Genomic DNA, 70,248 nt, shown 5'->3' with positions numbered 1-70,248 from the left:
TCTGTTGTATGTCAACAGCCGCCGGACTGTTTAATCCCGATTACGTGAGCCGAGGCCGCGGGGAAAGTGATGTACAGTAACTCTTTTGCTTTCTAATTTAACCTGTTCTGTTTATGATTTAAAAATAAATAAATAAATATAAAATCCATAAAAATTTTAATATTACAATATTACCAAGTCGCACGTGCGAACATGCCACGGAATTAGCAAACGACATCCTTTGCAAGCCAATGCCCCCCAACCCCGACAAAACCACTGGCTGACCCATAAATTCCTGTTTTTGGGTACCAATCCAAAAAAACTAAAAACACCCCACCAGAAACAGAGAGAGAGAGAGAGAGAGAGAGGAGAAAATTTTCATTCTCAACAAGGGTTTTTTGGGTATATTTATTTGTTTGATTGATTGATTTCAGAGCGATAGCGAAGAAGAAGAAGAAATGTGGGAATCGATTTGTTTAACATTGGTAGCAACAGCGGGTAATAACATAGGCAAAGTTCTACAAAAGAAGGGCACTGTTATCCTCCCTCCTCTCTCCTTCAAGCTCAAGGCAAATTTCTCCTTTGCTCTTTTTTTTTTTTATGGTTATGAAACTGCAGGTTTAGGTTCGATAATTTGTGCAATTTTTGGGATTTTGATCATAAAAAAAAATTGGTACTGACTTTTGGTTACTATTCAGCCTCAGGAATTGCAGCTTGAAATTAGCTTTAAAACAGGGTTCCTTTTTTATATTCCTTTTAGAATTGGGTTGGGTTTAGGTGTTTTTGACGAAGTGTACATGTTTTTTTTTTGTGTGTGTAGGTGATAAGAACATATGCTGTTAATAAATTTTGGGTGATAGGATTTCTGATGGATATTTCCGGTGCCTTGTTGATGTTGAGAGCATTATCTTTGGCTCCGGTGAGCTAATGTTTAATGAATATTTGTTTTATGTAATGAACCGAATTGATGTTCCTTTATAAATTTATTGATATAGGAGATTCCTGCCTTAGCTACATGATGGCCGATGTTTGGCTGCTGGTTGATTGAGCATTATCATATGATGATTTATAGCGTAAATTTTCTGAACTCTTTATTGGTTATAATGAAGAAATTGTTATTCAGGTATCTGTTATTCAACCAGTCTCTGGCTGTGGGCTTGCCATTCTTTCGATCTTTTCGCACTTCTATCTGCAAGAAGTGATGAACATTGTTGACTGGATGGGGATTACATTAGCTGGTATTGGCACCATAGGTAATGCAAGTTTTTGTCATGGTTCTTGTATTACAAAGTGAGTACATTTAGAATTTTGACGTGATAGTTCTCAGTTTAGTTTAAAGCCATGAGGTAATTGTTTGCAACCTTCCTCATTGGCATCTTTGTGTTGCATGTCAACGATTTAAGGGTTTTAATTAAAATGCAACCTCTCCTGATGGGTTATGCGTATAGTTTCTGCAACAAGTAGCAGCATCCAGTTTAGCCTTATGATAGCCCCATAGACTACCATCGACCCTTTATATAAGGTAATGGTTTTCTTTTGTTTTGATTCAGGAGTTGGTGCTGGTGGAGAGGAGCAAGAGTCTTCGGCAGTATCGATTTTACAGCTACCGTGGTTGGCATTCGTTGTCGTGATCGTGTTTGTAGGTACCTTTTTCCTCTACTCTTAACTAATAGCATTCTTTTTATATTAATATTATATCATGTTGTTAGACTCTATGAGATTCTCAGTGTACTTCATGACTAATAAATTCTTGTCTTGCAAACTTGAAGCTTATAATAATAAATTCCTAAGTTCTGTGGAGCATATATCATTACTTTTAGAGATACAAAGCTTTGATGGATTATGCCGAAAAAAAGTGTTACTTTTACATGGAACTTCAAGAAGTTATCTGAAGGACATCTCTGAGCAATAAATTCTACTTTACTAATCTAATAAAACAAGTGAACTAAACCAAGTCATAATACTCGGCCTGTAAAGAACGAAATAGGACTTTGTAGTTTAGACACATGGCCTCAGTTGTGATTAATTTGTTGCTGGTGTCTCCCTCCTTCAAGGTGCAATACTAGAGCGGCATGATGATGGCTATTATTGATGGCTGTTATTTTTTAAAATTCAATACTGAATCTATTTCTTATCAAAAACCAGTTCTGATTGAGGCTTACTTTTACTGAATTTAAAATTTAGTAATTTAAAGTTCACCAGAACTTGATATCCATCCTTTTTGATGTCTCAGATTCATAAAATCTTCTGTTTCTTGAACGTCATTGTAGTCATGAATATGCTATATATGATTATGCTTTGATACCTGATATATGGTTATACAGGTACTCCTAAATGGCTGGCGTCGCATCTACAAGCGTCAACGGAGAGAACAAGAGCTGGTATGTACTCTCTCTCTCTATTTTAAAGATTTATGTTGTGTTTACTCTACAATAGTATTCGCTTATATAATATTTTGTTTCTGTTCCCACCTCACTAGAGTGCTTTGTAACTTTTTTCCTCCTGCAGATAGAGTATGAAGTTGTTGAAGAAATCATATATGGCCTGGAATCAGGAATATTATTTGGGTACCCTTTTTCACCTATGCAACTATGATTGTACATCTTATTCTTGCTCTTCATGGGTCATAATTTATCTTGTAATGGATATTTTATCCATTTATTGCAAAATTTATGTAGCTTTCATACGTCTCCGCATCGAGATTTGTGATTCCAAATGCTCAACTTAAATGATTTCACCTATTTGCAGAATGGCATCAGTGATATCGAAGATGGGATTTGTCTTCGTGGAGCAGGGCTTCTCCAAAATGTTGATTCCCCTATGTATCTCAATCAGCATTTGTTGTAGTGGCACTGGATTTTACTATCAGGTACATCAGCTGCCTAAATGGTTCATGATGACGTCTCAGCACATCGATATCATTGCCTTAAGCTATTTGTAACAAGGTCATATTCATGTGTGTGATTCATGGAATTTGTGTTCAACATTTCTGGTCTTATGTTTAACATGGTTCTATTATGTTTCACTGTCGGGACATTTATGTCTTAAAAGGGTCTTTAAATAACCTTTACATGTTTGTATTATCCTCTCGACTAATTGTAACATAATCTTGTTTACACCTTTTGAGCAGACACATGGCCTAAAGCATGGTCGAGCAATTGTGATCTCCACCTGTGCTGCCGTGGCATCAATCGTGACTGGTGTACTTGCCGGTATGCTTGCATTGGGTGAACAGTTGCCTTCAGCACCAGTTGCTCGCCTTTCACTTCTTCTTGGATGGTATATGATGCTAACCTAATTTTTACACTTGGATTGTACAACAATATCGCATCCTTATTCCGGAATTCTGCAATGCTTGGTTTGTGAATATTCTAGCATGTGGCTTGCTAATCTGTTGCATACCATTGGCATCTTGATGCATTGAAAAGCTTCTATGATTGATATGATAGATTTTAACATCTCTACTGCAATTTTCTTTTAAAAGACTGGAAAAACTTTTTGAATCCAATTCTGCTACATTTTTTTTTATTTTTTTTGCTTTTGATCAATATCTATAAATAGTAGCTCGAATTCAACATTTTTGCCATGAATCTTGTCATTGCAGGTTATTTATCATGATGGGTGTAATTTTGCTTGTGAGTTCAACAAGATTGATGCGACACATTCCGTGGCCATTACGAAACTTAATACCGAGTGGAGTGGACCGGAACTTCAATCTCAGGCGATCAGGTTCTCTTCGAGTCAAGGACCCTAGTCCGAGTGCTGTTATCCCAGCCGCCACATTGCACCATCTGATTTCAACACCAGCGAAAGAGAAAGCATAGGTGAAGAAAAACAAAAGCTGAATACATATTGAGAATCAGAATCAATTTTATCGAATATCATCTCTTAAAAGTTCCAGGTCCGGGTTTGTTCTGCTACAACACAAACTGAAGGTTTATAATTGTAGCTAAACTTGCTTGTCTTTCACTCCTATTACACTAGCACAATTAGTGCTAATGTGAATAGGATTTGATTGTTAACAATAGACAATGGTCACTTTGGTTTTTAGGTTCCAAATATCAGTACTGTGTAATAAGTTTTTCATTTTATTTTTTGAATTATTTAAATCAGATTAACATGGTTATAACATTATGTTGACTAATGATGTACATTGAACTTTGGATTTAATGCCAATTAATTTAAATCCACACAAATGCATGATTGACATAAATCAATATTTTATTACAATTTTTCCCATCTTATGTGAACTTTTTCATGTGCTGTAACAAAGGGAACGTGTCCAGATATCAATAAAAAAATGAACAAGAATATTACAAATACTAGCAGATATGGTTTTGAGAGGCGGGATCAACATCAACCCGTTGGGTTGTTTTGAATTTCAAAATATTGAACCGCATTAGACCTTGTTAACCCAGACCTGCGTAGCACGGTTCTTCATTGTTATCCCAGATTTTTGTTTCAAGTTCTCACTCAATCTGCTCTGTTTTTTTTCTACGAAAAGAGCAAAATTTTCCCACAAATAAAAATCCTTCTTTTCTTACCAAGTTGCCTCCTTTGGAGCTAGTTTAGAGTAGAATTATTCCGTTTCTTTTCTTAAGCTCTGGGAAAATATATATACATTGAACTGTTGATGGGTTCTTCAGGGAAATGGGTGAAATCTCTTATGGGTGTCAAGAAGAATGAAAAAGAAGACCAAGTAAGCTCCGGGTTTTTTCCTGCTTTGTTGCACAGCTACTATTATTTACATTTCTTCACTAAAGCTTTTTGTTATGCAGGAAAAAATGGGTGTCAAGAGCAAGAAATGGAAGCCATGGGGCTCTAAAGGGAAGTTCAGATCAGATTCTTCACCAAGAACTGCTGCAATGGCAGCACTAGCCCGAGCTCCTGCTAAAGATTTCAGGGTTTTAAGGCAAGAAGGGGCTGCCATCCGCATCCAAACTGCTTTTCGTGGTTTCTTGGTAAATTGCAAACACCCTTTTCAGTCTCATATTTTTTCAGTTCTTTCATTGTTTGGTGTCCGTGAAAGTGAAAGTAAAATAAAGTTTCTATAATTGCTTCTTAAATTTCAACAGTTGGTAAATCAGAGCAAAACAGTGATGTCAAATCTGTATTGATGTATCCACCTCTTGATTTTCAAATTTTCGGTTCACTCTTTTTTGTCCATGTAGGCAAGAAGAGCTTTGAGAGCTTTAAAAGGAATCGTGAGGCTTCAAGCATTAGTTCGCGGCCGACAGGTGAGGAAACAGGCCACCGTAACGCTTCGGTGCATGCAAGCTCTCATTCGTGTCCAAGCTCGTGTTAGGGCTCGTCGTGTGCGGATGTCAACAGAAGGACGGGCAGTTCAGAAGATACTCGATGAATGCCACAGCAAGGATGATATCTTGAAACAAGCAGAGGTAGTACCACTCAATTTGCTAATAGTCGTTATTAGTTTGCGTGAAAAATTTACTCCAATCACTGCATTATACGTTCTCAGGATGGCTGGTGTGATAGCAAAGGAACACTAGAAGATGTTAAAACAAAGCTGCAAATGAAGCAAGAAGGAGCCTTCAAGAGAGAAAGAGCTCTAGCTTATTCTCTTGCTCAGAAGGTATCAAAACGTTCTAAATTCCGTGCGCTTGTTTACATCATAAACTGAAAGATACCCTAAGTAATTCAAAGTTCTTTAATTTTTCAGCAATGGAGATCAAAGCCTGGTTCAACTAGCCAAACAAATAGCTCAGGTTTATATACCAAATATCAAGAATTCGACAAAAACAGTTGGGGTTGGAGTTGGCTGGAACGTTGGATGGCGGCCCGGCCATGGGAGACAAGGTTGATGGAACCATCACGGGCCCCACCATCAAAACATTGCTTAGAGGGAAAGAATGCGAGATCTTCTTCCCCATGCTTTGTGGAAGTCAGAAAGAACAATATCAGCACTAGGATTTCTGCAAAGCCTCCATGTATTGGGCAAGTTACTCATTCCTCTTCGAGTCCAAGTACCGAGTTTCGGTTCAATCCAAGTTCAGCTTCATCGTCAATATGCACGTATTCTACACCTGTTTCTGGTAACACTACCTTGAGTAGTACAGATAGAACAGAACAAAGTGGCAATAGTAGACCAGATTATATGAACTTGACAGAATCTACCAAGGCAAAACAAAGATCTAGCAACAATCATGTCCATATGTCTCGACCACTATATCCGAATACGAATGCTGGAAACAGGTATGTCTAACATGGATATGTTGTACATTTGTTCATTTAGTTCAGTGACATGGATTGATCTTCCTTTCTTTACATGACTGAGACCTATGCCACTTGATCAAACAACTTTCAAAATAATCAATCCTTAATCCATTACTAATACCAGCCAATCACAATGTATACATACATGGACCACATATACATGAAGTAAACACAAATAAGAAATTAACATGGAAACCAAACGAGCGTTAGAGCAGAAACACCAAAAATGTGGAATTCGAAGCCTGTGGAAGATGCATGGCTTCAAAGGGTTCCTTCATAAACCTCTGTTCACTTCGCCTGCGAAAAATTACAAAAATAAATATAATGTAATGCTTTAAAGGAGTCTATGAAAAGGAAATTGAAGACAAATTTTGATGATTAAATAAAGGATACGGTGAATAACGGGAACATATCTGTTGACCCCTTGGCAACTGTCACCATTCCCTGCTGCATATGAAATAATATACAAGTTTCACAAACAAAACATATAAACAACATGTACAACAAGCTGAGATTGATGGAACATACCGGTTTTAGAAAACAAGGAATGGTGTCAAAGAGACCAACTCAAAAGGGCTAGAACAACAACATCATCCATTACATTCCATTTAATGTGTTTAGTTTTTTGGTCATGGATTTGGCCTGAGATAACCCATCTGATCCACAAGTTCTTGCAAATCATCACCCCAATCAATAGGATTTGCTGCTAAATCCTCAACTTCAACATCAACTTCAGCTTGATCACCAACCACAATTTCCTCTTTTGGCTCACCAGCTATTAAGTCTTCATGTACTAACTCTTCCCATAATGTTTCATTAACACCCAAATTATTAGTCACACTTGACAATGGCATTGGACTTGGTATATGATCCTTGATTTCAGTACTTGATTCATCATCCATGGCAGAATTGAAAAAAGTCTCAATTTCAGTCTCAATAGTTGCCAATCCTTCTTGTTCCTCAACCTGATCATTATCAACCACCACAGGGACTGCTTCTTGTTGTAAATTCTCCACACTGGGGCTCGCCGTGAGCCTCCGTTTTCGTCCGATTTCGACGCCTTGAGCCTGTCTGTTCTGAGCAAGTTGCTGTATGAAAGTCGGGTTTCGAAGTGCCTTAGCAAGGAACGACATTATCTGTTGCTGTTTCTTCTCTGTGCTCTGTAACCTATCCTCCATTGCAACAATCTGGTCCCTTGAATGCTGCTGTTGTTGTCTTAATCTCACGATTTCAGCTAGTAAAACACTTCGATCCCTCTTTAATCTCTCCAGTTCTTCATCTAATCCAAATTGTCCTAACTCAACACAAGCTCCTCCTCCTCCAGCTTGATGCTGTGAGCTTTGCACTATGTTCCTTCTCCTCTTAATCGTTTTAAGTAGCTGCTTTTGCCCTCCTAAAAACCCTTCATTGGCAAATTCCCATCGATCTGGATCAACTTTTCTAAAACCCTGCATTAAAACCCAGCATTGAAATCATTTAACACATCATGAAAACGGCATCAAAATTGAACAATTTGTGAAGCGAAGTACTTACATATGTATTGAGCTGACGAATGAAACTGGAGAAATTGTTGTGCTTGAAGTACCTAGGAAGCAACGTGGTTGAAAATTTATGAGAATCCCAAACAATGAAACTATTACGAGCTTCACTCCATGAAACCACCGAATCCGTCGAAGGGTCTTCCACCATATCAAAAGTTTTAGTCAAGAACGGCGGCGGACCAACCTCGTTAAGCCCTTCCTTCGGCTGAGGAGTAACATTTGATGACGATGAAGATGAAGACAACCCAGCAGTAGTCCCAACAGCTGTGGCAAACGTCATTTGAGTTTCCTCTTCTTTTACTACAACTCCTTCCATTTGAGACTTCGTTTCACTTCACTTCATTTCGCTGTTCTGTCTGAAAGTTATCAAATTTTGAAGGAAAAACAATGAACCCTGAGAGAATGTTCGTTGCGTGTACCGTGGGAGTGACGTACATATATATACAAGGCGGTGGAGAAGAAGGTTCTAGAGAGAGAGATTATGTGTTAAGGCATTGTAAGAAGTTTCTGCCATTTGTCGAAAAGGAAACAAAAGTTCTGGAAAGTTCTCCATGTTTCCAGACAAGTGGTCGTTTCAGATGCCGAAAGGAGCTTGTCTTCCTTCCTCAGCCGTCGATTGTCTGAATTGTTGGGCCCACATGATATTTTCCTTGCATAAGATTTTGCCACGCAAGTTGCTAGATATTTTCAGGGATTTTGTTAGATAAGGAAATGAAGAAAAATGGGCTTTTTGTTGTTGTTGTTGTTATGTCAGGTTTTGAGCTTCCATGGATGATTTCGTCGAAGCTCCAAGATTTTTTTATATTATTGGATCGAACTCAATTTTGTTCCTCGTGGAAGCCAATTTGGGCCAATGACTCAGTCCCTCATCTTGGACCTCAACTGCAATTTACAAAGCTATATATTTTCTTAATAGAGAGATGGTCAGGGGGTTGTATAGGTATCCAGCTCGAAATTCAAGGGAAATTTTTATTTAACAGCTCGAGATAAAATTATTATAAAATTTTGAAAGGAGAAAAGTATAAAATTTGTGTTAAATGAAATTATTATTTTTCAAAGAAGTCAAAAATGAATTTAATGAATTTTATTCAAAGGATTAAATTGATTGTTTGAAATTTTGGAAGGAGCTTAAAAGAAAATTTCCCCTTTAGCCAGGGAGGCCAAGAGCCCTACCTAATGAAATTTTTTGGTAAAAAGCCTTCTTTGGTCCTCTCAATTCAATATTGAGCAAATTGGTCCCCCTAAAAATATATGTCAATCTCGAAAGCAAGCAACTAAGGACGATTAATTGTAGTGTTAATATGTTTTGTCAATTATATATATTTTATAAAAATAAATTTAGCCGTCAAAATTCACGCATTTTGTCAATTTGGTCTTGATTTAACATATTTGGCCCATAATATTTACATATTCTATCAATTTGATCTTGATTTAACAAATTTATCCCATAATACTTTCACATTTTATCAATATTTACATAATATATAAATATCAAAGACTAAATTTGTTATTCTACAAATCAAAATTATGTACAATTGGTAGGAAACATTAACAAGGTAATTAATTGTCCTTAGTTGCTCACTTTCAAAATTAACAGAGATTAAATTGCTCCATTTTATTACAAAGACCAATTTGCTCAATATCAAAATTGAAAGGGGCTAAAGAGGAGTTTTTACCAATTTTATCATTTAATTAAAAGCTAAAAAGATTAAATTGCTGGTTTGAAATTTCGAAAGGAGCTTAAGACAAAATTTCCCTAGCTTGTTCCCTACTATTAAAGATTTAAACACATATTCTATAACTATGTATACAAAAAACCAATATTTTATGGTATAAAATACATTTACTCGAACCGAATTTTATTTTTATTTAATCTATAATTAATTTTAATTTTTATGATATAAAAATAAATATTTTATATTTAAAATAATAAAATAATTTAAAATTCTTGAAAAATATTACAAAAAGAATTTAAAAATTTTGTCAAATAATATTCAAAAATATAAAAAAAACTCATTTTTCAAAATAAACTTAAAGATTCAAAAGAAATAATATAAAAGCATAAAAATCGAATCAAACCAAATTGAATTACAATAAACGATTTAAAAAATTTTAAAAATTTATCCAACCAAACCCATATGAACGATGAAGATCATTTTCTCTACATCACTCACTCACTGAAAATTTTCCATTAGATAAATAAAGGAAACTACATCACTCACTCACTGAAAATTTTCCTTTTTTCAGCTTTTCTTCTAACATGAACGATGAAGATCATTTTCTCTAGAAAAGACAAGACAACAAACACTCCAGGTATCTCGGAATTACTCTTCTTTAATCAACTTAAATTTGTACCATCCACACCGTCTGTCCTATTTCATTTTTTTCCCTAGATTTACATACAAAAAATTAAATTAAAATTAATTTATATTTTTAGATGGATTAATTTCAATGTGATACGTTTAGTTTTTTTGTCTCACGTTATAATATTACTACAATATCTAATTTTATTGTCATCGTTATTTTTACACTAACTATAAATAAATACACAGTTCATTAAAATAAATTTTTAGTTTGGGGATAATGAAATAAAAAAAATTCAATCAAAACAATGAAGATTCTTTGACAAATGTGTACTTATAACAATTCAATATCAATAATTATTGCTCCTAAGACCTATCAATTATATTTGTATGGTTAGAACCTAAGGATAACATAACATAATTCAATTGACCCCATGAGTTCACCATCAACCCCACCACAATTGATTACACCCAATTCGCCATATCTACGACTTTTCACGTGTACGGTTCAAATTAGACAGTTTTTTTATAGGACCCTTTATCTTTCATATGAACACCCACGCGTCCTTTTCCAGTAAAAGGGTAAGAGGAGGAAACTTACTACATTACATAAGAGCCGACAGGGATTCAGAGAATGACACCACTCGATCCTACCATCTGACACGTGACTATCACATCAGCTGGTGTCACCACCCATGTGTCAACTTTGATTAGTCAACCAAACTCATTTGATGTTTTGAGAAAAAAATATAAGTAAATAGGATATATTCTACTCGAGATGACTAAATTATTAGTAAGTTTATATTTTGGTCACTTAATTTTAAAAAGTTATAAAATCTTTGTTAAATCGAAAGTTTTTATTTAGGTCATTTAACTATTCAAAAGTTTTTATTTAAATCACCAAGTTGTTAATTTTTTTTAAAGTCTAGCTAGCGAGCTCTAAACAACTATTCAATAATCGATATGGTAGATCAGTATCTATTGACAAGTCAATTTGACGGTTAATGTCGAAGCTCGGAGCAAAAAATTGTTTGGATGTTGGTTCGCAAATTCTTGATGTTCAAAGTTGTTTCATAAAAAAATTGAACTGTAAAATAAAAAAGGAATGAGACCTTTCGATTAGTACAATTAATACAGAGATATTGACTTTGTGGCCTTCCCACTTGCAACAAGAAATTCTTGTAATCAGCTTAATGTTTTTCTCTTCTTTTGTTCCTTTTTTCAATATAATTGACTTAATTTTTTATGATCTTGTTAGATGATTGGTAGTGTATTATGCTAGTAATGTAAAGGTATTACTTTCTTTCGATGTCGCAAAGCGTGCTTTCACAAAGTTTTATTCCCTAATAAGATGTGTGAAACACCATAAAAGCATCGTTGCATTGAAGAGCGATGTGCCGACTCAACTTTGAAGCCCAAGTAGTACCGTACTTTTCCATTTCACCTTTATATCCTTGAGGTCATAGCTTCAAGTCTTACGACGTGTAAAGTTCTTTAGTGGTTATGGCTTTGCTTGTTCAAGCATCAAAGAAGGGTCCCTAATTTCTCTATAGGGCCAGGAGACAAAACCTTAAGAGTATAATGCTATTCAGTGGTTTCTCTTCAACATGAAGAAACTCAAAAGAGAACATTTCTTGACTTGTGTTATGTTTCACACATCAATAATTATATCACTAAGAATTTCTATTAATGTCACCCTTTGCAATCGCATCAGCATACTACTCACCTCCAGATAGATTTTAAGGAAAGAAATATCTTTCACCTTAGCACATAAGTTATCCAACAATTTAAACATCCCCCCAATATTTCCAAGATAGATAATTTTGATTATTGCACCAAACAACAACCCCTCATGATTATTTACCTTTAAGATTGTCAATTAAAGAATTATCGACGATTATTATATGAAAAAATATGATCATAACATAAGATAATATATAAATACAACCAAGCTGCAAGTTCCTTTGCTTATTTCATCACAAATGGAAGACAACATATGTATTTACCACCATCAATGGTGCTTTAATGTGCACACAAATTCGACATCATAAATAAAATCTAAAGAAGTTTGGAATAAGTCAAAGAATTTTATTTATGAATTTATAAGCTACAACCTCGGGATAAATCCTTAGATTCTTTTCTTCAGTAGAGTTTCGATCCAAGATTATTTAGACTTGGTCTTGGGTAGATGTTTTCTACTTCAAGGCTCGTTAAGAATTGATCTTGAAAATGAGTTTTATTTCGTTTGAGTTAATGTAACCAAATTCGAAAAAGTTTTTATCCAAGGGTCTTCGAGACTTGATCTTAGATGGGTGATTCTATTTCAAGGGTCTTCTAAACTTGATATTGAAGAACGGATCTTATCTACTTTTTTGTTGATTAGTGGACAATATCGAAGAGCAGCTTTCTTCAAAACTAATGTAACGCTCTTCAGAATTTCTACAAGTTCTTTAGAATAATTTTAGATTCTGTAGAAAGCTTCTAATCTTCAAAAATCTTCTATTTAGGCTTCAATTTTTGAACTTCTGAAGTCGTGAATTTTTAAAGTTGTGTTGAATGGTTTGGAGGTAATCCTCTTTTATAGTGTCAATCAATCAACTAAAAGAGACTTCTTGTAGAATATGAACTCTTCAATTGAGTGAACTACAATGATTAAGTTCTTTTATTTATTAATCATCTCATATTAATTTAAATTAATTAGAGAGAAAATAATTCTTAAAGAATATAGTTTCTTTATAAAAGATTTTATAACTACCTGGTTTCTAGTGGAGTTAGAAAATGCAGTTTCAAGACCTCGCTTTCCTAAATTGAGCCCGTAAATATTAAATAGGAATATGTACATAATTATTATATTTATGAGTTGAGATTTGGATAAGCAATTTAGTAAAAAATGTGGTTAATTAAGGCTTAGGGACTAAATTGTAAAAGTTTAATTCCTATAGATTTTTAATTAGAAAAAGGCTTGGAGACTTAAATAGCAATTATCCAAAGGAACAAAATAGAAAATGGACCAATTTGAGATAGATGTTAGTGGGATGTAATGTTAATTATAATTAAGCTAATTAAATAAGTTTAATTAAAATAAACTTAAGTATCTAAGTGAATTAAGTGGGAAAAAGATTACAAAAGATGTCATCTTCTTCCCAAGGCCACCATCCACCATATTAGAAGAAGAAAGAAAGATTAAAACCTAGTTGGAACATTCAACCCTTGATTTCAAGTAAGTCTCTAAACATTTTTCTTTAATTTTTATAGATTTGAAGTCATGGGAGCTTGATTTAGCTAGCCCATGTATCAACTTGACAAAATATTAAAGGTTTTGAAAGTTTCCATTGTTGAGAATTGAATCAATTAGATGTGAAGTTGTTAGAAATTAAGCTTAGATTAAGAAAATGACTAAATTGCAAAGCTTAATTATTAGCTACGTACATTAGGGACCAAATTGAATAAAATAAAAAAATATTATGAAATTTTAGTAGGAATAAGAATTATAGGGTCCCTAATGAATATATATGAAATCAAATTTTAATCCGAAGCTTTAAATTGAAAGTTATGTTTGTCTCGATTTTAGGGACTAAATTGAATAAATTGTAAAATCTGCATAAATTGATATTTGGTTATGAATTTGCTGGTAATTGATTATGTGATATGTTTTGTAACTATTCGTAGCTAACATCAACGTGAAACCTTTGAGAGGGAAAGAAAAAACGAGAGTTGTCGACGAGTGACGCGATACCACAATTTATACATTTACAATTTTAGATCATTTTAAATTGTTGCATATACATATTAATTGTATTTGGGAATATGTATTGATAGATATTTGGTGTATGTGTAACATGTTATATTGCTACTAATACCTTATGTTATATTATTTTGAATCATAAATGTACCATTGAGCCATATCGCTCAGCATATGGTTTGTTTTTTACATGCGCAGGTGTAGGTGATTCTCGGGAATACTAGAAGTAGTTCTAGTATCCAAGAAATGATTATTCAACTCAGGTAAGCTTGTAAATTTCTCTTTTGATTAGTATATGGCATGTACCTAGGGTTTAAACCAGTTTTGTATTATAAATGGTCATATTTGGAATTTGGTTGATTAATGTTATCTTGAAGTATCATTTTGACATATTTTGGCTTGAATGTGATTCGTATATTATTGAATTGGTTGTGTTTGGGATGTTTAAGTGTTATTTCAGGTCTTTTAAACTTGTTCCAAATTGGTCATTTTGGAAACATTGATTTATGTTGCGAAGACATACTCTCAATGTTACAATGAGATCAACCAAAGAGCTACGTTGCGACGACGCATGTTGAAGGTCGCGACAAGCCTAGCTAGTGCATTGTGCCACGACGAGGAACCTCTAAGTTGCAAAGTCAACCTGATACTTTGAAACCTTTACAATTTGGTCTCAATTCGATCTCGAGTTAGCATTAGAGCTTTCATAAGCTGGTATAAGACCCGGAAATGATTGTGTATCGCAACATGTGTTTATAATACTCGTAAATGAATGTTTAAGGCTATAAATTTATTGTAATTGATTGTAGTTGCTTCGAAAATGAATGTGACATTTTGTAACTCAAACCTGACCATCGGGTTCAGTATCGGGGTGTTACAAATTTTCTCTGTAAAAGAGTTTAATTTCTTGACTTATCTCTTAATTCATTTAATTTAATTAGAGATAACAATAATGACACATGATAAATTTTGATTGGTCCAAAGTTTTTCTTTTTACAAATGTCCCTTCAAGAGTTAGTTATGTACATGACATTTGTTGAGTGTAGAAAGTGGGCAAGTCTTGAAATTTGATTTTCTTCCGATGTCAAAATTCATCTTTGAAACTATCTTGACAAGATTTACAAGTTTCAAGTGTCATCAAGAAATTTTTTCTTTTTTTTTATTTTGGCTTAACTTGGTAATGAAACCAAACCGCTCATGCACTTTTGCATTTTGGGGCGAACAAATCATCCTCATGCTTAGAAGCATCATATTTTGGATTAACAATTTAAACTTATACTTAGAAGCATCATACTTTGGATGAAAATTTTAAGCTTGTGCCTTTTGCATTTTGGGGCTAACAAATCATGCTCTTGCTTAAAAGCATCATACTTTGGATTAACAATTTAAACTTATACTTAGAAGCATCATACTTGGGATGAAAAGTTTAAGCTTGTGCCTAAGAGTGTTGTTTTTTTATTGGATTCTTTGACATGAGATTGTAGTCAAACCATAATCATTCTAACATACTAGGAACAAATGAGTGCCCCAATCCCTTGAAAATTCATCATCTTACTTGCGATTGAAACTAGTGTAATAAGATTGAAATAGCTGAATTTCATGGCTCTATCTATTATATTGGATTGAGAAATCATAGTGGCAAATGTCAAGCTTTACTATGTCATTTCTTTTTCAAACTTGATTTTCCCTTTTTTTTCATTAAGTTGCATAATCTTCTATTTTATCATGAAGCACTTCTCAAGAGTGATTAATCAAGAGGTGATATTTGCAATAGTTAGGATCATATGCCCGACTAGATTCTTTTGATTGTTTTATTTTTGGCAACCTAATCAACTTAACTTTTAAAAGCTCTTCAAACATGTTTGAAATATCGACGCCAAGGAAAAAATACTTCTTTTCTTACCTCTACTTAATTGTGACTCTTGTTTTGCCTTTGGCTTGAACAGAAATGGATTTCATGTTTACAATTATGGACCGATTGACCTCTTCATTTTCAACAAAATCCCCCCTTTATGGGTTTCTTCCTAATAAGTTTCTTGATTCTTAACAACTTTCATTCTCATCTCTATGTCATAAGCTTAAGTAGCTAATTCTTCAAAGGACTTTGCCTTAATGCCTTAGAAAATATAATGCAAGTATCAATTTATGCATTGTAGGTACATGTAGATGGTAAAAGACTCTAACAATTTTATTTTATTTTATTTTATTTGCATTGAAAAACTTAGACTCCTCCACCAATAGATGTAATCAATTACTAGCTAACCTATCCACCATTATAAGCTTGTAAGCTCAATTATACTAACAATGTGATAAGTGTTGTAGAATCGATTGAGAAATTCAAGTCAAGTTCTTCCTAGCTATCAATCATTTCAAGCTTAATAGTAGTGTACCAATCAAAGGCATTTTCTTCTAATGATCAGATGAACTTCTTCACCATGAGATCTCTATCAATACTGGTGCTATTACAAGTAATTTCCACAAAGTGCACAAAATGTTGACATAAATTTCTTTTGCCATCAAACTATTGAAACTTTGGAGGCTTATAATTTTTGGGCACTATTAAGTAATAATCTTTTGAATGTATGACTTTGTGTATAAATATAAAGGTGGAGAAATATTTTCCATTTAACCTTTGATTGCCTCATTGATAAGCTCTTTAAATTAATTTGGAGATACATTTTGAAGTACTTCTTCACAGTCTTAATTTCACCAACTTCTTGAAGAGTTTGATGTTGGGTTTCGTTGGCAAGGATTTGGTTGTTTCCACTTAAATGTTCAAATTGAGCCACCATGAAATCATTTTTTGCCATTCATTCCCTTTATACTAATTACAATGGATTCTATGGCTTTTGCAAGTGAAGTCATTTATGTTTCAAAAGAAGTAATGCTAGTTGTCTAATCGTACCCCATGCATGCACCGGAGCTATGAATCAACTCAAATACAAATAATAATCTAGCGATGTACTGCAAGTGTGACTGTTTGAGTTGCAATATTTGTAGTGTTACAATGGAACACCTGAGCATTCCAATGATCAAACCCAAGAGAGTTCAGAGACAAAGTGATTCCTAAGCAACAAGTAGACAAATAAGAAGTCTAGCTAACTACTCGATAATTACTATATTACGAAAATTCATAATCAAGGGTAAATTACACTAATCAACTACCTACCACTAAGAATGACAAAATTGTAAAACAGTCAAAATTAAACAATTAACAATCCAATACACAGAAGTGGTTGTTTGACTTCCGTGTTGCTGATTAGTCTTTGGATTAGGGATCTAAATGGTTTAAACTTCTTGAGAAAAATATAATGTGGTAATGACAATATATTGAAAATAAAAATAGAAATAGAAAAATAAAGAACACACAGATTTTACGTGGAAACCCTTTCGGGTAAAAACCACGGGCAGAGGAGAAGAAAATTCACTATGTCGAAAAAAAATTAATTACAAGAGGAGTAGACTATGCCTATTTATAGGCTTGTAAACCTTATTCTAATAGGAGTGAAACTCCTTATTCAAATAATATCAAATAGATGGAGTTTAATAAGGTTTAAAAAACCTTATTCTAAAATAAAATAAAATAAGTATAATTCTATAGGGATTTTACTTTTATTTTATTTTACCACAGTATTTTATTTAAATAAGGATTTGGGTCACTTAATTCTAACAATCTCCACCTTGACACGAATTCTTAATGAACAAGTTCTTCATCGTGAACTCTCAACGAACAAGTTTCTCCACCTCTTCCATAAAACCCCTTAAGGGTTTATTTTCAACAATGAACTCCAACCAAGTCTAAGCAATGCTCAAACTTGGTTATAGGAAGTGACTTAGTCATCATATCTGTAGGATTTTCATGAGTACTAATTTTGCTCACAACAATATCACCACGAGCAATAATATCACGAACAAAATGATACCGAACATCAATGTGTTTTGTTCTCTCATGAAACATTTGATCTTTTGTAAGGAAGATGGCACTCTAACTGTCACAAAATATTGTATTGATTTGAAGGTCTTCATTGAGTTCACTAAAGAGTCCCTTCAACCATATAGCTTCTTTACAAGCCTCAGTAATCGCCATATACTCAGCTTCAATGGTAGACAAAGCGACTGTAGTTTGCAAAGTGGCTTTCCAACTGATTGCACAACCTCCGATTGTAAAGACATAACCGGTGAGAGATTTTCTTCTATCGAGGTCCCCAGCAAAATCAGCATCAACATACCCAATGACTCCATCTCTAGTTCTTCCAAACTGTAAGCAAACATCGGTAGTACCTCGTAAGTATCTTAAAACCCATTAAACTGCTTTCCAATGTTATTTACCAAGATTCGTCATGTATCTGCTAACTGCACTAACTGCATATGATAAATCTGGACGTGAACAAACCATGGCATACATGAGAGATCCCACTGCACTAGAGTATGGAACATGTGACATGTACTCAATCTCATCATCTGATTGTGGAGACAAAGCAGATGAAACTCTAAATAAATTTAAAGGAGTACTAACGAGCTTAGCATTACGCATATTGAATCTGGAAAGAACTTTCTCAATGTACCCTTCGACTTAGATACAATTTACTTGCTTTCCTATCCCTGAGAATCTCCATACCAAGTATCTTCTTTGCTGGTCCCAAGTCTTTCATCTCAAATTCTTCACTTAGCTGGGCTTTGACCTTTCTTATCTCTCCTTTATCTTTCGCTGCTATTAACATGTCATCAACATAAAGGAGTAGATATACAAAAAAACCATCACTATTTTTCTTAAAGTAAACACAACAGTTAAAGCTACTTCTTTTAAAATCATGAGAAGTCATAAAGGAATCAAACCTCTTATACCATTGTCTTGGTGACTGTTTCAAACCGTAAAGGGACTTTTTCAGCAAGCAAACATAGTCCTCTTTTTCTGAAACTGTAAAACCCTCTGGTTGTTGCATGTAAATATCCTCCTCAAGTTCTCCATGCAAAAATGTAGTTTTTACATCTAACTGCTCAAGCTCCAAATCATGCATGGCCACAATACCAAGCAAAGCTCGAATAGAACTATGCTTCACAACTGGAGAGAACACATCAGTGAAGTTCACTCCTGGAATTTGACTGTAACCCTTTGTAACAAGCCTTGCTTTATATCTGGGTTCTTCAACTCTTGGAGTCCCCTCATTCTTTTTAAACACCCATTTACAAATAACAACCTTTTTACCTTTAGGAAGTTTCACAAGATCCCATGTTTGATTTTTGTGTAGTGATTCCATCTCCTCTTGCATAGCAAACATCCACTTTTCTGAGTCTTCACAACTAACCGCCTCAAAATAATTAGATGGCTCTTGGTTTGCATCTATATCTTCAGCCACATTTAAAGCATAAGCAACTAGATCAGCCTCGGCATACTTCTTTGGAGGTTTAATTTCTCTTCTAGTTTTGTTTTTGGCGATAGAGTATTGTGGTGAAGAAGCAACTCTATTTTGAATTTTTGTACTGGCTTTAGTAGTCGACTCTGTTGTAGATTCTAGATCAATTTGATGCTCCACCTGCTTTTCTTTTTCTTTATTGGAAGAGTCTTTAAGAGATAAGTTAGGTAGCATAGCAGTTTCATCAAAAATAACATCTCTACTAATCACAACTTTTCTATTTTCAGGACACCATAACTTATACCCTTTTACACCAGCTTTATAACCAAGAAAAACACATTTAATAGATCTCGGTTCCAATTTTCCATTATCAACATGAGCATACGCAGGACAACCAAAGATCTTTAAATCAGAATAGTCGTGAATTACGGACCATACCTCTTGTGGAGTCTTTTTCTCAATGGCAACGGATGGAGATCGGTTGATCAAAAAACATGTAGTAGAGGCTGCTTCTGCCCAAAATGACTTTGATAAGTTGGCATTTGACAACATACATCGAACCTTCTCCATGATCATTCTGTTCATTCGTTCTGCAACGCTGCTTTGCTATGTTGTATGACGAACTGTCAAGTGTCTCATGATCCCTTCTAACTTGTACAGTTTATTAAATTCATCAGAATAGAACTCTAAGCCATTGTCTGTGCGGAGATATTTTATTTGCTTTCCCGTCTATTTTTCAATCATGGTTTTCCAAGACTTAAATACGGAAAACACATCGCTTTTAGCTTCAGGATGAACGCCCACACTTTTCTGGAAAAATCATCAATAAAAGTTAGCATATAATTAGCTCCACCTCTCGAAGGCACTCTGGATGGCCCCCATAGATCAGAATGAATATACTCTAACGTTCCCTTCGTGTTATGGATTCCTCTGGTGAATCGAACTCTCTTTTGCTTCCCAAAAATGCAGTGCTCACAGAACTTCAGTTTGCAAATTTCTTGCCCATCAAGAAGTCCTCTTTTGCTCAATTCTGCCATGTCATTCTCACTCATATGCCCTAGGCGCATATGCCAAAGTCTAGTAATATCATCATCTAACAAGGAAGAGGATGACACAGCTACATCACCAGTAACAGTAGAACCCTACAAAACATATAACTTGGCAGTCTTTCTCTGCCCTTTCATCACAATGAGGGAACCTTTGGAAATCTTCAAAATCCCACTTTCAGCTGTGTATTTGTACCATTTTGAATCAAGAGTACTCAATGAAATTAAATTTCTTTTTAATTCTGGAACATGTCGTACGTCACTGAGTATTCTGAAAACTCCATCAAATATTTTAACTCTAATTGTTCCAACACCTACAATTCTACATGAAGCATTATTTCCCATCAACACAATACCTTCAGACACTATTTTGTAAGTTGTAAACCAATCTCGATTGGGACTCATGTGGAAGGTGCAACCCGAATCAAGGATCCACTCCTCGCTCACTTTGGAATCGTTGACAAAAGCAACTAGAAGTTCACCATCACTGTAATCTTCTACAACATCAGCTTTACCAGAATTTTCTAGTTGTTTTCCATTTTGGTTCGCAGTCTCCCTTTTGATCTTGTTCTGTAGCTTATAGCACTCGGATTTAATGTGCCCTTTCTTCTTGCAAAAGTTACAAGTTTTACCTCTGTTTGAAGACTTCGATCTACCCTTAGGTTTACTGCGAGGATTCCGTTCTTGTGTCCTTCTACGATCATCATCAGCATTTCGATCTTGTCTCCCACGAATAATAAGACCCTTTCCCTGAGAGTCGGTTTTAACCACAAGATGTTTCATCTTATCATACGAGGTTAAAGAATCATAAACCTCATCAACTGTGAAAGACTCGCGGCTATATAAAATCGTATCTCTAAAGGTTGAATAAGACGGGGGCAACGAACAAAGTAGAATTAACCCTAGATCTTCCTTATCATACTGAACCTCCATGGCCTCCAAGTTTGAGAGAATTTCTTTGAACACTGTTAAGTGTTCGTGCACAGATGCACCTTCCTCCAAACGATGAGCATAAAGACGCTGCTTCATATGTAGCTTGCTAGTTAGAGTTTTCGACATACATATCTGTTCCAACCTCTTTCATAATCCAGCGGCAGTCTTTTCCTTCATCACATCCTGCAAAATTTCGTTAGACAAATGCAGATGTAATTGTGTTCACGCCTTTCGATCCTTGCGCTTCTTCTCTTCTTCCGTCAAAGTTGAAGGCATCTTATCTACCCCTAGTAGGGCTTCCTCTAAGTCCATCTGTGCAAGAACTGCTTGCATCTTTATCTGCCACAATGCAAATCTGGTGTTGCGATCCAACAGCGGAATTTCGTACTTCAAAGACGTCATTACCGTGATTGAGATGAACAACCCGGAAGCTCTGATACCAATTTAAGAAAAATATAATGTCGGTAATGACAATATATCGCAAATAAAAATAGAAATAGAAAAATAAAGAACACACAGATTTTACGTGAAAACCCTTTCGGGAAAAAATCACGGGCAGAGGAGAAGAAAATTCACTATGTCGAAAAAAATTAATTACAAGAGGAGTAGACTATGCCTATTTATAGGCTTGTAAACCTTATTCTAATAGGAGTGAAACTCCTTATTCAAATAATATCAAATAGATGGAGTTTAATAAGGTTTAAAAAACTTTATTCTAAAATAAAATAAAAGAAGTATAATTCTATAGGGATTTTACTTTTATTTTATTTTACCACAGTATTTTATTTAAATAAGGACTTGGGTCACTTAATTCTAACACTTCTAATTGGCTAAATTTTATCTCTCGGTCACCATTTTACTAAATTAGACGATTTAGTCCAGTTTAACTCTCGAACTCACCAAACTAACCTTTGACAGCCAAATTGGTGCTCAATAGGATATCCTCTCAGTCTCACTTATCTAATTATTCATCTAGAGGCGTCATTTTTAAGTTTTGGAGTTTATTTGATTTAGTCTTTGTACCAAAAACTAACCAAGCAACATTTCCATCAACCAACCACCATAAATTTATTTACCTAACACCATTTTCATACAAACAACAACCCAACACATATTCAAATCATACATTCAAGTAAGTACAAGAATAGGGTTAAAGAAAGCTTAAGGATTTCTTAATGGTTACATGAAGAAGATGATGGTGGCAACAATGGAGGTGAAAAATACTAACAAAGTTTGGATTTTTAATTATGAAAAATAAATGGAGCTAAATTATATTAAAAGGCTTGGATGAATATGAAAATACAAAGATACTTTTTAGTACCAAAGTTCAATTGATACAAAGCTACAGTAAAAATTAACTAAACTGCCAACTTATCCAACTAAAACTAGAAAAAGCTAAGAACTAAACCCTAAAAGATGAAGAAGAATAACTATGAAGCTTAAAAGATGAAAGTTAAAGACAAAGTTGGCTCATTTAGTCTTCAACCAAAAGTGACTTTTAACATCTTATTACAATCCAAAAAAGTTAACAATAATGACCCTAGAAGTTGTGTTTTGATTGGGTAAGGTGTTGGACAAATAACTACCCCTGCAGCTATTTCTCCCCATTAGGCTGTGGTGTCGCAACACCTAGGCTTCAGTGTCGGGACACCCTAGACAATAGTGAACTTGTGGTTGTGGGGGATCTTGGTGTTGCGGCACCTAATGGTCGGTGTCACGACATCACTAGAGTTGGCCTCAATCTCTTCACTTCAACACCTTCAAGGATATCACGATTTTAGAGGCTCAGTGTTACGATACCCTACCCTCGGTATCGCGACTCCCACGACAATAAGCTCCATGTTGATTTTTCATTGAATTTTTGCATCCTCAAAGTGAAAGATCTTGGTGTTGCGACTTCCATGCTCTCAGTATCACGACACCCACTCTAAATGATGTTTTCCTCGAGGTTGGACCATTATTGTCTCCCTTCACCAACTTAATCACATCATTAGGTTCCCCATGGAATCGTTTGGCCAATTTGAGTCTCAAAAGGGTCAAAACTAAGTAAAAACGTTTAAAAACGTTTAATAATGATTAAAGCTAAAAACGACAGAAAGATATAAAAAATACTTAAATTGCTTGAGAATAAGTTCCTCGAGTGTACTGTAGAGCCTAATCTGACATATCAAATTACAGCAAATCATTGTCATCACAACAACAATATCCAACTTTGATGATAAGCTTTGGTGATGTAAGAGGTCATTTTACTTATCACAATAAATAATGTCAATTCAACATTGATAGATATATGCTTTTATCAAATATTATGAATTTAGATATTTTAATTATGATTCACAACATGTTTAAGACAAATGTAGATTTTTTTGCTAATATTTTACTATTGGAATGTAATTTGCTTTTACAAATAAAAATTTTGAATTTAGATATTTATTATTTGAGTTTACTTTTATCTTTCACTAATAACAAATGGGGATTATAATATTGAATATATTCTCTACTTTACCTTTTAAAATTTGTATTAAGTCTACTAAATTTCTATATTTAGCACATTTAGATATGTGATGGTTAATTATTTAAATCTAATTTTGGTTCAAATAGTAATGTTTAAATTTAGATTCAAATATTAAAGAAATTACAAATATTTTACTTGTCATCATTTTTATTATCATCACATCACGTAACTAAATATATAAAAAAAATATGCTAAATGCTCAAATTAACCTTTTAGGAAGTTGCTTATATAAAGATTAAACCTTTCAAAATGGTAAAAAATGGGCCAATCCTTTTCAAATGTGTCCAAATAAGGGTTTTTCACACACTTCACCTCCATTTTCAATACAAAATTAGGTGAATGATGATATGTTTAAAATAGAACATGTAACACCCCTTACCCGTGTCCGTCGCCGGAATAGGATACGAGGTATTACCAGATTTTACTGATTTTTTTTTTTACAACTCAATATAACCCCTTTATAAATATCTAATCCTCCCTGCAAATTTTGAACCGAGACCAAGCCAACACAACCAATCCATTTCAACATATTTTCAAGATAGATTTATTGTATTCATAAGATAATCTCATCACATGCCAAAACCAAAATTTGTTAGCCATACCAATGGCTAACCATACATTCATTCCACATTAACATCTACTTTACTGGCTTATACATGCCATTGATTTCCAAAATAAGTTTCTTTATTTACCGAGATCTTGACGTTGATAGTGTGATGCTTCTCCGACCAAATCCGACCTCCGAGCTCTTAACACTACAAAACAGGGGAAAAAGAAACAGGATAAGCACTTTGTGCTTAGTAAGCTCATGTAACAAGAATTATACTTACCTAATATTTTCCATACAATGTAATAAACATTCATACAACCATTCCATACATTATTCCCCTATCATGCACAAACTCAACATTCAAATTAGTCCAATAATTTCCATGTATCAATAATTTATACCATGATTGATGAGCTCATCAATTCCATGATTTCCATTCCCTTGTTATTTTTCTATATTTACCCCGTTGAACTACTTGGAATTTCGATGGATTTTCAGAGGTACACCTAAGTGTACAAATCCGGGTCCGTCAATTCATATTCATGTGCGCACATTTCTATTTCAGAGAGCACACTTCCGCGAATCTCATCCTTACAGCGGGATTACCAGTCCAGGCTCAATCCCCTGTAATATAAACTCATAGAGTATTGTCGGGATTACCCAGTCCAGGATAAATCCGCTGCAACGACAATTACTCTAATGAGCTTGGATCTGAATTACCAGTCCAGGCTAAATTCAGACCCTAATTCGGATTACCCGTCCGGCTAAATCCATTTTCCACATATTCTTGGAGGGCTATATCGAATCGATCACCCGTCCGGCTAGATCCTTTTTACCGTCAATTCCTTTTCAGAGATCCATCGAATTTTCCTTTCATTCAACCGAGATTTATTTTCTCTTTTCATCAAGAATATCAATACTTCATCAATTATCATACAATAAACATCTAAATCATATTCAGATCAATAACAAATATTTCAAGCATTTAAGAATATAATTCAAGTTACACGAACTTACCTCGATACTTGTTCGTAACCAAAAATCTACTAATCCCAAAATTTTTCTTTCCCTCGATCTTGCTTCGTATTTGAATTTTCCGGATCTAAATAAATAAATTTAATCATTAATCTAATACATTTCATGTTCATATGTAACATTCTCTAAAATTCCATTATTATTTATAGTGCATTCAACGCTGTCTTACTAAGTCACAGTCACTAAATTATTTATATCTTGAGCTACAGAACTCCAAATTAAGATCCGTTAATTTTCCATGAAACTAGACTTGCATACCTTCTTACCATAAAAATTTCAGAATTTTTGGTGTAACCAATAAATACAGTTTATTCTTTAAAGTTTCCCCTATTTCACTTGTTGACAGTTTCGACCCCTCTTCCCTAAAAATTAATTATATCATTGTACAAAATTTGGATGATGTTTCTGTTTGTTTCTTATGAAAATAGACTCATTAAGGATTCTAACCATATAAAGTATAACTCATAATCATTTTTATACAATTTTTAATGATTTTCCAAAGTCAGAACAGGGGAACCCGAATTCATTCTGACCTTGTCTCACAAAATCTATTATATCTCATGATTTACAATTCCATTGATTAAACCATTTCTTCTATGAGAAACTAGACTCAACAAGCTTTAATTTCATATTTTATTCATCCTCTAATTCGATCTCTAAAATTTTTGGTGAATTTTCAAAGTTAGAGTACTACTGCTGTCCAAAACTGTTTTAGTGTATGATGTTAATTACCATTTTTCCCTAAACTTTCAATAAATGATAATTTCATCCCTGCTCAATTAACCTCTCAATTGAGCTGATTTTTCTCAATTAACACTTTATACCATCACTTTAAACCACTTTATAAGCTTTGGAAATCAGAATTTTAGTACTAGACTTTAATTCCAAACTTTTTCACAATTAGGTCCTACAAAACAATTTCTATTGAAATTACCTAATAAAATCATCTCATAAACAAGTTAAAGCTTCAATTTCATGCTATTTCATCATAAAATTCCAGCACATATTCATAGAAACTTTCAAATTCATTCATAAAATCAAAAACTAATGAATTTAGTAATAGGACCTAGTTATAAAAGTCTTAGAAACACAAAAATTACAAGAAAAACGCAAGAATTAACTCACTTGGGGCAAAAATTATGAAAAACCAGCTTGAAGAAACCCTTAGGACGTTTTTGGCTGATGGGAATGCAGAAAAATAAAGAGGAATCTAGATAATTCCACTTTAGTCCTAACTTTTAAAGCAAATTTTGCAATATTCCAATTTTACCCTTAATTCTTCAATTCTCCTGATTTTTCTCAGCGTATGCCGCCCAAAATATCTTATTTTGGGGTTATTTGCAATTTATGTCCCTCCTCATTTAACAATTGAGCTATTTAATCCTTCTAGTAACTTTTACACCTTTTTCAATTTGGTCCTTTTCACTTAATTGACTACCCAAACATTAAAATATTCTAACGAAATTTTAATACCATATTATTAGCACTTCATAAATATTTATAAAAATATTTTTGACTTGGTTTTACGAGATTGAGGTCTCGATACCTTATTTTTACCCAATTTCTTCACTAATTTCTTGTTCTAACTAATCACTAAATCGGTAAAATTTTTCTATCTATATTTTCATACTATTTTCCTATCATACCAATATTCATGCAAAAATATTAAAATAAATTTCTCTTTAAATCGGATTTGTGGTTACGAAACCACTATTCCGATAACCTTGAATTTGGGTCATTACAGAACACATGGAAACTAAGTCGGATATTACTTGAAAAGGAAAAAAAAATAAGAATGTGATTGGAAACCTGATATATGACATTTAAAGCCTTTATTGGAGCATCTTCGAAAAGGTTTAACCCTTATTTAACCATTTTGAAAGGTTAACTCTTATTTGAGCACTTTCGAAAAGCTATAGTCCTTTTTTAATCGTTTTGAATAGTTTCACCTTTATATAAGCAACGTTTAAAGGTTCTGCCCCAAAATGAGTATTTAGAAAAAATATATATACTAAATTATATTTGAATTTGAATTTTTTTTACTAGGGAAGGGAGTGGAAGTGATGGGAGATTGAACCCAAAACTTAATGTTAACCCAAACTTGATTTCATCGTCGAGAATGCCTGACTTATCAATTTATTTGGTAAACTATTGGGGCTTCATATAGCCCATGTCAAATTAATCGTATTCTGGGTTGAAGCAATGAACCTATTTGAAGTGACTCATTTTGTCACAGAAAAACCCATGGACGAACCAAGGGCGAAGCTAGAAAATTATTTTAAGGGGACAAAATTAAATTGTAATCTTTACGATAGTAAAAATATAATTTCATCATTTTAATAGCTGATATATTTATAATTTTAAAGGATTATTTATCATTTTTAAGGGGGCAAAGTGTATTTTACTTTTATTAATTTAGAATTTTAAAATTTTAAAAGGCCTAAATAGAATTTTTTCTATTTTAATGGGTGGGGCCCCCTACCAGCCCCCTGGCTATGCCCCCGATACAAACAAGGATTAATTTTACTTCCCTACCTAGCTACTCTAGGATAGGTGTTAGATCCTAACGATGAAGTTAATAGACATTTTTCCATACTTTGTATCTGGAGTACTTCACTTAATGTCCTCAATTGCATTAGGCTTTGGCGATATATATCATGCACTTATGAGGTTTGAGCTCAACTCACATTGAAATTATTATCTTTAGGGATAATGGCAAGATTTACGCTTGCACTTTAATAAAATTGTCAATGTGGTGCTTGTACTTTTAATTTGTTCATTTTAGTACTCAAACATAAGGGTGTTAATTCCTAACAAAAGTTAACATGTGGACCAATTATGAATTGTCATGTGGCACTGTGTTAAAAAAATTTCAACTTGTCAACGCAAAAGACTTAAAAACAGTTATAGCAATAATTATTTTAAAGTAAAAAAATGAAATATATGCGAGTTGTCATATTTAAAAATTAATATTTTAATTGAAATTGAAATTTAAAAAAATAATTCAACTATTTTAAAACATTCCAAACTTTATAGCCTAAAAATAATAAGAAATGCCAAATTGATTAAATATATAAAGGGTTAAATTGGACGGTTTTTTTTTTAATTTTCTTTTGTAGGAATTTTTTTTTATCTTTCTTTTTCATTAAGCGTGTGCGTTTACCCTAAATCCTCGGCACCCCCGAAATCTCAATGATCCCTAAATCCTATGTAACACTGTACTTGATGATGTAAGCAACTCGTATTTCTCCCACATCTTTGCTTTTCCCCCTTCGTTGACATTACCCCTTTTCACTCCAAAAGCTCACCTGTCTTTTGTTTTTGGCAGATGCAAAGCCTACGAAGTTGCTCAACTGACATACCACCACCCCTTTCTTCATCTTCCATACCCATGATGACCACCACCACCGCCCTCACCGGCACCGCCCTTTCCTTCGACGAAGAGGAGTCGACGGAGGCTCGAATCAGGCGGTTGATATCAGAGCACCCGGTCATCATCTTCAGCCGATCCTCTTGTTGCATGTGTCATGTCATGAAAAAGCTCTTGGTCACCATCGGAGTTCACCCTACCGTCATCCAACTCGATGACCATGAAATCGCTTCCCTCCCTCCTCCTCCTCCGCCAGCGACGGGTCACGGTGGTATCTCGTCACGGAATCCAGTACCCGCCGTGTTCATTGGTGGATCCTGCGTCGGCGGCCTCGAATCACTCGTGGCCCTTCACCTTAGTGGCCACCTCATCCCAAAGCTCGTCGAAGTTGGCGCTCTCTGGGGATGATACATAGGGTTATTAAATTACTAAATATTAGCATTAAAAATACATAATCAAGTTGCCATTTTTAATCTGGGTTTTCTCTTGTCCTCAAAATTATTATTGTAAGTTCCAAAACAGAAATCATTTCTGCTTCTTTTTTTCCTTGTATTTTTGTTATGATTTGTTTCAGCATTCATGCAGATCTTAGATGATGTTTCTATGGATATTTCATGATCCCAGGAACCAAATTTATTCATATTTTCTACTAAAATAATTTGGTTTGCATGTTGATAAACAATAGCAAGTGGGAATGTTTCTTGTTGGAACAAAGGAGTAAATTAATAAGGGATCCCTCTTTTTCTGAAATATTTCTAAGTTAATTAAACAAGGCTGAAAATAAATAACATCCACGTCAACTTAAGTGGACCCAGATATTATTAATAATCTCTTTTGGTTTTGGTAACTAAATCAAATTAGTATAATCCAATTCATCGAATTTTTTAATTTTTTAATCTCTGTTAATTGAATTTTATATATTTTTTGTTAAAATAAGTATAGAACATATTAAAAAAATAAGTTGATAATGTTCATTTGACCGAATTAACTAAATTAGTAATAGCCTTATACATATAATATATAATATTATTTATTAATTTCAGTTAATTCGGTTAATTACCCGATTTCGAACCGAATTAACCGTTAATCGAAATTTTAAAAAATTTTAACCGATCTTCAACTGAACTAGATCGGTTAACCCATAAATTAACCGAATTAGTTTGGTTCGGTTGGTTAATTCGATTTTAACCGAAGTTTAAAGAATATTTGTTGATATTTGTTTCTTCCAACCATTTTGGATTATTTCTTCCATTATTTTGAAGATTTTAAAGAATATTTTTTTGTGTTTAATTTATAATTAAGCTTTTAAAGAAAGTATTTTTGTAAAAAGTGATTTTTATGCTCAATTTGTAATTAAGCTTCCAACGAGAAAGGAAAAGTTTTAATCACTTTATAATGGGGACTATGTAAAAATTTCTTATACCTATTTTATTTTTACTATTTTTCCTGTTGCAATCATGTTCGTTCTTGATATTTTTGGGCCCTAGGCGAAACAATAAATTGAGTCCCTTTTAAAAAAAATTATAAAATGTAATACAAATAAAAGTTAAAAAAAATTTAGGGCTTTAGGAGATGAAGCATTTATGGTAAAAAATTGAAAACTCTACTCTCAAACAACCCTAAAACCGAGCCTGGTTGTAATTAAACGTACATATTTAGCGAACTCTCAATTCAATTTAAGAAGTATTATTTGGTACACTCAAAACTCATAACCAAGTTGAAAATATGATATATCTCTCTCTTGAGATATATTTATAATTTTAAAAATAAATAAAATAAACACATTTTATATCTTAATCTTACTTATAAAAATAACTGTTAAAATTCTCATCCAAAATCAAGTTGTGCTTAGTTTATTTGAGCAGGGCTTTACAGAACCTTTACACCCTAACATAGAAGGAGAATCCCTTTGAGATTCTTTATATAATAAGCAATTTCGTCTGATCAAAAGAAAAGATTAATGCTTTTTGGTGTCTATAATTATATGTTTTATAAGTGCAAAGATGAAAAATGGGCAATCTTTTTGAAAGTTCCTTAATGGGTAAGGTTTAAGGTCTAAAATTGGAAAAAAAATTATAAGCATCTTTTTTAAGTAACTTTATCAATCCATCACTTTTTTTTCCCTGTTTTTCTTCGTTGCTCAATATTATACATATTCGAATCTCAAATTTATGGAATATTATTTCTTGAAGATAGATTTTATAAATCGATTGATTATATTTCGGTTCATTTAAATCAACCCCTTGATTAAGCAAATTCTCGAGATTCAGGTATAAATCATGTTAGGATAGTTAACTCTTTTTTTTTGGTTAAAAAAAACTAGTTACATTAAACTTCTCCGAATGATTGTCTTGACTCTTCATTAAAAATTTTGACACCCCCTATGCTTGGGTAGCAATGTACTATTTTGCTCAACATACTGATATCTTAATAGTTTCCGTTATACTCCATGTTAAGTCTTGAAAAACGAAAAGATTCCTATTCTTTTATAGACGCCATACTATCAAACCAAAAAGAATAGCCCAAGAAGCCTTAACTCTTAGCAGCCACCCACTATTTTTTAAATTTGTCCCTGCCTAATCTAAAATATTACTTGAAAAAAACCGGAATCGTCATCTTGTAGGTAAGAGGTTTAACCATACTTCTTTAATTGTTAGATAATTAACTTTAGTAACTTTCAAATATGCGTCGGACATGAATGTAAAAATTTAAATGCTTCAAAAAATTTTGAATAACATGATTTTTTTTATTGTAATCATGAATTTTAATTAACTCTTATTGAACAAAATTAAAAAAATTAAACATACTTATATTGATATATCTAATTATATCCTACATTCTTACTCGCATTCAAATAATACAATTATATAATTATTTTACTTAATATATTAAATTTATAAACATTAATACCACTTATTTAAATTATATAAAAGATATTTTTGCTTACCATCATCATAATAATAGCTAACGTGTTATAATAAAGGAAATCTCTAGATTTTGAATTTTACATTATTATAATCAACTATCAATCTTTAAAATTTTGCAAGTTTTATACTTATAAACAACTATGATCCCTAAAATTTGGAAGAAATGTTAATAATTTTATTATAAATTCTTATTATATATATTTGATAGTACGCTTCAGCGTACTCAACTTGCGTTCTCTTCCGCTAGCAACAATGCCGATACCAATCAAATTAAATGGAGATTCAACTTTGAGCAAGTCTAGCCAATTGAGTCTTAGTTTGATTAGTATGTGTATTGTTGTCAATGGGGACGTGGGTTCGAGTGCGTTGAAGCGAATTATCCTCTTATTTATAGGTTGGAGGGCTATGGATAGTTCTAAGCATTGTGTCAAAAAAAGCAAATATGATTAGAACCTATAATGAGATTGTTCAAAAAAAACTTTGAGCAAGTCTAGAAACATAATAGAGGTCTAACTTTGTTCGAAATTTGTTTATATCTTCTTTTCAATTGTTTTATTTATTTGTTTTATGTATCAAAATATATATTGTACATGTGGAAGAATGCTTATTGTTAGAGTTGTGTGACCCAAATTCTAAGAGATTGCTTGCAAGTCAAGTTAAACAAAATATATCTTCTTTCTAGAAGATTTAGTATTTATGAGTATAACATATTTAGCATTTATTAGCATAATATATTTGACTTTGATTAGAATTAGGCTTTTTCAACCTATAAATAGATGTAGTCAAAACTCCTCTTGTAATTATTCGAATTTGACATAGTGAATTTTCTTCTCCTCTACCCGTGGTTTTTTCCCCGAAAGGGTTTCCACGTAAAAATGTGTATGTTCTTTATTTTTATTTCTCTTTTCTTTGTAATATATTGTCATTACCGAAGTTCTATTTTTACAAATTGGTATCGGAGCTTCCGAGTTGTTCTTCTCGATCACGGTAATGACACCTTTGAAGTATGAAATTTCGCTGTTGGATCGCAACACCATATTTGTTTTGTGGCAGATAAAGATGCAAGTAGTTCTTGTGCGTAGATGGATCTGGAGGATGCCTTGCTAGGGATAGATAAGATGCCTTCGACATTAACAGATAAGAGAAGAAGCGTAAGGATCGAAAGGCGTTAACACAATTACATCTGCATTTGTCTAATGAAATTTTGCAGGATGTGATGAAGGAGAAGACCGCCACTGCATTATGAAAGAGGCTGGAATAAATATGTATGTCGAAAACTCTAACCAGCAAGTTGCATATGAAGCAGCGTCTTTATGCTCATCGTTTGGAGGAATGTGCGTCTATGCACGAACACTTAACAGTGCTTAAAAAAATTCTCTCAAACTTGAAGGCCATGGAGGTTTAGTATGATAAGGAAGATCTAGGGTTGATTCTACTTTGTTTGGTGCCCCCGTCATATTCAACCTTTAGAGACACAATTTTATATAGCCGCGAGTCTCTCACAATTGATGAGGTTTATAATTCTTTGACCTCGTATGATAAGATGAAGCATTTTGTGGTTAAATCCGACTCTAAGGGAGAGAGTCTCATTATTTGTAGGAGACAAGAACAGAATGTTGATGATGATCGTGGAAGGACACAAGAGCGGAATCCTCGCGGTAAATCTAAGGGTAGATCGAAGTCTTCAAATAGAGGTAAAACTTGTAACTTCTGCAAGAAGAAATGGCACATTAAATCTAAGTGCTACAGAACAAGATCAAAAGAGAGGTTGCGAATCAAAAGAGAAAACAACCAGAAAATTTTGGTGAAGCTGATGTTGTAAAAGATTACAGCGATGGTGAACTTCTAGTCGCTTCTGTCAATAATTCTAAAGTGAGTGAAGAGTGGACCATTGATTCGGGCTGCACCTTTCACATAAATCCCAATCGGGATTGGTTTACAACTTATGAAATAATGTCTGAATGTGTTGTTTTGATAGGAAATAATGCTTTGTGTAAAATTGCAGGTGTTGGAACGATTAAAGTTACGATGTTTGACGGAGTTGTCAAAACACTTAGTGACGTACGACATGTTCAAGAATTGAAGAGAAATTTAATTTCGTTGAATACTATTGATTCAAAAGGGTACATATACACAGCTGAAAGTGGGGTTTTGAATATTTCCAAAGGTTCATTCGTTGTGATGAAAGGGCAAAGAAAGACTGTCAAGTTATATGTTTTGCAGGGTTCTACTGTTACTGGTGATGTAGTTGACGCTTCTTCTTCCTTGTCAGATGATGATATTACTAAACTTTGACATATGCGCCTAGGGCATATGAGTGAGAATGGCATGGCAGAATTGAGCAAAAAAGGACTTTTTAATGGAAAAGAAATTTACAAACTAAAGTTCTGTGAGCACTGCGTTTTTGCGAAGCAAAATAGAGTTTGATTCACTAGAGGAATCCATAACACGAAGGGAATGTTGGAGTATAGTCATTTGATCTGTGGGGGACATCCAGAGTGCCTTCGAGAGGTGGAGCTAATTATATGCTAACTTTTATTGATGATTTTTCCAGAAAAGTTTGGGCGTTCTTCTTGAAGCAAAAAAACGATATGTTTTTCGCATTTAAGTCTTGGAAAACTATGATTGAAAAACAGACGGGAAAATAAATAAAATACCTCTGCACAGACAATGGCTTAGAGTTTTATTCTGATGAGTTTAATAAACTGTGCAAGTCAGAAGGGATCGTGAAACACTTGATAGTTCGTTATACTCCACAGCAAAGTGACGTTGCAAAACGAATAAACAGAACGATTATGGAGAAGGTTCGATGTATGTTGTCAAATGCTAACTTACTAAAGTCGTTTTGGGCCGAAACAGCCTCTACTGCATGTTTTTTTATCAACTGATCTTCATCTGTTTCCATTGAAAAAAGAGACTCCACAAGAGGTATGGTCTGGAAATCTTACTGACTATTCTGATTTAAAGATCTTTGGGTGTCTTGCGTATGCTCATGTTGATAATGGAAAATTGAAACTGAGATCCATTAAATGTATTTTTCTTGGTTATAAAGCTGGTGTAAAAGGGTATAAGTTATGGTGTCCTGAAAATAGAAAAGTTGTGATTAGCAGAGATGTTGTTTTTGATGAAACTGCTATGCTACCTAACTTATCTCTTAAAGACTCTTCCAATAAAGAAAATCAAAAGCAGGTGAAGCATCAAATTAATCTAGAATCTACAACAGAGTCGACTCATCAAGTCAGTACAAAAATTCAGAATAGAGTTGCTTCTTTACCACAATACTCTATCGCCAAAAATAGAACTAGAAGAGAAATTAAACCTCCAAAGAAGTATGTCGAGGCTGATCTAGTTGTTTATGCTTTAAATGTGGCTGAAGATATAGATACAAACCAAGAGCCATCTAATTATTCTGAGGCGGTTAGCTGGGAAGACTTAGAAAAGTGGATGTTTGCTATGCAAGAGGAGATGGAATCACTCTACAAAAATAGAACATGGAATCTTGTGAAACTACCTAAAGGTAAAAAGGTTGTTCGTTGTAAATGGGTGTTTAAAAAGAAAGAAGGGACTTCATGAGTTGAAGAACTCAAATATAAAGCAAGGCTTGTTGCAAAAGGTTACAGTCAAATTCTAGGAGTGGACTTCACAGATGTGTTCTCCCCAGTTGTGAAGCATAGTTTGATTCGAGCTTTACTTGGTATTGTGGCCATGCATGATTTGGAGCTTGAGCAGTTAGATGTAAAAACTGAATTTTTACATGGAGAACTTGAAGAGGATATTTACATGCAACAACTAGAGAGTTTTATATTATCAGAAAAAAAAAGATTATGTTTGCTTACTGAAAAAGTCCATTTACGGTTTGAAACAGTCACCAAGACAGTGGTACAAGAGGTTTGATTCCTTTATGACTTCTCATGATTTCAAAAGAAGTAGTTTTGACAGTTGTGTTTACTTTAAGAAAAAAAATGATAGTTCTTTTGTGTATCTACTCATTTATGTTGATGACATGTTGATAGCAGCAAAAGATAAATATGAGATAAGAAAGGTCAAAGCCCAACTAAGTGAAGAATTTGAGATGAAAGATTTGGGACCAGCAAAGAAGATACTTAATATGAAAATTCTCAGAGATAGAAAAGCAAGTAAATTGTACCTAAGTCAGAAGGGGTACATTGAGAAAATTCTTTGCAGGTTTAATATGCAGAGTGCTAAGCCTGTTAGTACTCCTTTAGTAGCCCATTTTAGACTTTCATCGGCTTTGTCTCCATAATCAGATGATGAGATTGAGTACATGTCACATGTTCCATACTCTAGTGCAGTGGGATCTCTCATGTTTGCTATGGTTTGTTCACGTTTAGATTTATCATATGCAGCCAGTGCAGTTAGCAGATACATGGCGTATCCCAGTAAAGAACATTAGAAAACAGTTCAGTGGATTTTAAGATACTTACGAGGTACTACTAATATTTGCTTATAGTTTGGAAGAACTAGAGATGGAGTCGTTAGGTATGTTGATGCTGATTTTGCTGGAGACCTTGATAGAAGAAGATCTCTCACAGGTTATGTCTTTACAATCGGAGGTTGTACAATCAGTTGGAAAACCACTTTGCAAACTATAGTCACTTTGTCTACCATTGAAGCTAAGTACATGGCGATTACTGAGGCTTGTAAAGAAGCTATTTGATTGAAGGGACTCTTTAGTGAACTCAATAAAGACCTTCAAATCAGTACAGTATTTTGTGACAATCAGAGTGTCATCTTCCTTACAAAAGATCAAATGTTTCATGAAAGAACACACCACATTGATGTTCGGTATCATTTTGTTCGTGATATTATTGCTCGTGGTGATATTGTTGTGAGCAAAATTAGTACTCATGAAAATCCTACGGATATGATGGCTAAGTCACTTCCTATAACCAAGTTTGAGCATTGCTTAGACTTGGTTGGTATTCATTGTTGAAGTTAAACCCTTAAGGGGTTTTATGGAAAAGGTGAAAAACTTGTTCGTTGAGAATCCGTGTCAAGGTGGAGATTGTTAGAGTTGTGTGACTCAAATTCTAAGAGATTGCTTGCAAGTCAAGTTAAACAAAATATATCTTCTTTCTAGAATATTTAGTATTTATGAGTATAATAAATTTAGCATTTATTAGCATAATATATTTGACTTTGATTAGAATTAGGTTTTTTCAACCTATAAATAGATGTAGTCGAAACTTCTCTTGTAATCATTCGAATTTGACATAGTGAATTTTCTTCTCCTTTGCCCATGGTTTTTTTCCCGAAAGGGTTTCTACGTAAAAATCTGTGTATTCTTTATTTTTATTTCTCTTTTCTTTGCGATATATTGTCATTATCGATGTTCTATTTTTACACTTATTATTTTGATCAAAATTTATTTTGGCTTTTCTTCTTTTATTTAAACTTTGTTTTTAGTTTTCCACTTAAACTCTAATTAACCTAGAGTTGTTGTAGTCATATATGCTACGAATTTCAGCCCACAAGTTTTACACAATAAAACATTATTTAGAATAAGAGAATTTTGTTTTTTTGTTTCGAAGGTTTTTCTTGTGCACTTCTGGTCTTTTTTTTTTTTAATTCTCCCCATATTGTGTACTCTCTTTTATTATAGTGAAATCTCCTTTTACTCGTAGTTTTTACCCTCTTTTAAGGAGTTTTTCTACTTGAAATCTGCGTTTTCGATCTTTTCTATTCTTATTTTATTCACTTTATTCGTTACTTACCGAGTTTATCCCCTACAATACATATTCAGAAACTATCTTTATGTATATTAATTTTCCATTTACTTATAATGTTTTCTTTTTGGTTATTACGTAAGGATTTTTCTAAACTTTAGCTATTATGTATAGAGTTTGTAGTTTATTTTAATATTTGAGATATTATTTTAACTTTTTAATCTAGGTTCTTTTTTAAATTTTCATATAATTTTACATTCTCAAAAAGAATTGTATTATTATATTATTCTAATTTTAAAATGTTTTAAAATTTTATCTTCATAAAGGTTTTTCCCAAATATTTTTAATAAAAACATTTTTAATATTACCAATTTATTTATAAATAAAATGTTTTATAAACATCAAGCAGAGTAAATGTATTCAAACAATTATAACATATTACCATTACAATATTTTTAAGTTATAGTAATAAAATTTTTAAAACAAATATTATTTTAGGATTACAAAATTATAAAAAATATATAACTTCACATGCAAATACTTCAATATTTCTAAGTAAGTACTCTTTTACCTATCAATATTTTTAAATTAACAAAAATTTATAACTTCTTTTACCTTAATTTTTGGTATTATATAAATAATATTTAATTATTTTATATAAATTAGGATTTGACTTTTAAATTTCACATAATTTTTTGAAGAAAATTAAACTGAATTCAACTTTCCAAAGCATAAGAAAGTATATAATAATAATAATAAATCGAGCCTTAAGGAATTGGATTCAAAATCCAAGTGGAAAAACCCAATTAAAAATCCAAATGTAGGCTAAGCTTAGGCCCAATTAAGGGTCATACTCCTTACTTCTTCCTCGAGAAATCCTCGGATACAGTTTCAGTTTTCCCCCTGCAATTATCTGGGCTTTATTCATACTCCATGCATTCAACCTTGAAACTCTTACACTGAGACTTCCATTGTTGAATGCAAAAAGATGGGCTTCATCATTAATAGCAAGCTCTGGATAAACTCTTGTGGTGATAACACTTCTTCCTTTTCCACCAAAACTCTCAATTATGGAATGGTCTATCTGCAAAAAGGTGAACCAAGAAATGTAAAAATGGTAGAAACCAAAATCAAAATATACCTAAAAGGCCACCAGGGTGAACACAAATCAACGCACCAAGGTCCTTAGTGAAACCATTTCCCGCTGAGGATCGATGTCTACGAAGGCTCCGTATGTGGTTTTATCTAACTCGTTCCGTAAAGAAGACCTGTTGAGCAACATGTTTTTTGACATTGAATCAAATGAATGCGGATGACTTATTGCTTAAATTGTGGATAGTTATGGACAAAAGTGGTCACTTAGCTCTTTTGGTCACTGCACATGAGTACTTTATAGTCTTTATGGTCTCGAAAAACCCGAAAGAAAATCGCAGTTTGTTCGGTCAAGTCATTTGTTGCCAAAGCTAATAAACCGAATGGTCCGAATTTTCCGGTCACAGATGCATCTTGTTTGTCACAGATTAGTTGGGGATCAACTAAACTGGTGTCTATGAACTCGGCCTCTTCTAGTTTAGGCAATTCAAACATTATTTCGATATCGGCCTTCCAACAGAGTAAGAAAATTGGTCATGACAATGCAATTACTTCAAATACAAATGGGAAATTGATATGCAACCACAGAATACTCACCTGTGAAGCAGTGATGCCCGAAACTTCAAAAATCGACCCGCTTTCGAGCTGCTTGCCATAAACATAGACTTCATTGTCACGTAGACTATTGAGTTCTTCCACTGGCCACTGCACTAGTTGCTTGCCGTTTCGGTCAAGCCAAATCTGCCTTGGAATCGACTGCAAAGGATTATCCATAAACCATTGAGATTGAGGATCAGTGTGATTCTAATACATCATGCAACATCAATAAATATGTAATGTCAATCACCTGAAGTCCAGACCATCCTTTCTTTAGATCATCTTCCATACTATCGGATTCGTTTACCCAAGCGCATAGTATCCTTCGGCTCTTCTTACTGTCAAAGAACGACTTTGAGGCATAAAATTTACCGAAATCAAATCTTAAGTCCGAACTGGTTCCGGTGAAGTCAGCATCAGGAAGGAACCTTTCCTGCTCGTTAACATAAGTCCCTACTATATAGACATCATGGGAATTGAAACTTGCCTTCATGACATGCCTAACACTTGGGTTTTCAACAGAGGTGTCGACCCCATTGGTGTCGTTAATCGACACAGGAAAGAAGTCTGGACACTCCCACATCTCGGTTTTCGACGAAGAATAAAAGGGATCTTGATGCATAGTCCAATGAATAAAATCTTGACTTTTGTAGAGTATAGCCATGCCCTGGTTATTGCTATAGCTTCCAATGACTACTTTCCAGGTTCCATCAGGGCCCTGCCAAGCAGTTGTTGGATCTCTAAAGTTATCTCCATTAACACCATCCGGTGGAGTCATTAGAGGGTTTCCGGAGTATTTGACCCATTCAACTAGCAATGGATCGGATTCGTTTTTCGGGGTTGCCAGGTTTTGAACCTGGTTATAGTTAGCATCTACACCGGTGTATAAAATGACCGGTTTATCCCCTGGAAGGATCGTTGCCGAACCGGAAATGCAACTTATGGCATCAAATGGCTCGGATGGAACAAGTGCATGATCAAGACCGAACCAGTTAATAAGATCATATGATGCAGAATGTGCCCAAACCATACCATCACCAAACCATGCACTATTTGGATTGTATTGGTAGAATAAGTGGTAGACTCCCTTGTATTGCATTGGCCCTACATGCATAGATGAACAATAAAGTGTTGTCAGATTTAACATGCTATATCTGGACTTTTCATTTTTCTTAAAATACCCGTGCCCGATACCTAGTCCGACCCATGCTCGAGCATGAAATAGAGCATGACGAAATAGAGCATGACCTTCCCAATATATGAAAAAATTTCAAAAAAATTTATACTATTATTCAACACTCATCCTCGAATCCATGATACACATAGACATGAGTACGAGGATATGATTTTTCTAAATCCGAGCAATATACATCTAAAGTACAAAAGGAGAAGCTGAAACCAAAAGGAAATTGGTTTCTTACCGTTAGGATCTGTATAGTGAATGTCACACATTTTCATCATCCCATCATTGAAGGATCAGTTGAACCAATTAACACCAAACAAACACATCAATGCAGAGAATTGGGATTTTTTTATATATTTTTTTTTAAACATGAAGTTGCAAGAACAAGATTAGTTTCTTACCATTCATCCAGTTTCGAGGAGACTGGAAGTGATAAGCTGTTCTATAAGGCTGTTCTGCTTGCAATAAAACCTGGAAAGATTGAAAACTTGTCTTGTCTGTCAGATAATCACAGTCTTCCACTTTATTCCCATTGATTAGCAGAAAACAAGAAAACCCAACAAACAGAAACAGAGAGATATCCATTTTGTTGGCTCAAAAGATGGCTGAGATGAACCAATGGGATTTGTAAAACGTTTATATATATATATATATAAAGACCACGCAAGGACAATAACCCATGAATTGTAAGAATTTACACCATGGTTAAAAGAAATAATTCTTAATTTGCTATAATTAAAAAAAGAAAGAAAGAAACAAGTGGTGAGCTGTAAGAGATATCTGATGGATTTCCTTTACAACATGAACTTCATTATTGCTTGCGTCTGGCTAATTTCTTGTTTAACTAAGATTAAAATATAATCTTAAACTAAGACTTGTAAAACATTTATGTATAAGAAAAGACCATGCAAGGACAATAACCCATAAGAATTTACGCCATGATTAAAAGAAATAAGTCTTAATTTGCAATAATTAAAATATAATCTTAAACTAAGACTTGTAAAACGAAAGAATTGTTGAGGAGTAAGAGTTATGTGATGACCTCCCTTTTGCAACATGAACTTCATCATTGCTGCGGTCAGCTTGAATTGCGTGTGGCTAACTTTTTTTGTTTAATTAAAATTAAAAAATAACCTTAAAGACAGCTATTTTTTTAATATAATATCTAGAATTATTCATAGCGTATTCTTATATCTTAAATAAGAGGATAATATACTTTAACGCACATCCTCCTGCACTGACAACAATACCGATGCCAATTGAATTAAGACTCTATCCGTAGAAAGACTACTACTTTACCATTGCACTCAACACTTGTTGTATTTTTATTACTCTATGAATGTTTAACATATCTACATTTCAGCTTTATTCATGATTCTGAATATCATGTATTATTTCTCCTAACAATGTTGTTTTAAAGTTTGAAATTATGATATCTTCTAGAGAGTACAATATATATTATCACCGCATTCAACACTTGTTGATTTTATATGATGATAAACTAAATTCTGAAATTCAATTTCAATTAGATCTGTGAAGCGAATTAATTAGGTTTGATGGATTTGGGCAAAATAAGGCCTATAGGCCATTTTTTAATTCTAATTAGGCCTTTAGGCCAATTTTAACTTTAATAAGGGAAATAGGTTGATTTTATGGAAAGCGCGCCCAACTGGTCCCCTGTTATACTCGAACCTATGATCGTATCACGACTGCCAACTGACACATTCACGTAGACATCGACCCTTGATCGTATCAAGCATTATTATCCCAAAACTAGATTTTTCGACGACGGGTTTCTAGGATGATGATCTTATCCCGCCATGACATATGAATTGTATGTGTGCTGAGGCACATTATCACATCCCCGACTCCTTAAAATTACTTAAAGAACTTCTGTCGTTTGAGTCAAAAACCCTTAACACTTTTAAAAAAATCTAAACCCTCAAAAACCTTAAACTCAATCCCCAATCAAATCAAAACCCTAACCTTTAATAAACAAATAAAAACTCTAATTCTGGAGAGAGAAAAGAAAAGCGCAACCAGTTAGGTGCGTTTTACTGTCATCTGTGCATAAAGCGCACCAATTGGATGCGTTTTCCATAAAACCGACTTATTTTTCTAATTAAAGTTAAAATCGACTTAAAGACCCAGTTAAATTAAGAAAATGATCTATAAACCTTATTTTGTCATGAAATCGAGTTGAATCAATTTGAGTATTAATATATTTAAATCAATTCGGTTATTATCATTTATGTTTTTGAATTGATTTTTTTCAATTCAAAGTATCTCAGAGTTGATCTGAATTCTAATGCTTTTTAGTTTAAATAAAATAGGTTGGAATTATTGATTTTTTATTATTAAATTGAGTTAGAAATTGAAATTAATAAAAGCTCTCCAGTCTTAGTTCTCATTAATATGCCTTTGCCTTCATGGCGATGAGACTGTATATAGAAAGACAAAGAGTCCAAGTGGGTTCAACCATGTGGATGACTTGGTCCACATCTGAACCACAGCTTGGTCCAATCGAATTTTCCAAAGCATAAAAAAGTATAATAATAAATCGAGCCTTAATGAATTGGATTGGATTTAAAATTCAAGTAGAAAAACTAAAATGTTTGTTTTTTTTTCAGAAGATCGATGCTAGGATTCGTATATCGCAAAACGTCCTGCTCGCTAAGCTCCAACATTGCCTACTCATCTTCTCTATATAAATTCTCACTGATCCAATGACGAAAAGGGGAGTTGATTTGCTATGGCGCGTTTGATTATGTTATATAAAGACAAAACCTTGATTCGTGTGAGCTAGTGTCAATTGAGAGCACAATCATTTTGCCTTTTGTCTTTCAAGGTTTTGATTATTTTATAGATCACATCCAAACATTAATATGTTTTTAAACTTGAGACAAAATTAAATTATAAATTTTTATCATTTTTTACGTTAAAATATAATTTTATCATTAATAATTTAAAATTTTATAAATTATAAAGGGTTTAAATAAATAAATATATTTTAGGGGTTCACACCTGCATACATACACATACATACATATTTCTTTAGCTAAGCATAAGTACAGAGGTGTACAAACATACATTTTTAGCTAAGCATAAGTATAGAGATGCCGTGGAACAAAAGACAGCATAGTCCAAAGGCAAAAGAAAGTAGAAACAAAGGAGCAGATCAGAAGAAACCACCCAACAACAACAAAAACAAGTCCAAAGTTAAAGTCTAAAACACACCAAAAGGAATACAACAAAGCATAATAAAGAATGGAGAAACAGTATCACCACCAAGCCTAGAAACACCAACATCGCTCAACTCCATGCCTTTGCATATAGCACCACAGTTTTGTGCCTCTTCACTCTGAAAAACGATTGAAAATGAAGTATTAGGAAAGAGAAAAATAAATAAAATCACCTAAATCAACAATATCACATAATAGCATTCCAGTGGTCAGTACTGTAAGAAAGTGTGAGATGAGCTCCACTTATTATTCTAAATGATTACTATATTTTTGGTAGGTAAGGACAATTTTATATATGAATTGGTATAAATTTTGGTAAAAGGAAGATTGAATTTTAGTTTGTACCTCAAAAACCCCTGCCAGTTTCCACAATGCCTCCATCTTCAATCCAAATGCGTTCAATGTGAGCAATATTAGGACAGTCCAAACCAGTATCCATTTGGCATCTTTTCGATAATTGGGGACAATTAATAATTTTCAAGAACGTCAAAGAGGTGAAACGACGCATCCCCTCTGGCATTGATGTAAACTTAATGCATTCTAGAATCATCAGTCTCTGAAGAGAAGCTCGGTTTTGCAGAAACTCCTCTTGTAGAGAATGTAGATCTTTGACCTTATCAATTTCCAGATATTTCAGTTTGGAGAGAGGATATTTCAGATATTTCAGAGAAGTTAGCAATCACAGTTGGGACAGTACTTGTTTAGTAAAGCTCATCTCCCTGGTATTTTTGTTTGTTTCAATCGAACTTTTTATATTCTATCATTATCTTCATGGTTTTATTCTTCTTTATTTTTTCAATAAGATCTGTGTTCTCAACTTAAAACTTTATTGCCTAAGCTGAAATCTTGTTGGAGTGCAGGTAATAGGTTTTTGAGTGGCCAAAATAGGTTTAGGTCAAGCTATGCAGTCAATTTAGGTCGCAGACTCCGAGATGCTGATGAAGCTAGTGAAGCTGCTAGTTTAAGAGAAATTCACCATGGAAATGATCCTAAAGCAGTGATAAGACTATTTGAAAGTCAGCCATCATTACATTCTAATCCTTCTGCACCTTCTGAATATGTTAAAGCATTAGTCAAAGTCGACAGGCTTGATGAAAGCGAGTTACTTAAGACTTTGCAGAGAGGTGAGTGGTCTTGCTATCTTGCATCTATAATTTCTCTTAAAATGATAATTTTGCAGTAAATTTTCTCCATTTTTCTGTACTTATCTTTGAATGTTGTTCCTAATTTGATAGTGCTAATAAATTCCGTGTTAAACTATTATTAACCATTTCTTTCTGAACAACTTCTGCTCTTTGCCTTTTGTATTATCTTTGTTGGCTAATAGATTATGCAAAATTACAGGTATCTCCAGTTCAGCAGTGGAGGAAGAGAGTAAAAGTGGCCTTTCAGCTTTTCAAAATGTGGGAAAATCGACAAAACACGGTGTCTTAGGAACTGCTAGTGCTCCTATCCACATGGTGACTGCAGAAGGAGGGAGTTTTAAAGATCAATTGTGGCGTACTTTTCGTAGTATTGCACTTGGCTTCTTGTTGATTTCTAGTGTTGGAGCACTTATTGAGGATAGAGGGATTAGTAAAGGCGGAATGTTTTAAGTGACAAGTTTTCTTCTAAATTATTTGTCCATCTTTTAACTGATAGTCCTTTTCCTGAATTCTGTCTGACTGGTATCCTTGTTTTAGGACTTGGTCTACACGAAGAGGTGCAAGTTGTAGAATCTAACACAAAATTTAATGATGTCAAAGGAGTTGATGAGGCAAAGGCAGAGTTAGAAGAGATTGTCCACTACCTTCGAGATCCTAAGGTGAATGCACTTTTTGATTTGGTAGATGTCTCCCTCTCCCTCCCTCACTCTCTGTCTCTAATTACCTTTACCCTTCTTGCAGCGTTTCACTCGTCTTGGTGGCAAGCTTCCAAAAGGTGTCTTACTTGTTAGTCCACCTGGCAATGGGAAAACTATGTTAGCAAGAGCTATTGCTGGAGAGGCTAGTGTACCTTTCTTCTCCTGCAGCGGCAGTGAGTTTGAAGAGATGTTTGTTGGAGTTGGAGCTCGAAGAGTGAGAGATCTTTTTGCTGCTGCAAAGAAGCGATCCCCATGTATTATATTTATTGATGAGATAGATGCCATAGGTGGAAGCCGTAATCCAAAGGACCAGCAGTACATGAGGATGACTTTGAATCAGTTGCTTGTCGAATTGAATGGATTTAAACAGAATGAAGGAATCATTCTAATTGCAGCCACCAATTTTCCAGAATCATTGGATAAGGCACTGATTAGACCTGGACGATTTGACCGCCGCAATCATTATTCTTTATCCAGATGTTGAAGGCCGGAGGCAGATTTTGGAATCCCACATGTCAAAGGTACTGTGTTGACTGTGTACAAGTCCATATGTTTTTGGAGTTCGAGCTTGAGTTGACATTTGTCAGTGGCTGATTGAGCAAACTATAGGCTGTACTTTGTGCAGACTGTGTTTAGCAGGCCCCATTGAAGCATGTATCATAAAATTTGGCTTGATATTAGCTTTTCAAGCATGCTTCTAATTGACGTCTCTGCTAATTTACATTTTGGTTCAATGACATCAACATTTTGTTGTCTGACTCTCCCATATTAGGTTTGCTTTGCTTCTAATTATTTGAATCATTGTATTATTACATTATTCTAAATTTAATATGTTTAAAAAAATTTATCTTCATAAAGGTTTTTCCCCAAATATTTTAATATTATCAATCTAATTATAAATAAAATGTTTTAAAACATCAAGCAGAACAATTATGATATATTACCATTACAATATTTTTAAGTTATAGTAATTAAATTTTAAAACAAAATATTATTATAATATTACAAAATTATAAAACAAATATATAATTTCACATGCAAATACTTCAAATTTCTAAGTAAGTAATCTTTTACCTATCAATATTTTTCAATTAACAAAAAATTATAACTTCTTTTACCTTAAATTTATGGTATTATATAATAATATTTAATTATTTTATATAAATTAGGATTTGACTTTTAAATTTCACATGATCTTTTAAGAAATTTAAACTGAATTGAATTTTCGAAGCATTAAAAAGTATATAATAATAATAATAATAAATCGAGCCATAATGAATTGGATTCAAAATCCAAGTAGACAAACCTAATTAAAAATCCTAATTTTAATACCCAATAAACACCTAAAGGGCCTGTTTTATTGTAAAAATGATCCGGACAAAATCGAGTGTCTACGGACCTGAACAATGGGTCATGTTCTTTACTTCTTCCTCGAGAAATCCTCGGATATAGTTCCGGGTTCCCCCCCTGCAGTTATCTGGGCTTTATTCATACTCCATGCATTCAACCTTGAAACTCTTACACTGAGACTTCCATTGTTGAATGCAAAAAGATGGGCTTCATCATTAATAGCAAGCTTTGGATAAACTCTTGTGGTGATAACACTTCTTCCTTTTCCACCAAAACTCTCAATTATGGAATGGTCTATCTGCAAAAAGGTGAACCAAGAAATGTAAAAATGGTAGAAACCAAAATCAAAATATACCGAAAAGGCCACCAGGGTGAACACAAATCAACGCACCAAGGTCCTTAGTGAAACCATTTCCCGCTGAGGATCGATGTCTACGAAGGCTCCGTATGTGGTTTTATCTAACTCGTTCCGTAAAGAAGACCTGTTGAGCAACATGTTTTTTGACATTGAATCAAATGAATGTGGATGACTTATTGCTTAAATTGTGGATAGTTATGGACAAAAGTGGTGACTAACCTCTTTTGGTCACTGCACATGAGTACTTTATAGTCTTTATGGTCTCGGAAAACCCGAAAGAAAATCGCAGTTTGTTCGGTCAAGTCCTTTGTTGCCAAAGCTAATAAACCGAATGGTCCGAATTTTCCGGTCACAGATGCATCTTGTTTGTCACAGATTAGTTGGGGATCAACCAAACTGGTGTCTATGAACTCGGCCTCTTCTAGTTTGGGCAATTCAAACATTATTTCGATATCGGCCTTCCAACATAGTAAGAAAATTGTTCATGACAATGCAATTACTTCAAATACAAATGGGAAATTAATATGCAACGACAGAGGACTCACCTGTGAAGCAGTGATGCCCGAAACTTCAAAAACCGACCCGCTTTCGAGCTGCTTGTCATAAACATAGACTTCATTGTCACGTAGACTATTGAGTTCTTCAACTGGCCACTGCACTAGTTGCTTGCCATTTAGGTCAAGCCAAATCTGCCTCGGAATCGACTGCAAAGGATTATCCATAAACCATTGATATTGAGGATCAATGTGATTCTAATACATCATGCAGCATCAATAAATATGTAATGTAAATCACCTGAAGTCCAGACCATCCTTTCTTTAGATCATCTTCCATACTATCGGATTCATTTACCCAAGCGCATAGTATCCTTCGGTTCTTCTTACCATCAAAGAACGACTTTGAGGCGTAGAATTTACCGTAATCAAATCTCAAGTCTGAACTGGTTCCGGTAAAGTCAGCATCTGGAAGGAACCTTTCCTGCTCAGTAACGTAAGTCCCTACTATATAGTAATCATGGGAATTGAAACTTGCCTTCATGACATGCCTAACACTTGGGTTTTCAACAGAGGTGTCGACCCCATTGGTGCTGTTAATCGACACAGGAAAGAAATCTGGACACTCCCACATCTCGGTTTTCGACGACGAATAAAGAGGATCTCGATGCATAGTCCAATGAACAAAATCTTGACTTTGGTAGAGTATAGCCATGCCCTGGCTATTGCTATAGCTTCCAATGACTACTTTCCAGGTTCCATCAGGGCCCTGCCAAGCAGTTGTTGGATCTCTAAAGTTATCTCCTTTAACACCATCCGGTGGAGTCATTAGAGGGTTTCTAGAGTATTTGACCCATTCTACTAGCAATGGATCGGATTCATTTTTCGGGTTTGCCAGGTTTTGAACCTGGTTATAGTTAGCATCTATGCCGGTGTATAAAATAACAGGTTTATCCCCCGGAAGGATCGTTGCTGAACCGGACCAGCAACTTATGGCATCAAATGGCTCGGATGGAACAAGTGCATGATCAAGACCAAACCAGTTAATAAGATCATATGATGCAGAATGTGCCCAAACCATACCATCACCAAACCATGCACTATTTGGATTGTATTGGTAGAATAAGTGATAGACTCCCTTGTAGTACATTGGCCCTGCATGCATGGATGGAACAATTAAGTGTTTACAGATTTAACATGCTACATCCGAAATTTTAATTTTTCTTAAATACCCGTGTTCGATATGTAGTCCAACACATGCTCGAGCATGGAACAGAGCATGATCTTCCTAATATATGAAAATATTTTAAATAAGAATTATACTCTTATTCCACACTCATCCTCGAATCTGTGTTACACATATAATTTAGACATGAGTACGAGGATATGATTTTTCTAAATCCGAGCAATATACATCTAAAGGACAAAAGGAGAAGGGAAAAAAGATAAGTTGAAACCAAAAGGAAATTGCTTTCTTACCGTTAGGATCTGTGTATTGAATGTCACCCATTTTCATCATCCCACCAATGAAGCAGATCAGCATAAAATCAAACACATTAAAGTCAGAGAATTGGGATGTTTTTTATTATTATTAAAAAAACATGAAGTTGCAAGAACAAGATTAGTTTCTTACCATTCAACCAGTTTTGAGGAGATTGGAAGTGATAAGCTGTTCTATAAGGCTGTTCTGCTTGCAATAAAACATGGAAAGATTGAAGACTTGTCTTGTCTGTCAGATAATCACAGTCTTCCACTTTATTCCCATTGATTAGCAGAAAACAAGAAAACCCAACAAACAGAAACAGAGATATATCCATTTTGTTCTCTCAAAAGAAGGCAGAGATGAACCAATGGGTTTTGTCTAAAGATCAAAAGCTAAGATTTGTAGAACATTTATATATATAAAAGAGGACAACGCAAGGGCAATAACCCACGATGGTTAAAAGAAATATTTCTTAATTTGCAATAATTAAAAAAAGAAAGAAAGAAACAAGCGTTGAGGTGTAAGAGTTATCTGATGGATTCCCTTTACAACATGAACTTCATTATTGCTGCGGTCAGCTTGAATTGCGTGTGGCTAATTTCTTGTTTAATTAAAATTAAAATATAATCTTAAACTAAGACTTGTAAAACATGTATGTATAAAAAAAGACCATGCAAGGACAATAACCCATGAATTGTTAAGAATTTACGCCATGATTAAAAGAAAGGCTTTATATTTCATTTAGTATCTGAATTTGACATTTTTTTTAATTTGGCGCTTAAACTTTATTTTGGCCCAATCCGGTACTTGAATTTGACACTTTTTCTTAATTTGGTACTAAACCTTTTTGGACCCAATTTAGTACATGAACTTGGCATTTTTTTCCTAATTTGGCTCCTAAGTTTTGTTTTAGGTTCAATTTGGTACCTAAATTTATTAAATGTTATACAAATTACCCAAAACATTAACAGTGTTAATTTTTTTTTTGTTATGCTACAAAATATTATCAATACCAGAGGAAATTCATGTTAAAAAATAGATCTTGAGCTATACTTAATGAATTAATATTAAATAAGAAAAAATTAAAACCCCAAATTAAAAGAAATTCATTATTTTCAATTAATAAAATAAATAATTAATTAATTAATTAAAATAAAAGTAATTTAACATATAAAATACAAAAAAAATATCATATCATCTGTCACATGTCGATCATATATTGATTATTTTTGCTACTTCATAAATTGGAGCAATTTGTAAAGCGTTTGACAAGTACCAAATTGAACAAAAAAAATTAGGTACCAAAATAGGAAAAATAATCAAGTTCAGGTACCAAATTGGATTCCCAAAAGTTTAAGTACCAACTTAAGAAAACTATCAAGTTTAGGTACCAAATTAGAAAAAAAAATGTCAAGTTTAGGTACCGAATTGAAAAAAAATATGTCCGAAAAAGTTTGAAAGGTTATATTAAGCTTAAAATAAATAATTCTTAATTTGCAATAATCAAAATAAAAAATAATCTTAAACTAAGACTTGTAAAGCATTTATATATATATATATATATATATAAAGACCATGCAAGGACAATAACCCATAAGAGGTTACGCCATGATTAAAAGAAAAAAATTATTAATTTGCAATAATTAAAAATAAAAATAATCTTAAATTAAGGATGAGTTTGAACGTTTACTTATGGTTAGTGTAAAAACAACGGTGATGATGAAATTAGATACTGTAATATGAAACAAAAAATAAACTGAACATCTCGTACTGCACTCCACCTCTCATCATACTCACTCTAAAATTTGTAAAACGAAAGAATTGTTGAGTAAGAGTTACCTTAAGCCTCCCTTTTACAACATAAACTTCATTATTGCTGTATTCAGGTTGAATTGAGTGTGGCTTATTTCTTGTTTAATTAAAATTAAAATATAATTATAAATATTTAAAGAGACATTGTATTTTCGAGAAGATAATTGCTATTCAACTTTATTCATAATTTTGAATATCATGTATTATTCTTTATATTCAAGGTTAACGGTTATTCTTTCTAACAATATTGTCTTCAATATGTGAAATTATGACATTTTTTTAGAGTACAATGTATCTTACCATTACATTTAACACTTGTTGATTTTATATGATGATAAACTAAAATTTAAAATTCAATTTCAATTAGATCTATGAAGCGGAGGACATAAATTAGTTGAGTTTGACGGATTTGAGTATTAATATTTTGAATCATTTTGGGTTATTATCATTTGTGTTTGTGAATTGATTTTTAAAGTCAAATTATCTCGAGTTTATCTGAATCCTAATGTTTTTAGTTCAAATAAAATAGGTTGGAATTATTGATTTTTTATTATTAAAGTGGGTTGAAATTGAAATTAATAAAAGCCCTCCGGTCTTAAATTTCATTATTATTCCTTTGCTTGCATGGCGTTGAGACCGTGGGTTCAACCATGTGGATTACTTGGTCCACATCTGAACCAACAACAGCTCAGAGTCGCAAAACCCGCTTGTCCCCTCAGCCCAGCCAAGCCAATCTTTTTATTTTAAAAAGAAAAGAATTCATACATGGTGAGTCATCCGTACAATAGGTAGGCATTGGGTACATTTATCCTACTAACATGCTAAAGTAAAATAGAGAAAAACAAATAAAAATACTATTCAACGGTATAAATCAATGGTCCCAAACAAGGCCACAGCCTCTGAGAATAAACTTGTTCATAGTCGGTTATTCATTAAAGTCCAAAATTGTTCGAAATTTAAGAGAGTTCAGATAAAAATATTAGATTTGAAAATTAGATTTAGATAAAAAAATTAAGCTCGTTTAAAATATGGGTTGAGCTTGAACTTAAACATTTAAGGCCCGAGTCCGGCCTTGCCTGTTTTAAGTTCATAATATTTTATATTATATTATTTTTATATATTATATAATTTAGAATACATTAAAAGAATAAATTTATACTAAATATATAATATTACTCTAATATAAACATTAAAATAATGTTAAGATGATTATATAAAAATTCAATAAATAAAAATTATTAAATATTAATATAATATAAATATTTTTAAAAAATAATATGGGTGAGTTTAAAATAAATTTGGGTTAATCTTTTATAAATATAGACGGATTTAAACAAAATTTTAGGTTCAAATTTTAAAATGAACCGAACTTAAATAAATATAAAATATGTTAATATCGTTGTTCAAAAAAAAATATGTTAATATCATGTTTAGCATCAATCTAAACCCGTTAACAAGCACCTCTACCTGAAACACTTCATTGATTATCAAGTTTTTAACAGGTGTTGAAGCACGCTCCGATGGGCATTGAGAATTGGGCAAAGCCGTTGGGCCAAAACTCCGTTATCACCGTTGGGTTGAGCACTATAAATTCAGTTAAACACAACAAACAAGGAAAATAAAAGAAACTATCAACATGTTTGGTGCCATCATTCAACCCATTTCTGGCTGCATCGGTGCCCCCACCAAATGCTGATGAACCATGTCGCCATCGGAGCCACTGGAGCCGCCATTCCCTCCTCAGAGCAGGTTCTTTAGCTGCCATTAGTGACTCAACCGAATCCCTCATCTCCACTTTCATCTTTCTTAATTGGGATTCCCTCAACTCGAGCCAGCGCTTGGATTGGAGCAGCTTCTCTCTAACAACTCTGTTGCTTCTCCCTTTTGTTTGCAAATAAATTGGGTTGAGTCAATTATTGAGTTTAGAATTTAGGGTGAGTTTGGATTGATAGTGAAATACATGCATTTAGTTTACTTTTTGTCTCACTTACAGTATTTAATCTCATCGTCACCTCTATTTTTACACTAACCGTAAGTAAATATACCATCTATCCCTTAGATGGATTTATTAATTATTGGGTTTAAATAAATAGATAAATCCAGGTTTTAATTATTAGATTAAAATGGATAAAATTTGTATTATTTTTAGGTTAAACTATTAAAATAATTATTTTTGTTTATTTCAAGTTACATTTTAGTTATTTATATTTAAATTTTACGTTTTAGTCACTTACGTTAACGTCTTTGTAACATTTTAGTTCTTGAGTCATTAATTACGATTAACGATATAACGGTAAGCTAATGTGGTACGTTAAATCATCATTTCAAACAAAATTTTAGATTAAATTATACATTTGTTCCTATATTTTTCGTTTTGAGTAATTTAAATTTTTTAACATTCTTTGAACTTTCTTTTTTTCATTATCTTCTGCTTCTTCTTTTGTTTTCCTCTCTTCTTCATCTCCTTTAATATAGTTTTTTTATACTTTCTATTTGTTAAAACTAAAAGAGAAGAAGAAATGGAAAATAAAAAAAATTGTTAAAAAAATAAATTTGAAACCCAATCAGACTAAAAAATCTCAAGGAAATTGCAAACAAAAAGAAGAAAGGGTAAATCTGACAATTCACAAGGAAGATCTTCTCATCGTGACAGAAACTTATTACAGTGCGCATCATCATCAAAATAAAAGCCTAAAAACATTTTTACAAAAATTATAAAATTAATCTAACGATCCATCTCGCTTTCTAGATTTTCCATCTTTCTAACCCTCTTTCTCATAAAATTTCACCCTTCCCTTTATTTTCTCGCAAACCAAACAAACCCATCACGCACCGGGGAGAGAAAGAAAGAATAAGAAGATCAGATTTTTTTTTCTCTTAGGTCTCTGCAAAAAGGCGATGGCTTGGAGAAGCCTAATCTCTCAGGTTATTTCCCCTCTCTTTTGAGCTTCTTTTTGCCTAGCTCTTTGTGTGTATATATATTTGTGCAGTGATTGTTATTTATATATTGAATCTCTATGATATGAAGTTTTAATATTTGGGGATTGAGGGAACCCTAATTTAAATAAATTAAAGATATTGCCTTGGACACTTGAATAGTTGAATCCGAGATATGTATTAGTGGAGTAGGAAAAATTGAAAAAAAAAATGGAATCTTTTATTTTAATTTCCATTGGTCGTAACAAAAGATACTCATTTGCTTGAGCTGATTGAGACTTTTATTGGCGCAAACACTTGGTTTTTCTTTTTTAAGGTTTTGCAATTTTCATTTCGTTAATATGCATATTTGTAAATGTCGTCTCCCATTAGATATTGTTAGAAGTAGTGTATTTTTGCAATAATTGGATCGGTGAGAAACTTAGTTAATGCTTTTTGTGGGTTATTTTTGCTTATTATAGAGTAATTTGTATGTATATTCCTTTAGATAAACAATAAGCCTCGTTTCCATCTTAAAGCAGGTATCAAGACAGCAATCACGGTTGGGACAATATCGGAACTCGTTTAGTAAAGCTCATCTCTCTGGTATTTGTGTTTGTTTCAATCGAACTTTTTATATTCTATCATTATCTCCATGGTTTTATTCTTCTTTATTTTTTCAATAAGATAACTGGTTTCTGTGTTCTCAACTTAAAACTTTGTTCCTAAACTGAACTCTTGTTGGAGTGCAGGTAATAGGTTTTTGAGTGGCCAAAATAGGTTTAGGTCAAGCTATGCAGTCAATTTAGGTCGCAGACTCCGAGATGCTGACGAAGCTAGTGAAGCTGCTAGTTTAAGAGAAATTTACCATAGAAATGATCCTGAAGCAGTGATAAGACTATTTGAAAGTCAGCCATCATTACATTCTAATCGTTCTGCACTTTCTGAGTATGTTAAAGCATTAGTCAAAGTTGACAGGCTTGATGAAAGTGAGTTACTTAAGACATTGCAGAGAGGTGAGTGGTCTTGCTATTTGCATCTATAATTTCTCTTAAAATGATAATTTTGCAGTATTTTTTCCCCATTTTTTTGGAGTGATCTTTGAATGTTGTTTCTAATTTGATAGTGCTAATAAATTCCCTGTTAAACTAGTATTAACCCATTTCTTTCTGAACAATTTCTGCTCTTTGCCTTTTCTGTTATCTTTGTTGACTAATAGATTATGCAAAATTACAGGTATCTCCAGTTCATCAGTGGAGGGAGAGAGTAAAAGTGGCCTTTCAGCTTTTCAAAATGTGGGAAAATCGACAAAAAATGGTGTCTTAGGAACTTCTAGTGCTCCTATCCACATGGTGACTGCAGAAGGAGGGAATTTTAAAGATCAATTGTGGCGTACTTTTCGTAGTATTGCACTTGGCTTCTTGTTGATTTCTGGTGTTGGAGCACTTATTGAGGATAGAGGGATTAGTAAAGGTAGAATGTTTTAAGCGACATGTTTTCTTCTAAATTATTTGTCCATGTTTAAACTGATAGTCCTTTTCCTGGATTTTGACTGACTGGTATCCTTGTTTTAGGACTTGGTCTACACGAAGAGGTGCAAGTTGTAGAATCTAACACAAAATTTAATGATGTCAAAGGAGTTGATGAGGCAAAGGCAGAGTTAGAAGAAATTGTCCACTACCTTCGAGATCCTAAGGTGAATGCACTTTTTGATTTGGTAGATGTCTCCCTCTCCCTCCCTCACTTTCTTTCTCTAATTACCTTTACCCTTCTTGCAGCGTTTCACTCGTCTTGGTGGCAAGCTTCCAAAAGGTGTCTTACTTGTTGGTCCACCTGGCAATGGGAAAACTATGTTAGCAAGAGCTATTGCTGGAGAGGCCGGGGTACCTTTCTTCTCCTGCAGTGGCAGTGAATTTGAAGAGATGTTTGTTGGAGTTGGAGCTCGAAGAGTGAGAGATCTTTTTGCTGCTGCAAAGAAGCGATCCCCATGTATTATATTTATTGATGAGATAGATGCCATAGGTGGAAGCCGTAATCCAAAGGACCAGCAGTACATGAGGATGACTTTGAATCAGTTGCTTGTCGAATTGGATGGATTTAAACAGAATGAAGGAATCATTCTAATTGCAGCCACCAATTTTCCAGAATCATTGGATAAGGCACTGATTAGACCTGGACGATTTGACCGCCGCATCATTATTCCTTATCCAGATGTTGAAGGCCGGAGGCAGATTCTGGAATCCCACATGTCAAAGGTACCGTGTTGATTGTGTACAAGTCCATGTGTTTTTGGAGTCCGAGCTTGAGTTGACATTTGTGCAGACTGTGTTTGGCAGACTTTGTGCAGACTGTGTTTAGCAGGCCCCATTGAAGCATGTATCATAAAATTTGGCTTGATATTGGCTTTTCAAGCATGCTTCTAATTAATGTCTTTGTTAATTTTACATTTTGGTCCAATGACATCAACATTTTGTTGTCTGACTCTCCCATATTTGGTTTTTGTTGCGTCAGACTAACCATTGGTATTGGTAATATCTTTCTGGTAGAATCATTGAGCCATGCAAGTCTAACCATTCATTCTGTTCCATTACAGGTATTGAAGGCAGGTGATGTTGATTTAATGATCATTGCTAGAGGTACTCCTGGATTCTCTGGTGCTGATCTTGCAAATCTGGTCAATGTTGCTGCAGTGAGTGCTGCAATGCATGGCGCTAAAGAAGTGACAATGGTAGATTTGGAGTACGCAAAGGACAAGATCATATTGGGAAGTGAACGAAAGTCAGCTGTCATTTCTGAAGAGTCACGAAAATTGACTGCTTTTCACGAGGCTGGCCATGCTCTTGTTGCCATCCATACGGAGGGGGCACTTCCTGTTCACAAAGCAACAATAGTCCCTCGAGGGATGGCTCTTGGAATGGTGTCCCAGTTGCCTGAGGTGGATCAAACAAGCTTCTCCCGAAAACAGATGCTTGCTAGGCTCGATGTTGCATTGGGTGGTTGGGTTGCAGAAGAGCTCATCTTTGGAGAAAACGAAGTTACTTCCGGTCCACGCTCAGATCTTGAGAATGCAACTGAACTGGCCAGATCCATGGTTACAAAGTATGGCATGAGTAAAGAAGTGGGACTTGTTACCCATTCTTATAATGATGATGGTCGGAGCCTAAGCACCGAGACTAGACATCTTATAGAGAAAGAAGTGAAGTACTTACTGGAGAAGGCTTATAACAATGCAAAAACCATCCTCACTACCCACAGCAAAGAACATCATGCACTTGCTAATGCATTGCTCGAGCATGAGACACTCACAGGAGCTCAGATTAATGCTCTGCTGGCGCAGGTTAACTCTCAGCAGCAGCAACAAGAACAGCATCAAGAGGTGATTGTAGCACAGAATGGACCTCAGTCCAACCCAGTACCACCTAGTCCTAGTCCAGCTGCATCAGCTGCAGCCGCAGCAGCCGCCGCAGCCGCAGCGGCAACTGCTGCAGCTAAAGCCAAAGGTGTTGCTCCTGTTGGATCTTAGCATGCAAGGCACTGGTAGAGGCACAATCAGGTAGTTATTTCTCGAATTGAATGTACACATACATATTCTCAAGCCTTTTTGAGTTTGTAGCTTTGCATGATTACTGCCACTGGGTTTTATCTGTTTATAACCCTGTGTCTGATGTGACTGAAAGATGTAGAAGATGAATTATATGGCAGCTGTGTCGTAACGATAAGTAGCATTAACTTGAGTAATAGAAAAATGCATGGCATCACCCTTCCCCTTGCCCACGTTCTTTTTTGGGGTTTCCCCTTTTGATTAAACAATTTTCTTCATACACTGATAATGTTCCATTTAAGGGTTTACCCTCCTGGGGATTTGTTTGTAAAGCGTTGATAATAAAGTACCTTTTGATCGCTTTCTCTGCTGGTTTTGACTTATTTGGATTCCGAATTGAGGCTCGAGTCATTTGTGAAAAAAGAGGCTCTCTTTTGTTTTCTTTCTCATGCCTTGGGTCATTTCACAACTACAAAGCCAACAGTTCAGAACCCGTTTTTGGTTGCTCGTTTCTTGCATTAATGGCTGAGTCTAGGTCCATTTCTTAAGATGAATTTTCTTGTATGATGTATCCCCTGTTAGCTGTGAATCCCAGCATGGTTATATTGCTCTTTTACTTTAGAGATTATTTCAGGTCACAAGAACGTGATAATAAGATCTAATGATAACCCAAGTCACTTTCTTTCTTGATAGATATAAATGTACATCCGATCCTTATTTTGCCACATCAATTTGGCAATTTCCACTAGTTTCTGATAGATTTGCTAAGTGAAATATATATATACGGCCACAGATTCATTCATGCATACATAGGATTGATTCACAACACTCTACGTAGCACGTCTTTCCATCATTTAAAAAAATTGTTTTATTTATGAATGAAAACTAATAACATGAAGGATCCATCCGCAAAAATCATTCCAAGTATTGTCCACTCGCTCAAAACGTCATTAGAATTAAATAATACATTGAGTTAAATTACAATTGAAACACTTTTCCATCGAGCGGTATCTTAAAAGTAGAAGCGAAATAAAATCATTTTTGGTGCGTTTTGGGTGAAAACATAGCAGCTAGAGAGATATTTTTCCTCATCCTTGGTTACTTGACGTTAGCAGAGCGGTGGTGGATGAGCTCAGACCTGAGAATCTGCTGAGGAGAGAGAAGGTACTGGCATCGGAAACATGTTCCCACGGTTTGATTGATTTGGAATCTTAAGGAAGAGATAGAAGTGGGAGGGTGGAAGTTTGTATTGACCAATCGCTTTCAATGCTGCTGCATGGGCACGATTTGATTCTATTATGACGACTCTAATGGTATTGTCAGTGTCCCTCCCAAAAATATACACGTTGGATGATTTTTTTAAAAAGAACCTTAAAACAAAGCAATTATCCAGAAACTAGGCTTTAAACAAGAAGGTTAAAATTACTGGCCGTCTAGAAAATTTGTTTCACAGTTTAAAATTTAATAAAATATTTTAAAATAATTAATTTTAATTTTAAAAATATTTTTATTATTTAAGTTCAATTCTGATAGATATGAGGCATAAAAACCCTTTTTCAAGTCTGATTTATGAATAAGTATACTCCGAATCCTCTTCAATTAAACATGTTCCTTTTGCATTAATGAGAAATGATTGTATGAAATTGTGATTTCAACGTTATTTCTATCTATTTTCAATAGAAGAATAATAGGAAAAAGCTGACAATCAGGATAAAAAATTTGATTTGTCATTTTCCTATTAGAAAAGAATAAGGATGACATAAAATTACAGTTGCATACAATCCATTCTCTTGCATTAATAACTAAACCCTGTTGATGTTTTACCACTTGTAAGCATTTCATGTCATACAATCTTGTCAAGTTGTAATCTCGCTCGTTACATTGCTAGTATGACTTTGTCAAGTAGCAACACTTCATCGAAGCTCGGCTTCATGGAAGTACATTGGCATGAAACGTTGGCCTTTTTCAATTTATCTTGTAAATTATAGGTGTTGGGTTCTCTCTTACACATAAGACACGTGATACCTCGCTTAGTCTATTTCCGTCCCATCACAATCTATTTAGAAAACTACTATGTTGTCTACTAAACCGGCCACGATGAGATTTGCATTATACATGCGTCAAGATCCTAAATTAAAAGATGGATCACCTTCACCAAATACAACTCGCCACACATTTACCGTTGTGTGTTCTATTGTCTAAGCCTCCAGCCCTCTCTTGTACTCAACAAAGTTAAATTTAAAATTGAAAACAAAAAATATATATTTGTTATCTTTGTATTTCCTTAACCATCATCCATGGTTAACTTTTCAAAATTATAAATATTTAACTATAAGCATGTTTAATTTTAATATATTTATTTATACTAATTATAAAACTTTTAATTAACTTACGGTGATGAATTAAATAGATAAATTTAGATAATAATATAACTAAATATAGATGTCAAAAATGTAAATAAACTTTAACTTAAAAAACAAAACTCACATTGTCTTTAAAAAACAGAACTCACATCCTTAAGAAACTGTCCACTTTCACAATTTCCCACTTTTTTTTCATAATATTTTTAAATATATTTCTCTAACTAAATTCATTTTTTAGCATTTCATAATTATCTTAAGAAAACTACTTTTATACTAAAAAGACTATTAATTTATTTTAAAGCTTTTTATCATCAACATTTTTTTACTAAACGGTTGTGTTATAATAAATGTCGATAATGGCAATAGAACGATTGTAAAACAATAACAAAAGAAAAAATAAAACACAGATTTTACGTAAAAACCCTTTTGAGAAAAAATTACGAGCGAAGGAGGAGAAATTCACTGTTGAAAATTGAATAATACAAGAGGAGTTTTGACTACACGGGTATGTTCTTGACATTTCTGGGTCCTAGGCAAAACAATAAAATGGGGGTTTAGGTTTCTTACAAGTTGGAGAAAAAAATTTTTAGGTCTCATAAAAGTTGGTAAAAAAATTTTTGGACTCTACAATATTTTAGACCCCTTTCAGACTTGGGCCCTAGGCAACCGCACCTCTAAAGAACTCCCAGGGTTGGACCTACGACTACATCTATTTAAATGCTGAAAAATTCTATTCTAATCAATATCAAATAGAATAAATGTAGTTCTAAATCTAAATCATAATAAATCTGGATAAGACTTATAGACTTAAAAGCATAATAAAATCTAGAGAGAATTTACACATGATTTATATCATGAACATCAACCTTATCCCTAAATAAAAATTCTAACAAAATTAAATTTAAATATTTAACAAATTCAAATATCTAAAGAATAATTATAAATAATTTTATATGGTGCTACTTAGATTTAATCGAATCGGGACATGAAGAAGCTCACTCAAGAATTTTCGAATAACATATCGAGGGTAAATCTATGGTTCTTATTGTCTTTGACTTGAAAATATATCCCATTATTTTACCGCGGTAGTTATTTCTTTAACAAATAAGGAAATTTGAATCTCACACTCTAACAAATTATCTGACAGCTCCATACAAATTCTATAAAAACTCATTTATACATCCTAATGAACCATGTCCATCTTCGTGAAAAAGACCCGCTCGAAATGAACCATGCAATGCTAAATAATAATAAAGTTTCATTTAAAGTAGATTTTGGATAGTATTAAAAAATTTAACTTTCCATGGATTTTTTCTCTACCTATGGATTCAATTGATTATATTTATAATTAATTATTTGTTATTAAAATCTAAATTTAATAAATATTTAGAGGGATTCATGGATCAGGTTGAGTCGAGCCTAAACATGATATTAACATAATTTATGTTTGTCCAAACCCAGCTCGAAATATGGGTTTAAAATTTTGTTCAAATCCCTCCATATTTATAAAAGACAAATCTAAGCCCATTTTAAATCCGCTCGTAGTATTCTTAAAAAAATATTTATTTTATTTTAATATTTAATAAATTTATACATATTTTATATAGTCATCTTAACATTATTTTAATGTTTACATTTAGAGTAGTATTATATATTTAATATAAGTTTATTTTTTTAATGTGTTTTAAATTACATAATATATAAAAATAACATAAATTGGGTCAGGCCGAGTTTGGGCTTTGAATGTTTAAGCCCAAACCCAACACATATTTTAAACAGGCTTACTTTTTATCCAGGCCCTTTTTTCGGGTGTAATATTTTTGTCTAAATCTTCTTAAATTTCAAGCAAACTTTTAGAATTAAACAGATAACCCAACCTATAAACAGCTTGACCCGTATCCTCCTATATTAATAACAACCTCCACACTGATGAATCCAACTAACATTCCATTGATAATTTTATTCTTTGCTTCCACCTTTAAGAAAGGAATATATTTTCTGATATAAAGAATCTGAAATCGATAGAATTTTACCCCACCTCTTAAGCCATTCCCTCCTTTTATTCCTACTTTTGTTTTTTATTGCGTCTGTGCCACCGCTTTGTATTACAAAAACGAATTTATTTAAAAGCTTGAAACCAACGCGATGACGATTCCTTTGCTGACGCTCTCACACCAGCAACCGTTTTGGAAGTTTAGAACTCACCGAGTCATTGCAAACACCACCGAATCAACTCGTAATCTCTGCAAATCGACCCTATATTTGTTCCTCGCACTCGCCACTCCTTTCATTGCTTATCGCTGCTTTAACTCCTTTACAATGTTTTGGTCTTCGTCTTCGTCATCCTCTCAACCCGCTACCAAAATCGATGCCGAATCTCTCCGCCGTCAACGAATTAACTCTAGCAAGCTCTATCAGCCTGATGCTTCCTCCAAGGTAACTTTTATCTTGTTAATTATATAAAATTTTCATATATGATAAATAAATTGTTTGTTTCTAGCTTGAAATTTTGAAATTTTCATTTTACAGGTTCCAGTTATCTACTCTTCTTATTACGATATCAGCTTCCTCGGAATTGAGAAACTGTAAGATATTTTGAATTTGATTTTATTTTTTAAAATTTGATTAACCGGTTTTAGAAAATTAGTTAGTTATTCGCGGTTGATGTAGGCATCCGTTCGATTCTTCGAAATGGGGTCGGATATGCCGATTCTTGATGTCGGAAGGTTACCTGGAAAAAAAATCTATTGTTGATCCATTGGAAGCTTCAAGGGACGACCTACTTGTGGTAATTGAATGTTTTTTCCACTCACTTTGTTTATACACTGAGGCTTATGCTTATTGAGGAAAAAGGAAGATCATAGGTGATGGAAAATATAACTCTTAGTTAATGAGGTATCTATCTGTAGCAGGCGCTGTAACCTAATGCTTGTATTTTCTTCCCCGATATTCTCGGGATAGGTGCATACAGAAGCATACCTGAACAGCCTGAATAACAGCGTGAATGTTGCCAGGATAACTGAGGTACCTTGTAGAATTTCCTTAAGCAATAATTTGGTTGTTTTTAGTGTGAAGTTAATTTTTGCTTCCTTGGATTTTACTTATTTCGTTGCCAGTCGCCACTATCTAGTGTGATCTTGTGGCTCTGCTTAAAAATGGGATTCTCCAGAAAAAAATAGCAAGATTGCTTGGTTTTATTTATTACTGTTTTGGGTTCATGGGAATTTTGTGTGTTGCATGCCCAATATTTACTGGCTATGTTTGTTATAGTTCGATGTTTTTGGCTGAGAACTAAGTAGTATCAAATGATGTTATTGTACTTCTTAGATTGATTCAAGGCACTGTGTTGTGTAGGTTCCTCCTGTAGCAATGTTACCCAATTGGCTTGTTCAGATGAAAGTTCTTTATCCCTTCCGAAGGCAGGTAAAGCCATAGAATCATAGTCTGTCTTGGAGCTAATTACATCATTTTCTTTTTCATTGGAGATTCAGTTTTTTGTGAAACTAGGATTATACTGATCATATTACTACAGGTGGGTGGAACTGTTCTGGCGGCTAAGTTAGCGATGGACCGAGGATGGGCTATCAATGTTGGGGGAGGGTTTCATCATTGCAGTGGTGGAAGGGGAGGTGGATTTTGTGCATACGCAGATATTTCCCTTTGCATTCATTTTGCTTTTGTTCGGTTAAATATATCAAGGTAATAGAAAGTCAAGATTAAAAATAATAAATGCAGTCCTTGCAATCTTATATGGCATCCTATTCTCAACTAATCTATTGACTATATCTTTTATTAATGGGCTATTCTCCTTATACTTTATAATATTTTTTAGGGTGATGATAATTGATTTAGATGCACATCAAGGAAATGGTCATGAAATGGATTTTGGTAATGACGGTAAGGATGCTTTAATTTTCCTCATGGTGCTTTATCTTGGTTTTCTTTTTCTTTTTTAATTTTCTATGTTTGTGTTTTAACTGGCAGAGCGTGTGTACATCCTGGATATGTACAATCCAGGAATCTACCCATTTGTAAGTGCTTGCTTTCTACATTTGTATTGCATTTTCTGTAGTTGAACTTGAACAGCCTCTTCTCCTACACGATAGTATGTACTGTCCTTTTAACTGTTATTTTTTTGCTCTATGCAATGAGTTCCGACTTTTTTCTCTTGAAATATCAATTTAAGAGGACAACTCACCTTACCTTCTGGTTTTATTATTATTTTTCATTCAATCTTTTCAGGATATGACTGCTAGAAATTATATTAACCAGAAGGTTGAAGTGGTGGTGAGCATCTAGCATCTTGTTAATGAAGTTAGCTTATTGCTTGCTAGGTCTTTAGCTGATTTAATATTCCGATATATGAACAGACTGGGACTGCAACTGTTGACTATTTGGACCAATTGGATAAAGCACTTGCGGTATAGATTTTTTCAGCTATCTTCAACATGCTTTTTTCTGTTTTTCGCTGGATCTTTTCTCAATTCTGATGTCCATATCTGCTGTATTTTATCTGACAACACTAATGCATCTTTGCCTGACACCTTTACTCACAAATAAGTCCGTTTTATGTGTCTGTCTTGGTTTTGACTTTGTCATTTACTATTTTTAATCGTATTATTTCAAATGCATTTAGTGCTTATACTGTGTCTCTGCCTCTATCTATTCTTTTATTTATTGTTGTCATAATGTCTGATGCTTTTTAACTCTGGTGCACTCTGACATGATTTCATCAGCATTTTTGCCAACTCGGGCTTCATCTTTTGCTTTGCATCTTTATCTCTATTATGTTCTCCTCTTTTCTTTTCATTTACTTGTTATCTTTAACTAATTTTGTACTATGAATACCGTAGTCAAAAGTTGTTCTTATGTCGTTATTGCATTGTAGTTATTAGTTACAAATGCCAGGTAGCGGGGAGTAATTTTGCCCCTGAGTTGATTGTTTACAATGCTGGAACTGATATTCTCGATGGAGATCCACTGGGTGGATTAAAGGTAAATTCAATCATAGGATCCATTTGCTTAATTGTGTGCTTTCTATTCTTTTTCTCCCAGTACTTTTCCTCTTCTATGAGAAGTAAAGCAGATCTTCATTAGACTCACACTTTCTGTGAATCAATTGTCTCTGATTCATCAACTTAACTTTTGGTGAAGAATTGTCCTTTCAATGATGGCCCTGGAGAGTGGAGAGCAGCCTAAACATCATACAGAAAGAAGGAAGCTGATGCTGGTTGCAGGAACACATTCCTGTTTTATCTCATATTATGTGCTAACATGGTCATGTTGATTCATATGAGATTTTGTGTTCATCTCCCTACAAACTCTGCAGAGCTTCACTTGCCTGCTTATAGGTTAACTGAACAGCGCTGCATTAGGATGATGCATCTTCAGACCACTAGAAGCAGATTAGAACGGTCGTTCTTTTCCACTAAACTGTGAAAGAAAATCCTTCATTTATAGTACATTCATTTCAAATAAGTAGTTTTGAACCAAAAAGGGAAGTAGATAAGTAGCAATGAGGATTAGATTATCATGCAAAATTACAGAGATTTTCTGTATCTTAAATGTTGGTTTAACTCTAGAAATATCCTACAAGATTTCGGGGATATAATTCTAGATGGGCTGCTTGGCATAATCCGGAGTATCAGTGCTTGCAGTGAAGGGATGGAGTGTCGCATGTGAAAAACAAAAAGTAAAAGAAAGTTTGAGACGACTACAACCAAGAAGGCTGCTTAAGGCAGTTCATTTCTGTGCCCCTTTAAATTCTGGGGCATTCAGTAAAATACACCATGTTTTATTTTTAAAATATTTCTTTTTATTGGATGGTGCATCTCTGCATAATTAATATTTGCTAGTTTTCACTTGCGGCTATTCGTCACTTATAATTTTCAGGTCAGTCCAGAGGGGGTGATCAAAAGAGATGAGAAGGTCTTCAGGTTTGCTCGTGATAGAAAGATCCCTATTGTAATGGTCACATCAGGTTCGTATCTTCAAACCTTTATATTTATGCTTGAAGCAAACAACAAATAGACGATGCCTTGCTTTATGCAAAAGACGACAACTGCCCTCCTTACATTAATTAAGAAAAATATTTTCATTTCAGTCACTGATCGGTGTTGGTCCCTTTGATAATAGCCAAGATATAGTTCTCCCGCTTATCGTTTGTGTTAATGGAAGGAAAAAGAAATAGAAAGAATTGTTTATTTACTTTCCACCATATATGAACAAGACTGCTGGAGCTAAGTTTGAAATTACCACATTGGATGAATCCTCAATGTAACCTGAGATGACGAATATCATAAAAACATGTCTGATTCTGTTCAAGCTTCACCCATCATAACATACTTATCCATTTTCTTGTTTTAGGTGGCTATATGAAAACCAGTGCCAGAGTCATAGCAGATTCCATTATAAACCTCTCAAATGAAGGCTTGATAGAGACAAATGTCCACAGCGGAAGAAAAATAATGATATAAGGCTACTTTGCTATCAATAAACAACTCCATTACAAAGGTCAGTTCTACTGAAGAATCCCAAGGCATGAATACTATCCAAGTTACTCACATGTTTGTAACCGAAAGTGATCCTTACTATATAAGCAGGCAAATAGGAGAAATTAGGAGATAGAAGTGTGAGTTTTACATAGGAATAATACTCATAGGAGCATGAGTGTGTCTCGAGTTGTTATTCAAGTAGTTTGCAAGGCAGTATCTTAGGGATTAGCTTGGCTTGGTCTTCCTTGTACACGAGGTATGGCCGCTTGCCATGTGTCTACCTTCTCTCTTAGGTTATCGAATAACTGATATATAAGGAAGCTTGTTTAATGCACAAATGTTTGTGTAAATGCAAATATGCAGTATATAGCTTATTTTAGTTTCAACAATGTGATCATTTCGATGCTGCTATGTGTTTCCTGTGTCTATCTTCTCCTATATTTGTTGTTTTTAGAGTCCAACAGGCAAAGGAGATGAGAGCTATTCCCAAAAATGTCGCTTCTAATTAGGTGAATGTACCCGAAAGCCCTTCTATTATAGATACATGATCAAATTAGTCCCTCTACTATTAAATTGATCAATTAGTCCTTGAACTATTAAAAGGAATCAAATAAGGTCAAACTGAAATAGAATTAACATTTTATGTTTAAAAATATCATTTATTATTTAACAGATCAAACATTTTTAAAGTTTTTTATGGCTCTATAAATGAAATATTTTGTTTAGAATTGAATTGAAATTGAAAAAAATAAATTTTAAGACATTTTTTATACAATAAATGTCACATTTGTCACAATATGGGTTTATTTGATTCTTTTTAATAATATAGGTGTAAGGGCCCAATTTTGCCTGGGCACTACACAGAGACAATAAATAAATAAAAATAAATTAACAATCCAATCCAAATATTACAAGCCCAAAACAAACAAAAACCCTAAAGCCCATGACCCAACCTTTTCAGAAAAAAAAAGCTAAAAAACCCTAGCTCCCCTTAAGACACCAGTGTCGTTGCCCTCCACGTGAACGGGCACGTCGCCCGAGATTCACGCCTAGGGGTGTGCAAAATTTGGGTAAAACCGAAAAAATTTAGTTAACCGACCGAATTCGGTTAATCGGTCGGTTAACCGAATTTTTTCGGTCGGGGGTCGGTTAATTATTTTTTGATTTTTCGGTTAACGGCTAATTCGGTTCGAAACCGGTCGGTTAACTGAATTTTTTCGGTTAACCGAAAAAATTAATAAATAAAATTATAATATATAAATAGGCCCACTATTCACCTAAACCCAATCTAAACTCAAGTATTCAACCCAACCAACCCAATCATAAAATTAAATTACAAATAATTTAATAAATAAAAATAAAATTTTAAAACTAAGACTAAAACTAAAGTCTAAAAGTCTAAAAATAATTTAATTATGTAGTGATTCAATTTGGTTAATTTGGTTAATTCGGGTAATTCGGTTAATTCGGGTAATTCGGGTAATTCGGTTAATTCGGTTAATTCGGTTAATTTTTAACCAAAAATAAAAAACATATAATTTTGGTTAATTCGTTAATCGATCAATTAACAAAAAAATTCGGTTCGGTTAATTTTTTTGAAAAAAAATTCGGTTCGGTTAACGGTTAAAGATTTTGAAAGGTCGGTTAATTCGGTTAATGTTATTTCGGGTCGGTTAACCGAATGAACACCCTTATTCGCGCCCCAAAGCCGACCCTTCCTCTGCTGCCATTACACCGAAATGGCAAAGGCCAGGGTCTCCTCCTTTGTTGACCTCGTGAACCTGTAAAAGAGAACAAAAAGAAGACAGAAGCAGCACAAAGATAGTAGTAGAGAAACAGTAACAAACTTGAGTAGTAAACAGTGTAATATGGCTATAAAAGCCATCACCAAATTGTAATATTGACAGAAGAAAATATACAGAGAAAATAATTGAATACAAGAATTAACAATCGGATATAGATTCGAAAACAAAAAGGTGATTTTTTTTCATTCATTTTTATTTTTGAAATATATAAAGTAAAAAAAAAACAAAATCTTTTACCCTTTCTTTGTCGGCGTCTTGCTCTTTGTTTTGCAAGGCTGACTAACCTTCGGGGTTGGCCAAACGGTCACAACGAAAGAGGGCAGATCCGAAAGGTTCTTTTATTTTTTTTGGTGTTTTGGTCTCAAATATGGGTTAAGGGTAGAAAAATGGCTCAAAAAAATGGGCTTTTGGTGAACTCCGACCACAGTGGACGGCGGTCGCCATCGCCGTCGCCAACGGTGGTACAACCAGTTGTCTTGAAGATATTATTGCATCTGTAACCAGTGATGAGCCATACATAGGGGCAGACGATGAGGCGATAAAATGTTCCTTTCGATAGTTGGAATTTATTATTGAAGAGAACAAGATCCCAATGCCCAAAATATCCAAAACTACGAGGATGAGCCAGTAGTTGACGGTTGGGAAAGGAGTCTTACTGGGAAGGGGACTTGGAAAATACCTTCAAGGGAAAGTCGAAGCACCAATGTTGAGGGACAAACGAGACTGTTTTGGCTTAGGATATAAGCCAGATGCGAGGCAAAAGAAGGAGTTGTAGGATAAGTAAGAAAGGAGAAGAGTGCGATTAAGCGGGGGAGAGGTCAAATGGGAACCGATGACCTTTCCTATATATCCAGAACATTTGTGTCAGAAGGAACTATTTACCCTGAATGGAAGATGACAAGAAAAGAGACTACAAAAGAAATATTGGGAAATCTGAACATCAACGCCATACTGAAGAAAGAATTGGGGAAGAGAATTTATCGGACATTTATCCTTATGTACCTGAAAGTGTTCTGAACAATTGGACTGCGGGAGAGATTCCTGTAATTTTTAGAGCTAATTAAAAGTCTCCATATATCAATGATATGAGCGACTCTGCTATTGACTCAGAATCTCTTTTTAAGCAAGATATGTGTCCGGAGGAAGCTCGGGATTTTGAAAATGATCGAGACTTTAGCTTATCTCCTGATTTGTTAAAGATGGTAGAACAAGATGAGAAACAGATCCTACCATACAAAGAATCAGTAGAAATTATAAGCTTAGGAGAAGAGAAAGAGGTGAATATCGAAGATTGTATCACTGTAGAGACAAAGCGAGACTTCATTGAGTTACTCCAAGAATTTAAAAATATTTTCACATGGTCGTATCAAGATATGCATGAGTTAAGTACTGATATTATGGTACACTGACTCCCCATAAAGGAAGAGTACAAACCAGTTTAACAGAAGCTTTGAATGATGAGGCCTGACATCTTACTGAAAATAAAAGAAAAGGTTAAGAAACAATTCAACGTTGGTTTCTAACAAGTGGTTAAATACTCAGAGTGGGTAGCCAATATAGTCCCCGTCCCTAAAAAAGATGGAAAAGTACAAATGTATGTAGACTACAGGGACTTAAACAAGGTCAGCCCGAAAGATAATTTCTCGTTACCCTATATTGACACCCTAGTGGATAATACAGCAAGTTACGCACTGTTCTCCTTCAATGATGGTTTCTCTGGATACAACCAGATAAAGATGCATACTGAAGACATGGAAAAGACCACATTCGTAACCATATGGGGAACATTTTGCTATAAGGTAATGATATTTGGACTAAAGAACGCGAGAGCGATGTATCAAAGAGCCATGGTAACCCTATTTCATGATATGGTACACAAAGAAATCGAGGTTTAAGTCGATGATAAAATCGTAAAATCCCGAATAGAAAATGAGCATATACAAGTCCTGAGGAAATTGTTCTTGAGATTAAGAAAATTCTAACTAAAGTTTAATCCAGTAAAATGTACATTCGGGGATAGGTCAGGGAAACTGTTAGGACTCGTAGTTAGTGAAAAGGGGATTGAGATCGACCGAGATAAAGTCAAGGCTTTACAGGAGTTGCCTCCGCCGCGTACTCAAAAAGAAGTTCGAGGTTTCTAAAGGAAGTTAAATTATATCTCCCGATTTATTTCACAACTAACTGAGAAATGTAACCTCATATTCCGTCTCCTTAAGAAATATAATCGAGGTGTATAGGATGAAGAGTGCCAGAAAACTTTTAACAAGGTCAAACATTACTTGTCCAATACCTCAGTGCTGATGCCACCTAGTCTAGATAAGCCACTGATACTGTACTTGGCAGTATTTAAAAATTTTATGAGATGCGTGCTTGGTCAACATGATGAGTCAGAGAGAAAAGAAAGAGCGATAAATTATCTCAGTAAGAAGTTTACTGAACGTGAGACAAGATATTCGCCA

At 34.0% G+C, this 70,248-nt stretch overlaps 7 protein-coding genes and 1 long non-coding RNA gene across 16 annotated transcripts; 5 read left to right on the top strand and 3 right to left on the bottom strand.

Moving 5' to 3' along the window:
• The first annotated feature begins 275 nt into the window (after positions 1-275).
• LOC105782157 (probable magnesium transporter NIPA9) lies at positions 276-4,192 on the top strand. 2 transcript variants are annotated; one of them, XM_012606694.2, is made up of 9 exons: positions 276-548; positions 800-898; positions 1,103-1,232; positions 1,530-1,618; positions 2,304-2,360; positions 2,488-2,546; positions 2,728-2,848; positions 3,110-3,258; positions 3,584-4,192. In XM_012606694.2, the coding sequence occupies exons 1-9, from the start codon at positions 438-440 to the stop codon at positions 3,801-3,803; spliced, it is 1,035 nt and encodes a 344-aa protein (XP_012462148.1). In that variant the 5' UTR covers positions 276-437; the 3' UTR covers positions 3,804-4,192. The 2 variants fall into 2 exon arrangements, with proteins under 2 accessions (XP_012462148.1, XP_012462149.1); XM_012606695.2 differs by lacking the exon at positions 800-898.
• Positions 4,193-4,327: 135 nt separating this feature from the next.
• LOC105782156 (protein IQ-DOMAIN 6) lies at positions 4,328-6,264 on the top strand. Its single transcript, XM_012606693.2, has 5 exons — positions 4,328-4,678; positions 4,758-4,940; positions 5,151-5,378; positions 5,459-5,572; positions 5,660-6,264. Exons 1-5 carry the CDS (start codon positions 4,613-4,615, stop codon positions 6,200-6,202), a joined length of 1,134 nt encoding a protein of 377 aa, XP_012462147.1. The 5' UTR covers positions 4,328-4,612; the 3' UTR covers positions 6,203-6,264.
• Positions 5,009-8,336, bottom strand: LOC105782155 (heat shock factor protein HSF30). Of its 5 annotated transcripts, none has more exons than XM_052625945.1 (4): positions 7,747-8,336; positions 6,742-7,661; positions 6,607-6,660; positions 5,009-6,510 (listed from the first exon to the last, which is right to left on the bottom strand). In XM_052625945.1, the coding sequence occupies exons 1-2, from the start codon at positions 8,068-8,070 to the stop codon at positions 6,843-6,845; spliced, it is 1,143 nt and encodes a 380-aa protein (XP_052481905.1). In that variant the 5' UTR covers positions 8,071-8,336; the 3' UTR covers positions 5,009-6,510; positions 6,607-6,660; positions 6,742-6,842. The 5 variants fall into 5 exon arrangements, with proteins under 5 accessions (XP_052481905.1, XP_052481906.1, XP_012462142.1 ...); XM_052625946.1 differs by having other exon boundaries at positions 6,607-6,657; XM_012606688.2 differs by having other exon boundaries at positions 5,009-6,660.
• Positions 8,337-28,410: 20,074 nt separating this feature from the next.
• Positions 28,411-29,210, top strand: LOC105781951 (glutaredoxin-C6). Its single transcript, XM_012606465.2, has one exon. The coding sequence runs from the start codon at positions 28,561-28,563 to the stop codon at positions 29,008-29,010; it is 450 nt and encodes a 149-aa protein (XP_012461919.1). The 5' UTR covers positions 28,411-28,560; the 3' UTR covers positions 29,011-29,210.
• An 8,773-nt stretch (positions 29,211-37,983) lies between these two features.
• LOC105782445 (beta-fructofuranosidase, insoluble isoenzyme CWINV6) lies at positions 37,984-48,800 on the bottom strand. 3 transcript variants are annotated; one of them, XM_052626804.1, is made up of 6 exons: positions 48,608-48,800; positions 47,677-48,530; positions 47,427-47,585; positions 47,101-47,339; positions 46,915-47,005; positions 37,984-38,300 (listed from the first exon to the last, which is right to left on the bottom strand). In XM_052626804.1, exons 1-6 carry the CDS (start codon positions 48,654-48,656, stop codon positions 38,058-38,060), a joined length of 1,635 nt encoding a protein of 544 aa, XP_052482764.1. In that variant the 5' UTR covers positions 48,657-48,800; the 3' UTR covers positions 37,984-38,057. The 3 variants fall into 3 exon arrangements, with proteins under 3 accessions (XP_052482764.1, XP_052482763.1, XP_012462639.2); XM_052626803.1 differs by lacking the exons at positions 46,915-47,005; positions 48,608-48,800 and adding an exon at positions 38,394-38,484; XM_012607185.2 differs by lacking the exons at positions 37,984-38,300; positions 48,608-48,800 and adding an exon at positions 46,370-46,821.
• Positions 43,166-43,825, bottom strand: LOC128036058 (uncharacterized). The gene is made up of 2 exons (XR_008192896.1): positions 43,676-43,825; positions 43,166-43,449 (listed from the first exon to the last, which is right to left on the bottom strand). It is a non-coding gene; the product is annotated as an uncharacterized LOC128036058 (long non-coding RNA).
• A 4,570-nt stretch (positions 48,801-53,370) lies between the features above and the next one.
• Positions 53,371-57,492, top strand: LOC105782443 (ATP-dependent zinc metalloprotease FTSH 4, mitochondrial). The gene is made up of 7 exons (XM_012607182.2): positions 53,371-53,595; positions 54,129-54,192; positions 54,339-54,602; positions 54,823-55,059; positions 55,161-55,282; positions 55,365-55,841; positions 56,180-57,492. The coding sequence occupies exons 1-7, from the start codon at positions 53,569-53,571 to the stop codon at positions 57,107-57,109; spliced, it is 2,121 nt and encodes a 706-aa protein (XP_012462636.1). The 5' UTR covers positions 53,371-53,568; the 3' UTR covers positions 57,110-57,492.
• A 4,043-nt stretch (positions 57,493-61,535) lies between these two features.
• LOC105783127 (histone deacetylase 2) lies at positions 61,536-66,373 on the top strand. Of its 2 annotated transcripts, none has more exons than XR_008192762.1 (13): positions 61,536-61,926; positions 62,020-62,075; positions 62,161-62,278; positions 62,452-62,514; positions 62,845-62,913; positions 63,023-63,189; positions 63,323-63,387; positions 63,475-63,521; positions 63,733-63,777; positions 63,861-63,911; positions 64,399-64,485; positions 64,645-65,470; positions 65,857-65,967. XR_008192762.1 is itself a non-coding variant. In XM_052626435.1 (13 exons), exons 1-13 carry the CDS (start codon positions 61,636-61,638, stop codon positions 65,964-65,966), a joined length of 1,257 nt encoding a protein of 418 aa, XP_052482395.1. In that variant the 5' UTR covers positions 61,546-61,635; the 3' UTR covers positions 65,967-66,373. The 2 variants fall into 2 exon arrangements, 1 of the variants encoding a protein (XP_052482395.1); XM_052626435.1 differs by having other exon boundaries at positions 61,546-61,926; positions 65,383-65,470; positions 65,857-66,373.
• Positions 66,374-70,248: the final 3,875 nt, after the last annotated feature.

This window comes from Gossypium raimondii, chromosome 13, assembly GCF_025698545.1.
Source record: "Gossypium raimondii isolate GPD5lz chromosome 13, ASM2569854v1, whole genome shotgun sequence".
In the NCBI taxonomy this organism is placed as follows: Eukaryota; Viridiplantae; Streptophyta; class Magnoliopsida; order Malvales; family Malvaceae; genus Gossypium; species Gossypium raimondii.
The sequence above is the reverse complement of the archived record's forward strand: the minus strand, read 5'-3'. Positions and strand labels throughout refer to the sequence as shown.

Coding starts and splice junctions, on each gene's coding strand:
- LOC105782443 (XM_012607182.2), top strand. CDS start 53,569: ATGGCTTGGAGAAGCCTAATCTCTCAG. Junction 54,193..54,338: donor TAGTAAAGCTCATCTCTCTG/GTATTTGTGTTT, acceptor GTTGGAGTGCAG/GTAATAGGTTTTTGAGTGGC. Junction 55,283..55,364: donor ACTACCTTCGAGATCCTAAG/GTGAATGCACTT, acceptor CCCTTCTTGCAG/CGTTTCACTCGTCTTGGTGG.
- LOC105783127 (XM_052626435.1), top strand. CDS start 61,636: ATGACGATTCCTTTGCTGACGCTCTCACACCAGCAACCGTTTTGGAAG. Junction 63,388..63,474: donor AATGGATTTTGGTAATGACG/GTAAGGATGCTT, acceptor TTTAACTGGCAG/AGCGTGTGTACATCCTGGAT. Junction 64,486..65,382: donor ATCCACTGGGTGGATTAAAG/GTAAATTCAATC, acceptor TATAATTTTCAG/GTCAGTCCAGAGGGGGTGAT.
- LOC105782445 (XM_052626804.1), bottom strand. CDS start 48,656: ATGCTCTGTTCCATGCTCGAGCATGTGTTGGACTACATATCGAACACG. Junction 47,586..47,676: donor AAGGATGGTCTGGACTTCAG/GTGATTTACATT, acceptor AATCCTTTGCAG/TCGATTCCGAGGCAGATTTG. Junction 47,340..47,426: donor CGGGCATCACTGCTTCACAG/GTGAGTCCTCTG, acceptor CTATGTTGGAAG/GCCGATATCGAAATAATGTT.
- LOC105782157 (XM_012606694.2), top strand. CDS start 438: ATGTGGGAATCGATTTGTTTAACATTGGTAGCAACAGCGGGTAATAAC. Junction 1,619..2,303: donor TCGTTGTCGTGATCGTGTTT/GTAGGTACCTTT, acceptor ATGGTTATACAG/GTACTCCTAAATGGCTGGCG. Junction 2,361..2,487: donor AACGGAGAGAACAAGAGCTG/GTATGTACTCTC, acceptor TTCCTCCTGCAG/ATAGAGTATGAAGTTGTTGA.
- LOC105781951 (XM_012606465.2), top strand. CDS start 28,561: ATGCAAAGCCTACGAAGTTGCTCAACTGACATACCACCACCCCTTTCT.
- LOC105782156 (XM_012606693.2), top strand. CDS start 4,613: ATGGGTTCTTCAGGGAAATGGGTGAAATCTCTTATGGGTGTCAAGAAG. Junction 4,941..5,150: donor CTGCTTTTCGTGGTTTCTTG/GTAAATTGCAAA, acceptor TTGTCCATGTAG/GCAAGAAGAGCTTTGAGAGC. Junction 5,379..5,458: donor ATATCTTGAAACAAGCAGAG/GTAGTACCACTC, acceptor ATACGTTCTCAG/GATGGCTGGTGTGATAGCAA.
- LOC105782155 (XM_012606688.2), bottom strand. CDS start 8,070: ATGGAAGGAGTTGTAGTAAAAGAAGAGGAAACTCAAATGACGTTTGCC. Junction 7,662..7,746: donor TTCGTCAGCTCAATACATAT/GTAAGTACTTCG, acceptor GTTTTAATGCAG/GGTTTTAGAAAAGTTGATCC.